This window comes from Cygnus atratus, chromosome 13, assembly GCF_013377495.2.
Source record: "Cygnus atratus isolate AKBS03 ecotype Queensland, Australia chromosome 13, CAtr_DNAZoo_HiC_assembly, whole genome shotgun sequence".
Taxonomy (NCBI): domain Eukaryota; kingdom Metazoa; phylum Chordata; class Aves; order Anseriformes; family Anatidae; genus Cygnus; species Cygnus atratus.
The window spans coordinates 18,858,640-18,930,575 of NC_066374.1; the positions used below are offsets into that span (position 1 = coordinate 18,858,640).

A 71,936-nucleotide genomic window follows, 5' to 3' on the forward strand; every position below is an offset into this window, starting at 1 on the left:
TAACGGTTAGCTTTGTGAAACAGGTTGCTCGAATTTAACCAGGGATGGCAGCAGCACGGCATCTTATACCTGTTTGTTCGACGACTGGCTTCTGAGTTAAAAAACCAGCAAGGGGAAAGCACTCTGGACTATGGAGCGTACCATTTTGCTCCCTCGGTCATGCTAATTTCATCAAAATTATTTGGCAATTTAGAACAGTTTGAGACTTCCTTTTCTAGCTTTATCTAAAGGGCAGGGCTCACCGAGAGATCGTGCGGCGCTTAAATAAGTACTCGGTGTCAATGAGGCAGTTTTCTGTCCTTAAAAATATGTATTTTTGGTAGTACCGTCTAATGTTTTCCAGCTCCTACCATCAAACAGTGCTGGGAAAACATTATTTTTTCATCCCTGGCCTTTTATTTCCCCCCTCAGGTTTGGAAATACCGTGGTGTTTCTCTCGAAGCCCGTGCCTGGAAACAAAGGCGGCCGCCCACTCGCGGGCGTTTGTAACCAGGGAGAGGCGGCGCGGCTCCCCCGGGCCCGGCTCGTCCTGCTGCTCGGCTCCCCGCTTCGCAGCCGCCTCCCCTTCGTATCCTGCCACCCCCGAGTGGCAAAAAAAAAAAAAAAAAAGAAAAAAAGTAAAAAATAGACGCACGAAAAAACTTTTCTCCCTCAGTCTCCTCACCGGGTACGAGAGCCCGCATCCCGGCAGCCCCGGGAGGCTCTGCCGGCGTTCGTGAGAGGAATTCACGGCACCCCGGGTCGTGCGGGCGGGCTGAGGGGACGGCGGCTCCCTCAGCCGGGGGCAGCCTCGCTGAGTTGAGGAGACGGCACCTATGTGATTATTTATTTATTTATTTATTTATTAAATGCTCTCCGAGGCCTTCGCTCCTTCTCCCCCAACCTCACACAGACCCTCAGGTGCTGTCCGCCCCCACCATGAGGGGACGGCGGCTCACTCAGCCGGTGGCAGCCTCGCTGGGTTGAGGCGACGGCACCTTTGTGCTTATGTATTTATTGATTTATTTATTAAACGCCCTCCTGCCGCTCTCCGAGGCCTTCACTCCTTCTCCCCCAACCTCACACAGACCCTCAGGTGCTGTCCGCCCCCGCCGTGGCTGTCCACGGAGCCCCGCAGAGGGGCGGCCGCCCCAACCCCGTCACGTCCCCTCAGCCCGCTCTCGCTCCCCGCGCGCGGCCGTCACCGGCCCGCCGCGCCCCCTCCCCTCCCCTCCCCTCCCCTCCCTTCCCCTCCCCTCCCCTCCCCTCCCCTCCCCGTGCAGGGATTCTCCGTCCCGCCCTGACGTCACCCCCGTGCGGCGCAGGCCCTGCCCCCGGCGGCCGCCATGTTGGGGGGTGTGCGCGGGGGAGCGCAGCGCGGAGCCGCCCCCGCCGGCCGGCAGCAGCAGCAGCCGTAGCCCGAGCCCGAGCCCCGCCGCGCTGCGTGGGCGGCGGCAGGGGGCCCGCCGCCTCCCGGCCCCCGCGGAATGCGCAGCGGCACCGGCACCGCCACCACCACCAGCAGCAGCAGCAGCAGCAGCCCCAGCAGCGGCCGGCGGCGGCGGCTCCCCCGGTAGGGAGGAGAGCGGCGGCGCGGAGCCGGGCCATGGTGCCGTTCGCTCCGCTGGAGGACGCGGAGGAGCCGGAGCCCCGCCACAAAATGGAGCTGTACGTGAGCGGCGGCGAGGTCAGTGCGGGCCGGGGCGGCGACGAGGGGCTCCCCGCCACAAGGGCACCTGCCCTCCGGGCACGGAGCCGGCTTCCCCCGGGGGTGCCTCCCGGGGCGCTCCCTCCTCGCCTCCCGGTCCCCCCGGGCCGTGCAGGGCCGTGCAGGGCAGGGCAGGCGGCCGCGCCCCCCGCGCCGGGGCAGAGCCCGGCCCCGCGGCTTCCTCCGGCGCCCGCGGCCGACGCCACTTCCTCGCAGCCCGGCGGCGGGGGCGAAGCTCGGGAGGTGCCGGCAGGGCTCGCTGCCCGGCGGGGGCAGGCAGCACGCCCCCGGCGCGGCGTGGGGGGGCGGCCTGGGCTGCGGGGTCCCGTGGTGAAAATGCGGCCCCCGAGCTCGTGAGCCGCCTCGGCAAAGTTAACTTGAACTTGTGGAAAACCGCCTTCGTGCCGCGGGGCGCTCGGGCAGGCGGCTGGCACCGGGAGCCGACCTCTCGCTCCCCGCCGGGGGGGACCGGGGCGAGGGGGAGAAGCCTCCGGGGCACCGCTCGGTGCCTGCCTCTGCCCCTGAGCCGGTGCCAAAGGGGAACGGGGCGGCTCGTCGTGCTCCAGTGCCCTGTTAGCTCCGGAGGACGCGACGCTGGGGCATTGAAACTTTTCCACGTCTAAATGGCAAACGCAGGATCGCATAGCTGGTGTCGGTAGGTGTGACAAATGAGAGGTTGCACCTCGGTGCGTTTAGACGCACGGAAGATGTTATCTAAATAAAGCTGCTCGAAACTGGTCGGACTCGCTTTCTGGGATGCGGTAGGGTTTTCTTATCGGGAGTGGAAAAGGCTGTGGCAGATTCATCTCCGTGTACAAAGTGCACAAAGTTGGCCTACCTGCACGGTTGGGGATGAATGAAGTAATCACCAGCGAAGGATCTTGTTGAAGTTTACTTCTCTGATAATGTCGATACATACACGTAAAGGAAAAATACAGTAGTTCACAATAGGAATAAATCCATGGGATTTCAAATTCTGTATTTATTTTTATTCTCTGCTGCTGTGTCTACAGAGTGCCACATGCAAGCTCTGTAATTACTGGACATGCATTTCTACACCGTGCCTGCTACGCTTTAAGTATTTTAATGGTCTAATACTTAACGCAGTTCATGTACCTTAATAATAGAGAAATCCTAATTACGTTAGTGAAGCTAAAGGTAAGGATTAAAAAGTCAGCAGAAGTATTAAAGCTTATTTGTTACTATTATGGTTTGTAAAAATAGCATGCTGTACTTAAGGTATGAAGATTACTGAATGTCTGAGAATGTTCTTGACACCACTGAGCTATTCTTCAAGAGTATTGCGATATGGTAGGGTTTAAAACACACAAAGTTAAAGTGTTGCAGTTGAAATGTAAAACTTTGTGGTTACTGCCCAGTTCACAGTATTTCTTGGCTGGACAAACACCCCTCCACCAAGGCTTATGCTACTTTCAGCATATTGTGTTCATGCTACTCCTGTGTACGGTCTCTGCCATAAACACTGTATTGGCAGGAGGACCTGTGATAGCTCCAGCACCGCAAAGCTCAGACAGGTGGTTCTGCTGACTGTGGTGACGTCTGAGTTATCTTCAACGCCTCCGTGGGTGTTTGTGAAGAGCCGGGAGCTTGGCAATGCGTTCCTGTAGGAGCCTGGCTCCGCGGTCCTGCTCACCTAGCCAAGGCGGCATGGGGCAAAGGATGGATGTCCAGAACAGCCCTGTTAGCAACAGTTGCTCTTCAAATTGTACTTTCCTCAAGCCCCTACAGGAAATGCTTACCTAACAGTGTCTGCATAAAACTGTTTCAGTTGCACTCTGATTAAAATGAGGCATCACATTTGTTACGTCCTTGTTACATTTGGCTAGCAGCCTTTAAAACTTCATTTATACCAAAAACAGTTTCTTCAGGTTGCCTGTGATGTTCCCAAATTGCATTAGCAAATACTATTGTCGTAGCACTTAATCTAAGTGGAGCTAGGAAAGATGTAGTATTTGTTGGAATTTTAGATTCAGTTGGTTTGGGGGATCTAACAAAGGTAGTTTAGTTTAGATTTTTCACTTAACATTTATAGAATGAATTATCGTTTATAATACTTAATATAACCCTATGTTTACGATCTGATAGGTCTAGGTGACCTTGCACTTGCAGGAACTATGGTCGACTAAGATGGTCCTGTGTTTTAAATACTAAATTATTTGCGCTTACTGGAGCTCTTGTCCATTAGTTGTACCACAGGAGGAAAAATTGGCGAAACAATTCTCTCTGAGGAATCTGCTTGTTGGCTAAATTTAGAATTACATTATTAGAAATAAGTGCGTTTCCAGTGAAGTAGCACTTGTGTCGACTTGATGAACTAAAACCAGTTGGCAAGGGAAGAATGCAATCTTGAAGGTAGGAAACAAACTTTTGTGCTTGAAGGCATAAAAACAACATGAACTTCTGGAGGAAGTTTAAGATTGAATTATTTTGTGCTTTTTCATGTTGGGCTGCTTTTGAAGTACTGAGGATTTGATTTTGAACCGTGCGCCATGAAGTTTTTTGTCTGTTCGTATGTTCCCATGACAGTGTCACTTGTAAAACAGTTCTGTGGCTATGGGAATTCCTTAAGCATATGTAAAAGGGTTAGTGTCATACACTGTAAGCTTCAAATATCCAGTGAACTTTTTTCTTTTGAAATACAGGATTAATACCTAGTTTCATTGTCAAAAAGAGATACAATAGAGGTATTGATTATAAACAAATGTAGCAGATTAATAAAATGACTGCAATCTACAAAGAAACAGAATACTTGTTAACACTTTATTGACCGAACTAACGAAATGTGAAATTACCCAGAAATGGGCAGAATACAGGACTTCTGGGGTTTTCTGCTCACCTAACAGAAGTGGTGTTGCACGCGTTTAAAGTAAACTCTGCACTTGATTTAGCAAGTGTATGCTGTTCACAATGTTAATAGTGTGAATTGCATAAATGCAACTTCATACATGTTTATTTGTTAAATAAGTACTTCAGAAACCAGTTGCTTAATTGGTGGCAAATGACACGGAGGACAAGGCTGGAACAGCAAAGTGACTGGAAATGAACGTATTCAGCTAGAAAGCTGAGCTGCATTGAAAGTTGCAGCCTTCAAAAAGACATGCTCCTAAGTGGAGCGTTGCTGCTGTTGTGTGTAGTCTGTCCGTATCAATTTAAGTAAGTATATCTTTGATTTAGGCCCATCCTTTCAAGCATGTTATGATCCTGGTCTGTCAAAGGCCACTGAATTTTGTCAGTGTTAGGAGTTGCATAACTCCTTTGTGAGTAATTACTGGCAGTGACGTGGATGACTCAGCTACCTAGTTCTGTGCATCTCTGAAAATTTCCACAATTAGGCAGTGTTATGCTAAGAAAAAAACAAGTAATAGTTGCACAAAACTTAAGAATTGAGTGCCATCTTCCATTGCAGCCATGTCCACTTTTTATAAAGACTTACAAGAACAAGATGCCTTAAAAAGGGGGTTGGGGGGAGTAAGCACAATAATACTTTTAGATGGAAAAAAATGGATGTCTTAATGCACTGGAAAGTGCTGCAATAGAATAAGTGTTTTGCTATATCACTTTTGAAGATAGCTGTGGAGTTCTGAGTCTCTGGAAGAGCCAGGGCTCTGCTGAGGCGGCTCACCTCGCTTCCTGCAAGACTGCTTTGGAGAAACTGCCCAGTAACTCTAGAATAGAAGAAGTGTGTGATTTCTTACCTCCTGATGTACAGAAGTTCAACGTGTATCTGGATGTAGTTTTTTATTACATTAGGAATAAGATCAAGTACATTGTTTTCATCAGTTTTCAATCTTACCTGCCACAAAATGACTCTGAGGCTGCTTTACGTGCTTTCGTTGTGGAGCTGCACGCCTCTCCCTGGCAGGCAGCAGCACAGGGACCTCCGGTCCTCGCAGATCCTGGTGTTCACGGTCACCTTTGTGGCTTGTCTGTAACCAATGGGAGACGTGTAGCTCTCCATCTGATAATGGAAAGGATCAAAATGTTCTCTTAATCGCTAATTACGTGCTACCGAAGGTCTGTTAGCTTATTTGAATGTATATTTTCTTTGCCACAGGAAAACAAGTTCGTAACTTTCCCTAGAAATTGATTATGGCCTTAGGAAGTCTTCCTAAAGGTGGATGTCTCTATCTCCTTCTTCTATCTGATCCATTTAAAGTAGGTGTGAGGGAATTTCCCGGCCTGGTCTCCTGAGAGGAGCCGAGCCTAGCAGCGGGGCTGGGCAGGGCTGGTCCCGGGTGCCCTGGCCCTGTGCACCTCCTGGGGCCTGGAGCTGACACCGAGACTTTTAGACATTGTTTTAAAATTAAACCTCTGCCTGTTGAGGTGTACACAGAAAACCAAAATTTCTTAGTCCAGTCTCAGGAAACACAATTCAGTAGGCCAATGTGTTGTTAATTAAATTAATGATGCAAACTTTGCAGATGTAATTCAAAATAAATAAGGAACAAATGTGGTCATCTCAACACTTTTTTTTTTTTTTTTACCCCCCAAAGTTGTTTTTTTCAAAGCCTTTGGAATGAGGGGCTTCTAATGTAAGCTTATGCTCTTAACATTTGAAATAGGTTTTTGAAAAAATACTTCTGTAAATAGGAAGCCAGCTGATTTGTCTTGTGCTCGCTTGGGAGAATCGAGAGGTGTTGATCTGGCTGTAGCTGCGGTATCAGCAAATTAGGGGGAACCTGGGAGGTGCAGAAACTGCTGTTGATCCATACGTAAAGCTGTACCTCTCTGAAGCCAGGCTAGGTTATACATGATGAATAACACATTCTTACTTCTGTTAATAATATTAACATAAAATTCCTGGTTCTGCTTTCTTCCTTATTTTTACTTCGGTATGAGTGCTGTAATGAAGGTATTTAAAAACAGGACAGAGTGAACCCACTTTACTTTCTCTACTGTTTTTCCTTATAGTGAGGCACATTTACTGACCATTTGTCTGTTTGTTTTTTTGGTCAAACCTATAGGTCATCAAACCATAATACATTTACCGTGTAAACAGTTAAAACATCGTCAATATGGAAAGAAATACCTATATTTAGATGGTTCTAATCTTTGGTCATTCTGGGATTCCTCTGTTCTGCTGTAATTATCTGAGGAAAAGCATGCACAATAGTAGTTAAGCCTTTTACTAGCCCACGGAAGCTGTTTAGATATTCTCCCAAGGTAATATGCTATAGGCCCAGCTAGTCATGGGACCCATTGCAGCTATTTAAATTAGGAGGCAGATTGCACCACGTTACCTCAGAGAGAGCTTGGCATTGCAGGAGTGGGTCTTTTAGCCTGCACCTCTGGAAAAGTAAGTTTCTTACACACCAGGTTGTCTGATCTCAACTTCATTCTCGCTTTTTTTATGCATTGTTTTCTGTTAATTTTTATACTGATCAACGGTGTGGAATATTCACTTGAATTTTGAAAATGATTTGGAAAGCATTGACGCTATCCGCCTCAATGTATGAGTTTAGTTTGTGTCGTAATGAAAGTTAATATTGAAAACGTTCAGTTAATTATGAAAGTTTAGTTCAGGAGTACTGAACAGCAAAATGATTCCAGGATGAAAGTCTCCTTCAGAATAATAGTACTTGTTTCCTTTCACCTGCTACCTATAGACAGGTGTTTTCTAATTCTCAGTAATAAATTCACTTTCTGGATTTGTGGATATTCAGTAAGTAATGACTTATAAAGAACAGAACTGTTTTAATTTCTATCTTTGTGTATAAATATTCATAATGAAATCACTAAAGGAGGTCCTAGATGGCTGCAGAAACAGAAATTTGTACTTTTCCCATAAAGCTGGTAATTGAGGTTTTTTTTTTGATAGTATAGGAGAGAGAGTGGAAACTTCTAGTTAGTGAAACTTGGCCAATATAAGTAACAGGGCAGAAGAGTAATGATTTGCTTTTTGTCATTGATTCTTTTTTAACTGAATAGTTAACATTTTTATATTTTTATTTTTTAAAACTACTAGCCTTTGGGTTGTGATCTGACAGGTGTGTTTTTTTTTAAACAGACCTGGTGACCAGGGTTTGCAAACAAATAAGCCAGAAGTGTAACTGTCTGTGTCTGTCAGGCAATAAAAGTAGATTTATGTGCTTGAACATAAAATTCTTTGGACTAAAAACTGGCAGACATCCCAGTTTTTGTAATTGTAGAGAGACTGGACAGGAAAAAAAAACAAGCAACAATGAGGGGGGAAAAGTGTATGATAGGAAATTGTTAATTAAGATGACATTTGATTACCTGCCATAAATATCCCATAACTTAGTATATTTGATTTGCCGGAAAGCTGAAAGTATGCTTGCATGGCGTGCTCAGAAACTGCAGAAATTGGATAGCACGCTGATTTTTTTGTTCAAAAACTGATTCAAGCCATGATAGTGTTCTTTATCTGATTGTCTCGAGTTGAGCTGGTTTTGGTGTATCTGCAGTTCTTTTGGCTAGTGATGTTTGTTCCAGAGCTTAAATTTAAATAACTAAACTTTGAAAATGTTGACGGTATGTAAAGAAAGATAAGGCTAAATGTACAATAAATTAATTTCAAGTTTAAGTCCATGAGTGAAGAATTGTATCTGATTTCTGAACACCTAGAGGGGAAACCCTTTTCCTTACTGGTTTTTGGACAACTTTGGTGGGCTTCACGTTGGTTCACGCTTGAACGTAATCTTACAAAGTTGTGAAAAGTGATCAGGTGGCAGTGAATCACTTGAAATGAGGCTGGAGTTCATATCTGGTCTGAACTTTGGCATCATGCCTTGATGTATTCAATTAATTCACACAATATTAAGTATAGTGGGCGTCCCTCCCCTCCCCACATATCTAACTTGAGAAAAGAATATGCAGAAAAAGAAGTAGTTGTGCAGCAAAAGTAGTACATTGGCTTCTGTAGTGTATGTGAGGTTTCTGAATCCAGGGTAATAGGCTAGTGAATTTTGGCCTTGAGGGATTAAGGTGGCAATGCATGCTGCGTATGCATGACAAACAAGTGCTAAATATGCCAGCTCTTGTTTAGATGGATGGGTCTTCTGTTATGTGCTCATCCAGACTTGCAGTTAATGCAAACAGTGTGCGCGCTGACTGTGGTTAAAATAAATAGAAACTGAGAGAAGAGTGAAAGTAACCGAAGCCTCATACTACTTCCTCTGGTTACTTTCGTCAGTGATGAGGATGTAGTCCAAAAATAAGCGCTAGTGTCTTGGTACAGGAGTTGGAGAGCTATGTTAGGAAAATCATTCATTTAGGACTTAGCTCTTAAATGCTGTACTTGAAATCAAGAGTCCTTCCAGAAGAAGCAGTGCAAGTGGTTGAGGGTTTGCTTAGATGACGCAACCACGATGGCATAAACCTGTCCCTGCAGCCCTACTAGTTTGTCAGGTTTTCCCTCCTTAAATAGGGGCATGGTCTGTAAGGCATTTCGAAAGTCTTTGTAATCCTGTGTTTTACCAATTCACATACCGGTAATCGTACCGTATTTCGGTGTTTTAGGCATGTATTTTAGGTAAATAGGGAAGTACAAGGGAAAAGAAGTCATTACCTAGTTTGAGAACTTGCTTGCTTTAACTTCTGTTTTCGGGGAAAATGTCGTTGTGAGTTTCCGTATCTTATTTAGTATATTCTTGTGTGGGATCCGTGCCACGTGAAGGTAGTGATGCTGAGCAATTAACATACAAACAAATTAGCAGTTATCACTAGCAAAATTCATAATTGTCTTCACCCATTTTATCAGGTATTTCCAGTTTATAATTAATGTTTTGCATGTTGGGACACAGCATGCCCTTTGTGACTCTTGTTTTTTTAGCTGTTAAACAGCATTGAATCATTTGTTATTTAAGGAGAGATTGAACTTCATCTATAAATCAAACTTTTTCTTACTGTGACTATGGGGTTGATACATTCTTTCTACTGTTGGATGAAGTGGGGTGTATTGTGGTACTCCTATGTAAGAGTGTGCTACTTATTTAATCCAATGTAAATTGGTTGAATTATGAACTCTGCTTTTTCAAAATTATTTAGTCTTAATGTTTTGTCTAATGCATTTTCCATCTTTCCCCTCTTCAGCTAAATGGCCTTAAAATGGCAGATGAGCCTATGGAAGAAGGTGAACCATATTCCTACCATGTAAGTCTCTTTGATAAACGCTCAGTTCAGACACTTGTTAGCCCTACTTCCTTTTGAAGAAAAAAAAATAGGCATTGCGTGCTATTTAAGTTTCGAACCTGTCATTTAATTTGACCAGATCTGAAGAGGCTCTGTCTCAAAGATGTTTTTGAAAAATGGCATCTGGGTAGGGGCCTGAAGTGGCTTGTTTGGGAGCGTTTGCAGCATGAGGCAGTGCTTTAAGGAGAACAGGTTCTCTGTGCCGGAGAGCACAGTTACAGATCTCTCTAGCTCAGTTCAACCTCAAACCTCTTATATTTTGTGTGCTTAATGTTTCTCTTTCCACAAAAGAAGAGGTGATAGTGTATTTCTTGTAATGTAGTTGCTTACATTCATCTAGAAGATAGTTAATACCTGTCCAGTGCCTTGGTGACTTGCATTTTTAGGAGATGCTGAAGATTAGTGTTCAGTTTGCTGGCTAAATCTTGGAATAAACTAAAGGCTAACTTTATGTGGTGAAATGCCTGACTTTGGTAAAACTGGCCATCATTTTTCAGTGCACACTTCTGTATTTTTCAGCAGGATCGTGGAAGAGGGTATCGAGTAGATCTTACACACTGCTTTGTATTGAAATAATAACTTTTTAATTAAGTAGTTTAGAGAATAAACTCTTGGGGATAGAAACATGTGATGCTTGTCTATTTCCTGGTGTGGAGTAAGTAAATAAACCTTCAGCCTGGTCTTCCTCCTGCACGTAGCAAAGAAAGATGAGCAATAGGTTGTGCCTCGGTCTTTCACTGTACTCGAACCAGAAGGATGTTGCTGAGCTTGTTTGTTGGGTGCTTGGAGCAACATACCAGTCAAGCTGTAACTAAGTTAGATGGCAAAAAGCCATAACTGATTGTGGCATTTCTTTCAGTGCTTTACCTTCTGTTTAACCTGCTGGGAAGAGTTACCTCATTTGCAAGGTGGATTACTGAGAGCTGGTACCTGAACCCTGCAGTAGATCTGCTGCTCAAGAGCAGAACATAAAATCAGATAACCAAATTTGCAGTTCATGGAGGCCAAACTAGAAAGGAAAATGAAACTGGCTTATATATCCATGAAACTCTTTACCCACTCATTCATTCCTGATGATGCAGAGATCTTTTTATACTTCAGCCATACCAATTTCTAGAGCTTTAATGATAGCTAAGTAGCTGAAATTATATAGACATCTTTTGTAAAGGCAAAGCTACTTATAAAATTAACTCGTTTAATGCATCTCAAGTTATTCTTTATTTGCATGGAAAACATTTTTCTCCTCAGTCACATTTAGAAATACTGTCTCCGCAGCAACCAAATGTGATGTCACAGGCTAATGACTCAAGGTGGGTGATAAATAGAAGAGCAGATGAACTCTTAAACATCTTTTCTCATGCAAAGGTTCATGGTGTTAAGCAACACAAATTAGGATGTTGAGGTAAAAATGCTTCTAAATGGAGCATTTACATACTTCATAGAAAGAATGAGCAGTTAAGATTCTTCTTCCCCTTGGCGTCTAAGGAGAGGAACTGCTGCTTTCTGTCATCAGATGACTTGAAATGCTAGTCTTCTTACCTGCCTTAAATTCCAAGCATGGGAAGCATGTGTTACAAAAAAAAAAAAAAAAAAGAAGAAATGTGCACCTCTCATGTAAATATGTATATGCAGAGTCAGCAAGATGGATGGATGAAATGAAGTTGGGATGTATATACGCTGTATCGTCAGTGTATGTCAGCTGATTTTGTGAAGAAAGAGGGGAAATAAGTAGCCTAGAGCATGAATTGAAGAATTGACTTTGTTATCCAGCAGTGACTTGTGTTAATACCTACCTTTGCATGGGAAGCAGGCAGAACAAACAGCCCTTTTCCAGAAAGAATATGAAATAGGAGATGTAGGGGAGACTTGCAGTAACAGCTGCACTACAGTCAGTGAATATACAGAGATGTTTGAGCTTCTTCCTTTGCTGGATGAACAAAAGGCAATTAATGCATAGACAGTTAATGCAGTGTGGTGGTTGCCTGTTATTTTTTCATTAGTGTAGTAAGTACATCCACATCTGGATGATCGGATTTTTCTCCTGATCTTCTGTGTAACATGACCTAGAGAATTACATTTAGAAGTGTGTCTATCAAGTCTGATAAGGCTGACTGTAAGCTTTCATGCTTGCTCTTAGGCTACGAGACTTTCTGTAGTCAACCTGACCATGACTGTAGTAAGATGTTTTCTGTTAAAAGTAACCTTTTCATCAAGTGGTCTGTCTGATGTCTTTATCTGTCAGACTCCTTGTTGAAAGAGAGGAATGTGCTGTAGGTCTCTCTCCCCCCCCCCCCCCCCATCTGTCTTCACTAAGAAAAGTTTGAGGTGAAGAACTAAAGCGAAGATAGAAGAATTAATAATTTGGATACCCTAAAGACCTCAAAGTACTGCAAATTGGGTGGGATTTTCTGTTGTCATTGGGTTTTATTTGCTGAGCACAAGAAATTCATTGATGTTCTTGATAGGGCGAAGGGGTACTGTTCCTCTGCATTGTGCAGGCTCAGGTTGCTGTTGCAGGCCTTAGCACGTAGCTCATAGTTTCAAGAGTGCTTATTTTGACACCTCGGTTGTTTTGCCTCACAGAAACGTCTCTTACACCATAAGTTTTATAGGCATGCAATACGTAATCTGATGTGTTTTCATCATGAATGTTTGTCTTTTCACAATTGTAGCAGTTGTGCCCTACTTTGCTAACCATAGAATCATTAAGGTTGGAAAAGACCTCCAAGATCATCTGGTCCAACTGTCCCCAACAAATGATTAGACCAACAGGAAAAAGGCAACAGAACACTAGATCTCTCCCTGCCTCAGAATTGCCCTCAGCTTTCTGATGGAGGACTCCACACGGGAGAGTCTTTCCCTGAGCCTTGCACCTCAGAGCTGCATTTCTTCTGTTGGATGAAAGAATTCTCAGAGTGCTTAAGATGACTCATTTATTATTTATGCTCTTCAAACAACGCATGTTCCTTTAGCTACAGTAGTGGATGACCATATTTATTATTTGCTGCTGTGAAAAGCAGTAATTATCTAAAATGATGAAATTCAATTTAGCTTTCATTAAGACTATTTCAGGAAAGGGAAAGATGAGAAGAGCAATCACTGGGAAAACTAGAGGCAACTAAACCAAAGGTAAAGCACAGAAGGATCACCTCAGACTTGGTTTAAAAATCTGTATGTTAATTCCTTTCATGTAAGGAAGTTCACGTTTGTTCCAGTTGTAATATTTATGACTAAAGAAAATAAGCATTATTCAATTGGGTGAGGATTTGACTTCTGTTTAGAGTTTTAAAACATGCATTTGTTTCAGAAAGTATGGATGGGAAACTTTTTTCCATTTGAATAGCTTTCTTTTAGGCCTTATTAAAACTTATTTTTTTTAAAGGCATTTATATGCAAATCTAATAAGAGTTGATTAATTCCGGACTGTTCATTGTTGTATTTTGTTTGCTTTGAAATAATAGGATGAAGGAAGTGTGAAAGAAATTCCCATTACCCATCATGTGAAAGAAGGATGCGAGAAAGCAGATCCAGCGCAGTTTGAACTGCTTAAGGTTCTTGGTCAGGGATCGTTTGGAAAGGTAAGACACCACGTTTTGTTTTCATCTGACGGCCACTTTCAACCTGCTTTGTCTTATTGATGTTGATGCTAGTAGGAATACACGTTAATGTTTTACTTCCTTTGTAATACTAACAGGACATTTCAGAAATCGTGTTAGGTATAAAGCTAATAAATCAGAGTACAAGTAGATGTGCCTATGGATACTGCCCTGTTTTGGAGGAAGTTACCCTATTTTACTGTTTTTTTCATTGTGTGGTGTTTTTTTTTTTTTTTTTTTTTTTTTTTGCTATGACAGCCTTTCTGGCTTTACATTTTTAGGAGGAATTGACAGTTTCTGGAAAAGCAGCATCTTTCTCTAGACCTGTCTAGACATTCAGCCTGGGAAGGGTTAGCTCAAGAATGTTTTTGGGGCAAGAAGGATAGTGCCATAGCTGAGTCACTAGGAACATTTGAGAAGATATTGACAAATGCAACCTTTTTCCAGTCTTGCTCTGGTGCAAAGGGAGCACTATTTATAGCAGGACTCCAAATCGTACCAGACCCAGATAGGCAACAGCCTCAGTCTCTAGGCAGAAGGGTGAGTCCGTAGCAGCTCTGCAGGTCTGCCATGGAAAGTTCCCGTTTGCTTTGAGCAGGGAGGCATGTTTGTGATTCTTCTCAACTGGTATCTGCAGCTTTGTGCAAACAATGGCACCAACAGCAAAGGATTTTACCACTTGGGTTGTAGAATTAAGTGTGGTTTTTATGCAACAGCTCTGGCACGTTCTGTTTGTTCAATGCCATGGCTATTAGAAATATAATCGTGGTGTCTTCAGCTGCATTAAGACTCTTGTGCACTGTCTGGTGAGGAATTGGAATGAATATCTCTGTTCAGTACTTGTGCGTCCTCTGCTGTTTAGGTTGATGCTTGGGGGTGCCAGTGGTGTAATAAATACTGGTAGACATTTACAGAGGAGATGATGGTTCGTCTTTTACTGATGCTACTTGATCAAGTGTGAATGTTTGATTCTTCCACAGCCCCTGCCTCCCCCCTTTCCCAAATGGGAAAGCTTTATTGATGTAGATACAGAGTTATGATTGTGGTAATTTAGAACTCGAACTGAAGTAACAATAAAGTAAATATCCTCGGAAATGTTTAATTTTCTTTATTTTGCTGTATTTGTCAGGTGATCTACAGTTACAGACACTAAGTGAAAAATTATTTAAATAGGTTATAGAAGAACTGTGGCAATGTTGTGGTAATTTTTGTAATGTGCCACTTGCAGTCACATTGCAGAAATGAAATTAAAAATGTTTCAGACACTAATTTGAAACACATTTATTAAAATAGTAATCCTAGTGTACATGTAGCCAACTTATTTTTTTTAAATCAGTCTTAAACTAGATTTTTTGCAACACTTGGACATTTTTTCTTCTTTGCAATCACCTATACATATTTTTCCAATTTCCTGTTCTTTTGCTGTTTTTTTTCTTTCGTGTCTTGTGGCAGGAACAAACCTCTCTATAGAGTTGCATGAGAGGGGAAAAATAATTTAGACATTAGCTTAAGAAACTTTTATCTGGTGAAGTTGGCTGCCAACTCCCCGTGCGCTTCTTCTCTTTAGAGACTTCAGATACTGCATGCATTTATTCCTCAAACTTGACGTCTCACCCTGTCTTGGGGTTCAGCACATCTGGTATGGACATCTTAGCCCTGCCTCAGTTTGTTTCTCACTTTACAGTGCTCAGGCTTCTGGTAGCCGTAGGAGCACTGTTGCTCAGAATCCCACCAGCTTGGCAAGACGTCTGTTGCAGAGCTTGTAAAGCCTGGCAGTACTTGGTTCAAGAACCAGCTTTAAGAACCAGATGGTAACTGTTACATCTCTGAACAGGGCTGGTTTTATCTAATGTTTGCTGCTTGCTGTTCAAAAGAGAAAACAAACAATGAAGATCAGTAGCTGTTGCCTTCATGATCCTTGTTTTCTCTCTCCAGTTCTGTACCTCCCAGGCCTTTTCCTTTGGGTTTAGCAAACACAAGGCTTGTTTCTTCTGGCCCAGTATAGTACTGCTGCATCTGTGCAGGGTTTAACACTACTGCACAGAAATAAAGGGTTAAACCTGATGAGGTTTATTGAGCTTCTCGGTTCAGCCTTTGCTAACGGTCTAAGGCTTCAGCACCCAGTCTGTTGAAGCTGGTCCTTGCTGAGCCGAGGTGAGTTGCTTTGCGCAGCAGGTGTCTGTCTGAATTCATGTCTTACAGCTGAACAACCAACCACTGCATCTCTGCAAGATGTGAGGCTATGGAGAATTTGGCTGCAAATTTAAGTAGATGGTGCTAAAGGAGTTTTCACCACGGCGGCTGTTTAGGTCCTTAATAGCTTGTGTTTGTAACCGATACATGGATTCCTTACGTGACGAAAAGCTGCTAGTTATTCAGCATTAAAACATTAGTGCATGCTTATTAAGGCTTTATTTGTGTAATAGATTCTGAGTATATTAACCTACAGATGTCTTCTCATTTGGTCATGTTTGAATTACTGCCCTCACTATTTGAGCAACAACATCACATAATAGGGGAGCAATGCAATAGGTCAGCTGTTGGTCACAGCTTTAACAATAAAAGCCTGTCAACCAGGAAACACGACAACTTTCTTCTGATCAGAGCTTAAAACAAAAGCCACCCCTCGCCTAGCCCCGTCATTGGCAGTGTATGAATTTCTGATTCTAGAATGAAAAAGCTTACTAGTTCATTTTTTTTAATTAGTTATAGAAATTTAATCATGTCTAAAGAAGTATGTGTAAATAAATCTAGTATTAAGGAAAGTGTGAGTACAAGGAAGACCAGAGGCAATTTCAGGTAGCTCTTGAATGTAAAAACTGTATTTAAAACAAAACCCTCATAAAAAAAAAATTGTTCTTATAATAGCCATTATTAGAAACAGAAGCACATACTAAACAATTCTATAAACTGAAAGACCTAGCAGTTAGAATATTAATCAATAGAGATATGTATATTCATGCTGCATGCTTCTATTTAAGCATTTCTTAATGTCAAGTTGTGTACCATCTATCTCTAAAACTTCTCTGGAAAGAAGAGAGCAGAAAAACCTGTTGGAGTTGCTGTTCCAGAGGGAAGGTATACTTTCGTCACAAACAGTGGTGTTTCCTTGCTTTCGTCTTGCCACCCTTACAGAATTCATTAGTATAGCCTGTTACGTATTTGAGATTCAGGTCTTAAACCTCAAAAATCTCTTAGCATAAGAGGTGGCAGACCAGGCAGTCCTGCTATTGTCGTTCTGCAAGAAAGTAAAGCAAAAACCACATGGTATAAGAGCACTGTATTTGATGAATACTTAAAGTGTTGGCTATAGGAAAGAATGTATACTTTGACTATCTGGCTACTTAAGAGAAGGTGGTGGTGTATATACCTTTGATCTGATTAAGGGAATTCTGTCCTTTTTTAAAAAAGATGCATATGCTTACGGAAGAATACCTAAAGGTGTCTGAAACTAGCGTGAAGTTTCCAAATGCTTTGTGATAGATGTTTAGTTGATTACCAAGCTTGCTTGTGCAAAATGTCAATTGTGAATATATGACATCTTGTTGTTCTGTGGAGGATTTGAGGAATGGGATGGGACTAAGGGGCATGCTCTCTCTGTTAATGGAGCTAAAAGTAAAGGTGTAAATTAATATAGTTTTTTTTTTAACCAGGCTGATTTTAATATTTAAATAAAAATATTTTTGGCAGTAATTTTAAAGGTGGTGTTTTTCATACTAGGTCTTCCTCGTACGGAAAATAATTGGTCCTGATGCTGGGCAACTTTATGCAATGAAAGTATTGAAAAAAGCATCTTTAAAAGGTATATGTACCTTTTTTATTTAAACTTCAGAAAATAGGTTTTCAGTGCACCTCTCTTAAATGTGTTGTCTAAATATTTCTTTTGAGAATAATTTTCATCTTAAAACTTTTTCAGTGAGTTCAAATCTGGCCAGATAGCTTTAATTATGTAGTAAAATTTATTTTTTCAGTGTTTAAAATTGCATTATTTATTTCTGTTTATTTTTCTTCTACCAGAGCAGATTAATAAACAATTTTCATTTTGCCTTTTAAGTTAGAACTTCACTGTGGCTAAAACTCAAGTCAGTCATTCTTGTTATAGGTGTGACAGCAAGCTAACTTAGTTCTGGCTTTCAGAAGATGCCTTAATGAAGGCAATTGACTCTGTGCAAATGGGGAGTGTTAGCTGAGGAGGGAAAAAGTGATCTTAACAGTCAGAATGTTTATATTCAGTACAAATAGTTAATTCTAGTTAAAGTTGAGGCAAGAAACAAAATACAGTTTTGCTGTCTGAAAATGTTTTGTGGAAGACTTAAAAAAAAATGTTGTTACCTTTTCTAATTTTTATTGCTAAAAAGGTAAAAGTACTGCTTTGGACACAAAAAATTTCCTATATTCTAATTTCTGTTCCATTTGTATTATAATAAATTTTGATACTAGTATTCTTTTTTTTTTTTCCACCAGTTCGGGATAGAGTTCGTACAAAAATGGAGAGAGATATATTAGTAGAAGTAAATCATCCATTTATCGTCAAACTGCACTATGGTTGGTACTTTTTCTTGGTACAGTTTTTCTTTGCTTGAAGACATTGCTGTTCTTGTTCTTGATAGTGAAGTGGTGTGCTTTAAAACACAGCTTTCTTTTTAAGTATGATAAAATAAGATGGCATATAGTTAACTGGCAAGAAGGATAAGAAAACAAGACCTGCTCAATATTGCTGTTGTCCCAATATATGTTAGCTACTTGAAAGCATATGGTCTGGCTGGAAGAATTGTTCTGCCATGATGATGCTCAATGACCTTCAGAAAGAACCTTTAGTAAAAGAAATCTATCAGCATTTCTAAAGTAGCCTCTGCAGAACTGCCTGAGGAGTTTAAACGTGCATACCTTTTGCTTTCATAATTGTATTTTAGTCGTGGTGTTAGGCTTCCTTGCTACTCCTTTTTGTACTGATTCTCTTCATATAGATCTAGTAGCTTGATGTGTCAGTTGTTACCTATGGAATTTTGCCTTTAGCATGCAAACGCACATGGTGTTTAATTGCAAATCTGATACTTTTCATGCATGTATACAATTTTATTCAGATGAAATTCAGATGAGGGTTTCCTTCTGATGATAGACTGTTAAGCTCTAACATGTTAAGCTGGTCACAACTTTTAAATTAACATGTCTTTGGTGCACTGAATAAATGGAAATTTATCTATTTGATTATAAAAGCATCTGTGGTCAATATGTTAGTGCCAATATGGTGGTCTCTACAGCAAGAAATACTTCAGTGACCAAAAACTTTGGAGTATCTCATATTTAAGAGGTACACTTCAAAATAGTATAAGAGCTCTATAGAACTTCTGGCTGGGTTTTCAGAATCTAAATCTAGGCATTCTTTATTATTTACTTCTCAGTCCTAACACTAGCAGACCATCCCATCATTCTCACCATAGGACCCTCTGACGGATGACCTTAGCATTGGTATCTAGTGACTAGCTGGTTGTGAAATGGTCTGTAACTTTGGTAATAGCTTCCCGTGTTTAAAAATTAGAAATCATCAGCTTAAAATATATTGAGTTTGCAGTGAGATAACAGATTCATTTTCAACTTTTTCTGAAAGCTTTTTTAAATTAAAAAACAAACACAAATAGCAAGCCTCAAAACAGAAGGGAGAATACCCAAATTGCATAATCTCCTGAGTTTAAATATGCTGTCAAAGATGATTTAATTAAGAAAATCTTTCCTCACATTTACTTTCCACTTCAGTGCCCAAATTCAGTTCTAGCAGTTTTAAATATCAGGGTTGATGACGGAACCCAAATGCAGATAAGTACATACATTGTGGTTTAACCCAGCAGACAGCTAAACACCACACAGTCAGTCATTCACTCCTCCCAACACCCTGTAGTGGGATGGAAGAGAAAATGGAAAAGAAATGTGCAGGGATTTGTGGGTTGAGATGAAGACAGCTTAATAAGAAAGGGGATGGAGGGTAGGGGGGGAAGGAAAGAAAAACAATAACAATCAAGAGAAGAATAAACAAAGTAAGTGATGCACAACGCAATTGCTCACCACCAGCCAACCGATGCTCAATCAGTCCCCGAGCAACTGCAGCCCACCCTGGCCAACTCCCCCCAGTTTTGGTGTTCAGCATTACGACACAAGGTACGAAGTATCCCTTTGGCCAGTGTGGGTCAGCTGTCCTGGCTCTGTCCCCTCCCAGCTGCTTGTGCTGGCAGTCAGTATGAGAGGCTGAGAAGTCCTTGATTCAGCATAAACACATCTCTGCAACAATTAAAACATGGGTGCGTTATCAGCGTTATTCTCATCCTAAATCCAAAACACAGCACCATGCCAGCTACTAGGAAGAAAATTAACTATCCCAGCTGAAACCAGGACAATATTTTTTTTTTAGATTATGTACTTTTGAAATTAAAAGATTTCCTGGAAAATTCATAGAAGTTCTGCAGAGTCTTTTAGTTTTCATTGAGTGAAAATGAAACACAGTCATTAACGTACTTGGAGTTTCTCTGTTTGGCAAAGGAGAAATAAAAGAACAGTATTTTAATGATCTTTTATGACTAAGATTGTCTTCTGTGAAGAAGCAAGCAAGTAATCATTCATTAAAATTAGTAACTCATGTAAATTTCGTATTGGCAGCTGAACTATGTCAGTTCCAAAACATAAATATTGCATTTCTCTAACTAATCTTCATGTTCTAAAAGCATTTAGATCTGTTTCGTAGATCATCTTTGTCATGCACAACTATTGATTTTTTTTAAAGCCTTTCAGACTGAAGGGAAGCTATATTTAATATTGGATTTTCTCAGGGGAGGAGATGTATTCACGCGATTATCCAAAGAGGTAAGTACCTAAAATTTTACCTCAACTCAGTATTTGGCAGATTTTCTTCGACAATATAGGGTTCTCTTTTATAACTATTTCCAGTGATTCTTGTCACAGTCAGGTTTTTAAGAACTTAGTTGGGTTTTCCTTACATATTGTAGAATAATGAGCTGTAACCTTAAGTGTGTACTGGTTAGTAGCCTAAGCTTTTCTCTGTTATCTACAAAGGCCAGTTCTTTTGTCTAAAAATGTTTTGTTGCTTGGAAACCCAACTGAAGTAAATTAAAATTCATCAAAACTAAAGCAGATGTATAGTTCTTATGCTCACAGTTAGCTTAGGTGCTCTTGGAAACCCATATCTGTAAGAGGTTTCTGCTGCATTGCAAAATTGCATAATGCTGTAATATAAATCCTAACGTTTAATCTCACAAACTGTGAACATTGAGCATTTTTAAGACACCCCTCTGCCATCTAATTTTGGCGTGTAACTGGAACTATAATTTTTCATTTCTGTTTTCTTGGGAGAGAATTTCAGAGGAGGGAATATGATGCAGCCTAGCCTTGTTTTTTCTTAAATTTAATATAATAAATATTTGATGGCAAATATTATGACCATCTTTAAGATTTTATTTTCTTTTTGCAAAACTTTCATAAAGCTCTAAATTTTTAATGGCAAATTTCCCAACGACTTCACAGTTAAGAGACCTTTCCGGTGCTTTCACAAATGTGAATGTTTATTGCTAATGCTTAGGAAAAGATAACCCAGTTTTCTGATTTAAGAAAGTATCTGGCTGATTTTTTTTTTAACGAAATGTAGGTCGTATCCTCAGTATGTTAGGCCACGAACTCTCTCCTTCCCCCCCCCCTTTTTTTTTTTAAACAAAATCTAGTTTTACTTCAGGAACAGGTAAAAGTGAAGAAAGAATTGAAAAGTTTTTTTCTCTCATTTTTAAGAAAGCCGACCTTGGTAGAACAGTGATCGTGTCTAAGAATTGAGCTCAAAATTAATTAAACTTGAGCTGTAAAACCAGGGGATAAAAACTGTTAAAGGAATGGACAGGCTTGTAAAGGGCTATTGGGACACTAGGTAGGAACAAGGTCACTCTGCTCTCACGTAGGCTGTCTGATTATAGGGGAAATTCTGGTATAACAGAACTATTCTTTTTTGCACCAACACAGCTGAGATTACTGACTATGCAAAATCCTTAAATTAAGGGATGCGAGTCTATGTGTAATAATACTAGCTAGGTGAAAGAAGTACGTACTCTCCTTGGGAATAAAGAATTAATAATTGTGAGATTATTCTTAAGTTTCCACACGTGTGTTGTGGTTATTTTTGGAAGACTTCATTTACCTTCTGTGATGGCATTTAAACATTTACTGTATCTATATATAGGAAAAAATTGGGCCTTTTTAATTCCTAGTAGGAGGAAAAGATTGCAAAAATGCCTGGTAATACAAAGACAGTGGATAACACCAGTGTAAATTACCCACAGTGTTTCATACTTTGCATACACGAGGATTATTTAAGTTAGTAGGGTTTACTATGAGGTTATTAAAACACTTTTGCTAGTGTTTTAGTTCTAATGCAGGTATGAGAGTTTCGGCTATGGAAATGAAATGAGTATTTATTGAAGTCTTCTGTGGTAAAATAGAATGAAATTGACTTGCACTGTGTTTAATTTGGCACAAAGTAGTTTGTAAGTGAAATTGTTACTCCAAGGCTGTAGATGTGTTGTATTTTGAGATGTGCATTTTGGCTATCCCAAGGAATAATGACATTTTTCCCTTGTGAATGGAGATGAAAGATTGTATCAACATTGCCCTTACAAAATTAAGGTGAAACTTCTATGTGCTGTTTCTATCATGTAACAGCTTTATTGTTCATAGTGTATTGATAACTGACACTGTGGAAATTGGAAATATTTCTGTTGCCAGTATGACAGGTCACATATTTTGTGTGCAATACCAAGTATTGATCAGTGTATTACTAAATCAGTAAGCCCAAATATGGTAGTATAAAGTTTTAAAAGGTGTATACTGTGCAGTTGAGAGGGCTCTTCTCCTTACTCCTGGTGTTTTCAACAAATAGGGAATAGTTGAATTAAGTTTTGGAATTAAATTTGAGGTTTTACATTTGAGGATTACTAGTTTTTCCAGTAATTTGTGGAACACGGCAAGAGCCAAAGTAAATAGTCTTGTATATGAAAATTAGAAGCAACCTGCTGAGTATTTAGGACAGGAAAGCATCTGTATAAAATGCTGTGTAGGCAAGGTCGCTTGGTTCTTCGGTGTCTTGCCTAGGGATTTTAGGATTTTTAAAATTTCTTTTGCTAAGAAGAACAGAGCAGGTTCCTGCTTTAACTCACTGCTAATTTTCTCATCACGGTTATTTTTACAAAGTATTTTGTTTAGCATACTTTTTACTATTTTTTTCTAAATATTGGTAATGTGAGGTGAGAGATGCACAATGAGTGACATAAAAATAGCTGTTGATATATCAAATTTTATGATGCAGTGGACAGCAGTTTACATTGGATTGCAACTGAAAATGCTGGTGGTCAGTAACACCAAATACAACAATTAAATTCATTATCTTAAAAGTTAGCGCCCTGTGGTAACTGCAAATGTTTTTAAGTGTTGCGGATTGTTCTTTTACTTGATGTTTACTATCATGATGATGAGCGTGTATTATTGTATCATTTCTGTTAGGTCAATTCATGAATTACCAGTTCATAGGGTACTTCTAAAATTTATTTTGAAATTAAGGCAGACAGGAGTATTTTTTTTTAGTTTGCAGTTTTAAAAACTGAAGACAAGATCAGAAGGTAAATCTATACAGTTCTTATTAGGTTATGTTTACAGAGGAAGATGTGAAATTCTACCTCGCAGAACTGGCCCTTGCTTTGGATCACCTTCACAGCTTGGGAATTGTATACAGGGACCTGAAGCCAGAAAAGTAAAGTAAAATGTATTTTACCACTATTACGTGTATTTTGCTTGTTGCTTTGCATTTTCTACTGTAGTCATGTAAAAAATTAAAAATATTTTTACATTGTTTGTTTACATAATCTTATAAAAATGCGTTTGTGACTAAAATGCAATAATACTGGTTTGTTAATTTAATGATGCAAGTTGGAGATCAAAATTAACTACTATATTTTAAATGTTATGCAAACATTCCTGTTTATGTGTATCGGTGAATGTGAATTTTAATTTTCAGCATTTTGCTTGATGAAGCAGGACATATCAAGTTAACAGGTAGGTAATATTTATTAGTACAGCACTTTCTGTGTATATCTCTGTATAAGCTTATAGTTACAAACCTAAGATATGTATAGTGATAGTTGAAGCGTGAGGCCAGTGCTTTACTGCTTAGAGAATTTCTTATTGGTCAAAGTTTTTATAATGAATCAGTATCTCTTTCATTTATAACGATTCTTTATGTACCATTAAGTACTTCTGTTGAAGCATTTTTAGATTACAGGAGACTGTATCAGATGATTTCTTTTACCACATCCTGATGTCCATGCAGTTTCTACAGAAGTTATTTTTTGCTTTGGCTGATCTTTGTATTGATCAAGTTCCAGTATTAGCAGTAATATTGCTGTAAAATGCAGATCCTAATTACTGTGGTTAAAATAGAAGAAATATAGCTGATAATACAAAAACAGCCATTGAATGTGATTTATTTTAAATGAACTTTAGTTCCAATGGTGGTGTTTTAGTAACTAAAGTTTAGAAAGTTTCTAAGCTGTTTTACTGTGAAATGCCTTTTAGTTGAAGATCAAGAAGTTGTTGAACCAGGCTTGAAGTTGCTGGCTGAGACTTTTTTTTTTATAAAGGGAATATAAAGGGAACAGAGATTCTCTTGGTATAAAAAGCTCTTAGTGCAAAATAAGACCTCTTCCAAATTACTATTGCATTTCAGGATTATCACTCTTAAATGCATATGAAATCGCAGGGAAATGGTTTATAGGGAACAACTGAAATATGTCTTCTGAGAAGTTACATTTAAAGTGAAACTTATAAATTCATTACATATTTGGATCTATAGATATTGCTATTAGATTCTGAGTGAAAAAGAAATTGTTTAAACTCTCAAAGAGTTGAATGATGTTGGAAATTGTTTATAAAATGCACCGCTTTAAAAATTTCTGAACAATACGCTTAAATCCAATTGAATCTTATTCTCACTTCCTTCTGAAAGTGGGAAGACTGAGGGTATCGTTGATTAGCAATCACTTCCCCTCTCGTAAAAGGGAATGTTGAGAGTCTTGTCTTGAGAGCTGGGCCAGTATCAAGGACTTGTTTCAGCAAGGCCATTGAATAGACAAGGAAGGAGAAAAGTATTCTGGCATTTAAGACTTCTTTACTGAACTTCTGATTCACATTGCAGAACTGTATTGTCTTATACAACGTTATTTTTAGTCTGACTTTAATTCATCGTTCAGTAGTAGCAGAGCATGCAGACTACGATCTTTGAAACTCATTTATTTGCATGCAGTCTTTTGTATGGATAAAGCAGGTAGCAAGCAGAAAAAGATCTTTTGCTTATCTTAAGGCTCTGAATATGTAACCTTTTAAATATTGAAATAGTAATATTTTAAGTAGTAATATTGAGGGCTAATTTGTAGCTTATAGAATGGCTTTGGTGGCATGTTTGATGCCTCTCTAGATATCTGCAGCTTCTTGTTTCATGAAGCATTAGGATAACAGCATAATGTTCCTGAACACAAGCAAACAAAAGCTGTCAACGCTTTCATTTTGAAATGCCATATACAGTATTGTTTTTTCCTGAAGTTCTTTACTGGCTATATTCTTGTAATGCTGTTGTTGTAGACTTTGGACTCAGCAAAGAATCAGTAGATCAAGAGAAGAAGGCCTATTCTTTCTGTGGTACTGTAGAATACATGGCACCTGAAGTAGTAAACAGGCGAGGGCACAACCAGAGTGCTGACTGGTGGTCCTTTGGTGTTCTTATGGTACTGTATGCTTTGCTGCTTACCTCGCTTAAAGGTCACAAATATGCTGCATATGTCTAAAGTGAATGTGAAATAATGTGTCTAGAATAGGCTTGTCCAGATTTAATTAAGAATGCTGGGGGGGGGGGGGGGGGGAGGGAGAGAATTTGATGACCAAAGTGCTACTGAAATAGCAAGTAATTTGAATAAAATTTTACTTTTTACCTGCTTAGGTAAGGAGTACTTACTAGGAACCTGAAAAATCATGCACCTGGTCAATTTAGTTGTTTTGAATAGTCATTGTCATAGTGTGAAACTTCAGTTTGTGTATTTATTTTCCAAAAAATAATTGAAGAAAAAAAAAAGGAAGACTTGGTTTGATGGAATATTAATTGTTTTTGTAAGAGTAAGTTTGAATACTGCTGGAGTGGAGTAGAGTAATGAGTCAGTAATGCTAGCACTTATGCTTTTGCTGTAATGCATTAGAGAACCCAACTAAAATATACATACTGACATTAAAAGTAAAATACTGTTTTAGAACTCTTCTTGCTCCCTTCATAGTGCAGCAATGTCTAAAATTAAGGTATGGAGGGGTTTTTATTACTCTAAAGTAGCTCATGGCTGTGAAATGTCCCTAATCATCATTACAACTGCCACTGTTATAATGTGAACTAACAGTTAAAAACAAAATTTTAGATTTGTGAACTTTTTTGGTAATATAATCTCTTAAAAGTCAAGTCAGTTTGCCTAATGTAGCAATAGGAAACAGTACAGTACTTAACACTTTGAGCAACTGGGGGAGAAGTGTTGATTTAGATTAACATTTGTTCTTTTCAGTTTGAAATGCTTACTGGTACACTACCGTTTCAAGGTAAAGATCGAAATGAAACTATGAATATGATACTGAAGTAAGTATGTTTTATTACTCTTTAGAATATCAGAAAACATAATTTAAACGTGTTTAACAGCTTGTTTTAAATACTTGTGCTTGAGAGCATTAAAACTAGAAGAGAAACAAAAAAGCCACCCCATCGCACTGCCTCCGTGCACATGCACAATAAATAAGGTTTAGATCCCAGACTATGGAAATTCTGTTGAGTATCTGCAGAAATTAAAATCATAGGGATAAACTTCTATTTTCATTGTAGGTGTATAATAATGATAACAACATTACAGTGAATTGGAACAGCATTACTTGCCATTCACGTTGTTATATACTCTTGCTACTGTTATAGCATACCTTATTTTGTAAGCAGTAGTTAATCAGGTGTTGCTTTATGAACATATATATGGAGACTGCACTTACGTGCTCACATTTTCATAATACATTACCTCAGTTGCAGCACAAGCTGTCCGACAGGACAAACTGGGTAAACTGGTGACTTCTGAAGCAAGTTGTTAGGCAAACATGTTCTCATCTTTATTTGTGCTTAGTTAACAAAGACTTTCCTTTGGACCACATGCAGAGCCTTGGGCCTTTTGAGGGGGTGATATTCGAGGAAGGGATGAGAGAGAAAGCTTTCTTCCTTAACATATGGCAGTTTTAATTTACAGTGATACTAACTGTCAAATGTTAGCAATCACTTTAGGGGCTAATAGCAAGTTGGAAATAAGTCTGCATTTGGTGAGTCTCTTTGGGCCTTGTTTCTGGTAGACATTTTGGTGATGACTTACTGGTGGCATGAAGATATCTTTGAAATACTTACGTGTTCCTGAGATAATTGCTTTACTCTGTTTTAGCATGAAGCTTGTTTTGGGGTCTCAAAGGGAGTGGGTTTTTTGTGTGGTGTGGGTTTTTTGTTTGCTTTTGAAAACCACTCATGTACAATGTGAAACTTTAAAGCTAATGAGTTAAATGTATACACCAGACGACTTCAGAATAGGTCCTTAATACACCAAATTATGCAGTGAAGCTTATGTACACGTTTTTTTTAGCAAGATAAATTTCTTTCTCTTACTCGCTGTCTTTTTTCGTTTAGGGCAAAACTTGGAATGCCTCAGTTTCTCAGCCCTGAAGCTCAAAGTCTTCTGAGAATGTTATTTAAAAGGAACCCATCAAATAGATTAGGTGGGTTCATTTCTTTGGATCATCGAAATAAAAGTAGGTGGGCTGAATTTCTTATTTAAAGAAAGCAGTTGCTGGAGACTCTTCAAGCTCCAGTGTTGATGGTCGGTGAGACTTGACTTTTGATACCATTTCATGTTAGTGTGGATCCTGACTTTCTGGGTTTGGCTAATGGATGGTTACTTTCTTGAACCAGTTACTATTAGCAGCGAGAACAAAGCTTTGACAGTGTCAGAGTAAAGGAGTATTGACACTGTATTTATGGGCTGCTTTTATTCTTGTATGTCTCATCAGGGAGGCAAATGTGCTTAATCAAATATTTTATATGCCTCATATAACCATGCCTGTACAAATTAAAAAAACAATGATATTGCAGTTTTGTTCAAAGACTTTACCCTCAAAATGTTTTAAATTCAGTGTTTTCTTTGTTCAGGAGCTGGTTCAGATGGAGTTGAAGAAATCAAGAGACATCCTTTTTTTTCTACTGTTGACTGGAATGTAAGTAGGAAATGATCTGAATGATGAAACTTTTTAATTTTTGCCTACCTTGTAGCATATAGGTATTTGCCTGTGAATAGGGCACAATAAACACTGCACTACTGCTGACTTAGATTCTGGCCTCTACTGCAACCTTACTTGGCATCTGGAACTGTATTTATGGTATAAAGAGTAACCAATTATAAATTGGACACTTAATTGTTTAATAATTAGAGTTGCAGCATTCTAAAGCTTAAATTGTCAGTTACAACATTTGTAGTTGGAGAGCATGTTGGCACTCCCTGTGTGCAAGAATCATCCTCTAGAGCAGGTGTCCATCCAGTACAAGCATGTCTCATGCCTTCCATGCAGGTCATAAAACTTTGCTGTGACTATAGTTCTTTTTGACTTAACTGTAGTTAGCTGTAGCGCATTCCTGTCTTATCAGTCATATTCCATGTACAGTTGAAGTATTGACACTCGTGCTTTGAGGTGATCGGAAGTCTGTGCAAGTCCATGGTTGCTTTCTTAATTTTTAACAAGCACGTTGATGTGGGGCCTTTTGAGATGTGTTGCCCAGAAACACTCACAGAAACGAGGCACTCTATATCAAATATATCTACTCTGCAAACATGCCTTTGCGATAATGCCTAGAGAAGGACAGACGCAAGGAATGACGTTGCTGTGCTGATGTGACTACATGCAGTGCTCATTACTGCTGTTCTTAACTGGTTCTTTAAAGCCTGTTAACATGATCCTTTTCTCTATCTCCTATATTCCCTTCTGAGAAGGTGGCTTTCTAGCTGTGTTTATGCAGCATCTACATAGTTCTGATTAGCAAGCAGATTTTTAAAGTATCAGGAAAATTTTATTTTATGTGAGTACACTTAGTAAGAGAAGGCTGTGGTAATGTGGTTTCAGGTTATCTATTGTTTTTGTTGTTGTTTTTAGGGGACTGAATTCGAAATGAATACCATCAAGCAAATTCAAAAACTGTGGAGTTCTAACTTTTATATTTATTTAGCTATAATGGTACTAATGAACACTTCAGTACTTTATTTCATTTTCTGTGGGGATGAAGTCAGTTCTCTCTTGCTTGTATGTTCTTGGTTTTGGGTTTTGTGTGTTTTTTATTACATGTATGAGGTCTGACAGCACAAGAAAAATGCAAAAAAAAAAAAAAAAGTTCTCAACTTCCTGAACTTTGCGTGGGACTTTGACATAATTTGACATGAAATTTTCCATAAAATGAGACTCATCATTGTAAATGTGACTTATATTGCTGTTTTGATAACAGTTGGCAAAGTGATTTTCTAAAGCATGTTGAGTAAAGGAGAAGAAAATGAGGAGCCTTTTGTTCTACTTTTCCTTCCCTCCTTCCGACTTAGTTTAGCAGGTCAGGAAAAACCTGGCGTAGTTTTGGGAATTGGCAGTTCCTTGCCAAGAGGGAAACCTTTGCTTGTGAGAGTTATTTCTATTCTGGGTCCCAGACAGAGGCAAAGACTGTATTGCATACCTTCCCTTTGGAGTAGATATTTCAGGACGGTAACAGCTGTCCAAAATAGCAGTGAACTACGTCTGAGGTGACTGATAGAAGATGTGCTGTGGCTGTTCTCTGAATAAGCCCGAGATGAACTGGTGATAAATGGCAGTCTGCTACCCTAGCTTAAAAAGGACAAATCTGGTAGATGAGGCAGATTCAAAAGAGCAAGAGCTGTGTGTTGTTTGACTTGCTTGGTACCATTTCGCTTAGCATTTGAAATGAAAGGTACGTAAATATAACTCTGTTTTTGCATATGTAATTGAGTTTCTCTAATTGCTATATATTATTCAGTTTTTCAGAAAACTTTTAATACAATGACATTTGAGTTGCTTACCCTCTAGCTTGGCAAAATTACATGATGGAAGCTTCATTCACTCTTAATTAAATGACTTTGTTCTACTTCAGAAATTGTTCAGAAGAGAAATTCAACCCCCATTTAAACCTGCTTCTGGAAAACCAGAAGATACCTTTTGTTTTGATCCAGAATTCACAGCAAAAACACCAAAAGGTAACTGTGCATCCTCCATTTATAAGCTGGTGAGGCTTATAGCACTATAGGGGACAAATGTTATTTTTTTTATTTGGTATTTGTGGACTAAAATAGAAGACTGGAACTGGTGAGATTTGAATTTTATATGTAGTGAAAGAAAAAATATGTAAACCCAATACCTTCTTAATAAAGTATCTGTAGCATTTATTATTAACGTACACCTAACTTTTTTCCTTTAATTATGGTTTCCCTAGATATAATGACAAGGAAGATAGAGGGCATGTCCTGTTCTGCTATAAAGAGAATACCTGTTAATTTTGTCTTAAATCTGTCCAGGCTTCCCTTTTCTTTTATTGTCAATACCTAATGGAATTTGTTTGAATGTGAGTTTCAAATATTAAGTTCCCTTTTGTGTATAAAGTAACTCCTGGAAGTTCAGGGCAGCACACTCAGTGCACTGAGGACCTATACTATTAAATTATTTTCAAAGACATCTCAACTAGTTTCCAGAAGCCTATAAAATTAACTTTTAACATGTCTCTTAGATTATTGCGCTAGGAAAATTTCTAAGTAAGTGAACTTGGAAGAAAGACAGTAAGTGCTGATTTTCATTGATTAGCATATTCACTTCAGGTTTTCTTACGTGATTTTTTTTTTCTGTACTATTGCATCCAACTTTTAAAACCACTTGTCATATTTGTTTGGAGAGTGTCTGTGGTTCTGATAGGCTACACAGAATTATCAAGCTGTGCTTATTTTTGAAATTTCAAACAGTGAATTCAAAAGTGCACATAATAAAGTGCACATAATAGAATCTGAGGTAAATTTGTGGCTTCATATTTTTTGGTTTTCTGATTTATTTTTTTTTTACTAATTGAATTTTTTTTTTATTGCTTCATTTCTGCCTTATCTGCATATATACTGCTGAGGTAGCAAAATGTATGGGCACTCTTAGGCAGTCCTTGAACATAAGGTTATGAACTTCATTTTTCATAAATAGTGTTGTGCTTCAGTAAATTTCTTCCTAAAAACATGTGTTCTTACACTAATTTCTGCAGTTTTACGTGAAACATAGAAGTAGTACTTATGTTGTGTGATGCTGAAATACTGTAAGACAGATCACTGGATAGAAGTCTTAATTCAATGTCTAGTGCTACTTTTGTCTGTTCCCTCAAAATGTTTCTTCTAACATATCTGTACTGAATGTTCAAAAAAAAAAGCTTTGCTAAGCTTTAGTCATGCTAATGAAATGTGTGTGCAACTAGATTCTCCAGGAGTCCCACCTAGTGCGAACGCACATCAGCTCTTCAAAGGATTTAGTTTTGTTGCAACTACTACTGTAGAAGATCATAAAATATCACCACTCACCAATATACTGCCAATAGTACAGGTAAAAGTTCTTTATTTGGTAAACCTTTTTTCAAATGCCAAATATTAACCAGTATGTAGTGTTTGCAGTTTGTTCTTTTCTGTTGTGGAGACTATTATAAAATGTTATTAAAATCAATCCACAGGGTATCTAACTACACAATTCGGGGTGCAGGGAAGCAAGTTGCTGCCTTTCTGGAGCAAGGATTCAAAAGAGATCATGGGCAAGCAAGAAGAACTTTTGCTGCTGGAAATAGTGTATAGATTCTTGTTGTTTTAGATGACAATTTGTATGTGTTTGTTTTTTAAAGCAACTTCATGGAAACAGTGTGCAGTTTACTGATGTATATGAACTGAAGGAAGATATTGGTGTTGGTTCCTACTCCGTTTGCAAGCGATGTATACACATAGCTACAAATATGGAGTTTGCTGTAAAGGTACTTTTAGTAACTTTATTTTTGACTTACTGTGTAGCAGATGTTTAAATGCATGAATTCTATAGTTACTGTAGCTGTTTATGTGCAGTGAGAAATGAAAACAGTTTTCTTCTTCCACTGAAATTGCATATTGGCTTCTGTAGTTCCTGTTTTTGTGGGTAAAGTTGTGGCATTGAAGAACTAATTTTGAAAGTACAGTTTTGAAGTCTGAAAATATTGTATGATGAGCACACCTGAAGTAAAATAAATGAGATTCAGTAGGTTGGGACTGGCCTGCAGGGAAGTGATGCTTCAGGCAGTCAAGTGAATTCCATTGTCCACTGGAGCAGATTAGGCTGCGTTAATGATAGATTTAACTGGTAGCAAGGATAGAACAAGAACTGAGTAAACAGGGATGTGAAGCTGGAAGATGAGTTAGTCACAATTAATAAGAAGTAATGAACTCTTGACATTTTTGAAACTGTTGCAAAATTTGTTTTCATGTTACTGTATTTTGCAGATAATTGATAAAAGTAAGAGGGATCCCTCAGAAGAAATTGAGATTCTCATGCGTTATGGACAGCATCCAAATATTATTACTTTAAAGGATGTATGTACCTATCTCTGCTACCTCTTATTACACACTAGTCAATATATATTTATGTATAAATATAGATGTAGGGAGTTTATTGGGGTTTACATTTCTTTTGCACAGCAAAATATATTGACAGCAGTATATATAGTAGAGTATTTTAAGTGTCCTGATACTAACATTTTAAAAAGATTGTTTAATGAACTTGAAGTGAGAAATGATGTACGTGTTAAAAAGTCATATTTCTTCTAATTTCAAATCAGTTAATGTGTTGGTGATCTGAATCTGAAAAAGCAGTTGGATGTGTCGTGTATGTGCAAAGTATCAGCAGCTAAAAATCCTCTGGAGGGGAAGAGGAACAGGGAGTGATAGAGCTAGTCTCCTCTTACAAACAGAAGTTCCTAGACTGAAGAAATGTCATTCTGAGTCATGATTTAATAATCTATTATCTCAACATCTCACAGAATGACACAAGCTTTCTTTAGACTTCATGCTTTAAAGCTCTTGAATTGCAGAATTAAATTTGACAGCCCCTGCTGTTTGCACTTTATGTTCATATACGTGAATGGGTGAACAATCTAGTCTGTAATTTTCAGATTTTTCAGGTTCTATAATTATGGATGATCTGGATGAATATGTATGTGTGTATATATGTGTGCTTGTTAAACTTCTTCAGGTGTATGATGATGGTAGATTCATATACCTCGTCACTGAGCTGATGAAAGGAGGAGAGCTGCTTGATCGAATTCTCAGACAGAAGTTCTTCTCGGAACGAGAGGCTAGTGCTGTATTATACACTATAACTAAAACTGTGGATTACCTGCACTGCCAAGGAGTGAGTGATTTGTTTTATTCACAGCTCTTAGAATTAACAAATGCTATTGGTTACGTGCTTTGAGAGGCTTTTTTTAACAGCAGAAGGGAGGATTTGAGTATTTTCTATAAAAGACGAGATAAGTGACCCATGTAATTATTCTGCAAGCCCTTTTAACTCTGCTTTTACTTATGAAGCGGCAGATGTTTGTTCTATGCTTGTTTGTGAGTTGGTTATGTTTAGTTCCAGTTGCATTATGAGCCAGTATGCTTTTTTATGAGGTTACTGAAATATATTTTTTGTTACTTGAAAGTTAGATAATTGTGTGGAAGTGTTAGTCTCTAGCTTACTATACTTGTTATTGGTTATGAATTGTGAAATTTGCATGTATGTATGTTTGTACATCTTTGAAATAATAGATTTTAACATATCTTTTTTTAAAGGTAGTGCATCGAGACCTTAAACCTAGTAATATTTTATATACGGATGATTCAAATAATGCTGATTCTATCAGGATTTGTGATTTTGGATTTGCAAAACAACTTCGAGGAGAAAATGGACTACTTCTAACTCCATGCTACACTGCAAATTTCGTGGCACCAGAGGTATCTTAAGCTGCCGTGCATTTTGTCTACACTGGTTTTGATGTATCAAATACTTAATCCTTTCAGTAGTTTTAAAAACAAAACAAAAACCTACCCTGCTAGTTTTCCTTAGATGTTTCTATAAATACTAGTACATATGTGTTTATAATAAGTCTTTTTAAAAATAGTAGAGCCTACCCTCAAAAATAAGATGGATGCCCGTTGAGAATCCTAAGATGACTTTCTGGGAACAAGAAATATTGTCAATAGTTACTATAACCTGTATATTGAACAAGAAATGATGAAGCCTCTGAAACTATATTGGCACTGACTTATCCTTCCTCAGCCTGTGTGTGTAGTGGTTTGGGGGTGAGGGATGGCTTTTTTCTTTTTTTTAAAGTATATGAAAAGTCTCTAACTTTTTTTTTTAAAAGGTTCTCATGCGACAAGGTTATGATGCTGCTTGTGACATATGGAGCTTGGGTGTTCTTCTTTACACAATGTTGGCAGGGTGAGATATTAGCTTATTTTGTTTACCTAAAATTACAGCATGCTGCACGAATCCATGCTTTTATTAAAATTGTAAGATATTACCTCACTGGTTTGAATGCAGAATAACAAAGACTCTGAAGAGGAACAAGAAGCTGTGAGTTTATAAATGTGTACATAAACAAGGCTTATCTTGCAGGTAGTTTTGGGGCTTCTCTCTTCCCTAGTACATGACTAGAGGATGCCAAAGACCCTCCCTAGCTTGGGGGAGAGCTCTTAGTCTGGAAAACCATGTGTTGGTTTTCTTTTTTTTCCTTCTGCACCTTGTCCTCCCCCCCTAGCCTTGTAGTCCATCCTCTTGTATCTCTTTCCGCAGCCTTAATTCATGGCCCTTTTACAGAATGAACTGGCTTGTAACCTCTTCAGTTTCCTAAACTTTCATTAAGGACTAGAAAGTACTTCAAAAAGTAATAGCGTTTATCAATTTGCCATTGAATTCTGTTCTGACAGGTAAAGTATATTTTTTCCATCTTTATCTATAAATACTGTCTTCTGGAAACTTCTTGATCATACTGTACTTCTCCCGGTAAAATCACTACCACCACTAGAGTTTTGTCATCGAAACTCAGTTTTCTGTATGATTTATATGCAGTCATGCAGATCTTGGGCATTACCCTGCCTGCATGTGTAAGAAACATTGTCTGAACAAAAGACACAGCAGGTAACAAGTAAGGGAGAAGAATGGTCCAACTTGATTTCCTAGCTTTCCATTTTGTTCTCCTTAAGCTCATCATCTGAAGTACTACAACTAAACTGGTTGGGATACTTCCTAAACCTTTGATGTTGGTTGACTTCTATGTAAAGCTTTCAAAGTACTAAGATACAACGCATTAATATGTATTACTGCTGTCATGCTGATTTGATATCTGAGGGGTGTTATGATGTAATTCATTTGAGTGAGATTTGATTTTTTAAAAATTAAAGCTAACTTGGTACTAGCCTATGACCATAGGAGATGCCAAAACATTGTACTACTTCTGAAACTGTTAAAAGGTGTATTTTTGAATGTCTAAATGAATGACTAAAAAGTCATTAAGATAGGGGTTTCAGACTTGCCAGTTTGATTATTTTGTTCTTCACAGTAGGATTTATAGGAAAATAATCTGAATTTACAGGAAATCCAGTAAGCTATTAAAAGCCTCCCAAACCAATAATCTTGTGGTTTAAGCCTCCCAAACTCACTTAAAAATAAATAAAAACAAATCTTGATTGATTTGTCTTGCAGCTTTTTCCACAAATTGTAGATGTAAATACATTTTGCTCATTCTTTGTCAAAATGTACGTCCATACCCCAAACTCTATATTACTCCAGCTTCATTAGGTTTTCTGTTGGGGTGCTGTTCTAGGTTTGGATTACTTAATTGCTCTGGTTGTCTAACACAACTTTTTGTTTATGAATCATTTTCACGTGATGTGAAAGTCTGCACTAGTTAGAAGGTATTATTAAGATACTTACTTAAAACATCTTGTTAATCTGCATTACTATTTATTCTACTTGAGTAACAGTCGAGTAACAATTATGGGGAAAAAGAAAATAATAGTTTCAAAGGTGAAATGCTAATTTAATATATGCTTTATTTGATAGTATAGAGTGTGTTAGTGTCAGTAGTGGAATAACTTGTCAAAATGATTAATGAGGTTTTAACAATTTCTTAATTTTTTTTTCCCTTTCAATAGCTATACTCCATTTGCAAATGGTCCTAATGATACTCCTGAGGAGATCCTGGTACGAATAGGCAGTGGAAAATTCTCCTTAAGTGGAGGCAACTGGGACACTGTTTCAGATGCAGCCAAGGTATAAATATGTTTCGTTTTTTTCCTTGTATTTTGTAGAATTCAAACAAACATTTATTGAGTGCCATAAAAAAGACTAATCTAACACACGAGTTTGCTAGTCTTGTCTGCAAAGTTTATTGCAATAAAGGTCACCAACCTCCTGCTCAAAACAGGGTCAGCTCATGATCAGAATAGGTAGCTCAGGGTTTTATTCAGTCTGATTTTGAAAACCTCCAAGGGTGAAGACTACAACCTGCCCAGGCAGCCTTCTCTTGACTACCTTAATGAGGAAGAAGTTTCTTCTGATTTAAAGCCAGAACACTTCTTGTTTTATTTTGTCCTCTGTCTCCATTTCTTTAGCTGTGCTGACTGAAGGAATGCAATTGCCTCCCTCAGTGTACTTGCTGTGCTTCAACCCAAGATGCTGTCTGCTTTCTTGGAAAGCAGGTCACACTGGTAGTTCAGCTTGCTGCCCTACAAAGACCTCCGGGTCCTTTTCAGCAAAGCTGTTTCCTAAACAGTCACTAGCTTGTATCTAGGCAAGGATTTATTCCTTCCCAAGTGGAGAAATTTGTGTTTGTCCTCATCGAATTTTGTAAGGTTCTGGCTGGCCCAGAACTCCATCCTGCCTGGGTCCTCTTGGATGGCTGCCTGGCCCTTGAACTCGTCAGCTCTTTACACATACTTCTTGTTCAGTTCTCATTGCAAACATGACAGGTGTGCTCTGTTGTTTCACCCAGGTCACTGATACCCATTTTAGATAGGATGGGTCCCTGTATAAGCTTTCCTAATCATTTAATTCATTGTTTATATTGGACCAAAACCAGATGTATGTGGTATTACTTAAATGGAAGGATGTCTTTTTACAGTTATGTTAGTTATAGTAGCCAACTAGTTTTTGTATTAATATTTTTTTCCTGTAGTATAGGCTCACTCTTTTGACTTTTTTGACACTGAAGTTATCAGGTCTCTGTGTTTTTGTTACTACTTTCAGCAATTAAACTAATAATTTGATATACCTGGATATTTTGCAAATAGTCTCTGTCAGCTTGATTACGCTGCTTTGTTTAAAGATGCTGTCATGCATTGTGTATCAATTGCTGTATGTGTTCTCAGGGTTTCGTGTCGGCCTACTCTGTAGGTATCTTAGTCACTATTTTTACCTTTTATAAATCTTGGTGTTAATATTTTTTTTTTACCTAATCCTTTGGGACTGCGCTATTTGTTCATCCCAATAGGAGTGATTCAGAATACTTGCTGGCTGATTCTGTCTTAGCACAAGTAATTCAATTCTGCATAGTCAAGAACATTTAACATTTTGTACCTAAAACAAAGGGAACATTCTGTCAGCTTGTTCATATTTTGTTTTCTTTCAAGCTATTCCTGTCTTTTCTGTGTACTTCCCATCCAGCTCATCTTTTGACCGACACTACAATTCCTAGCTTGTTACTAATGCTTCTAAACAGCCAAAAACAAATGTTCATTCTTGTTTGGTTTTACTCTTTATATATCTTGAAGGAAAAAATCTTTGGTGGTATATAGCGAATATATGTATACGAACTCAAGTGTAATACGTTGCAGACCCCAAGTGCATAGTAGGAATGAGGAAAGGTATTTGCCAATAATATTCTTCCATAAGCACTTTCTGTTAGATTTTAATAGTATTTCTGGTCTTTTAGACATGTTATAAACAAATTGAAATATGAAACATGGAAACAACAGTAAGTTTCTTTACAATAAAGGCCTGCTCTGTTAAACTGATTATAGTATACCACATTGTTTTCAGACTTCTGCAGTGTCAAGGCACAAAATGATCCAATTTATCTGCTGATTTGCGTGTTTGCATTGTTTATCCCTGCCACATAAGATCCTTTTTAAATTACTGCCATAATTAATGTCTTACAGTCTGTATTAAGATTATTTTAACTGAATAGTATGTGTTTGTTTTTATCTAGGACTTGTTATCACATATGCTTCATGTAGATCCACATCAGAGGTATACAGCAGAGCAAGTATTAAAACATTCGTGGATAGCATGTAGGGACCAGTTGCCGCATTATCAACTAAACAGGCAAGATGCACCACATCTAGTAAAGGTAAACCTGGGGAGTGAATATGGCTTGAGCTGATGGATGTGCAATGATTTGGGTCACTTCTGAAGCTACAGGCAAACTGATTTTTGTACTTAGCTTTCCTTTCTCTTTGCTAGTATGTACATCCTCACTTACGTTATATAAGCAGACAAATAATCAGTGAACTTTTTTTAGACTTTTCTGTTTGTTCCTTTTGTGCTTTCAAAGATTAAGGTAGCTTTGGCCATACAGGAACCAGCTCAGACAGTTATCTGAGACTTCCACAGGTCCCCTAGCGTTCTTATTCAAGAAATTCAGGCACTGAAACAGGTTCCCCAGGGAACTGGTTATGGCAAGCTCAAGAAGCATTTGCACAACACTCTCAGATAAGTTTTGATTTATGTTTTTTTCTTTGCGTGGTCCTGTGTGGAGCCATGAGTTGGACTCGATCCTTGTGGGTCCCTTCCGACTCAGGATAGTCAATTAGTCTATGATTCTACGAAACCTTTTGAGATTTGTTTCAAACTGTATTACGGTCTCCTGACAACAACAAAAATTAGCAATCTAGCTACAATTTTTGCACTTGCTTTATCTGTTCGTTTTGTATCTGTGATTCTGACCTGGGATGCACAAGCAAATTCTAATATATGCAAACAGCTTTTAAGACTCCATCAATTTTGTAGGATTAAAAAGCAAAGACCTGTGAAAGTTAGTCTTAATTATGTTGTGTTCATAAGTCAGGACCTGAATAGCCACTTAAGTGGCTGTATTTGATAAATTGATGCTAATATTGCTTGGAAGATACTGATTCTGACCCACATTGAGAGGTTACTGCTACATCTAAGGTATGTAGAAGAAATACACAGGAAAGAAAAAGATGTCATACACCCGTGCTTAGAAACCTGAAGGATTCAGCAATACATCTTTTTTTCTTTCAAAACAAACTTTAGAAAATGTATATGACCTACTGTAAGCCCTATTTTTATAGAATTCTGTAAGAATTTAATATTGAATTGTTTTATCTTCTGATGTTAAAAAAAAAAAGACTTTTACAACCTTTTATGTGATTCATTGTTCTCTAGGGAGCCATGGCTGCTACATATTCTGCACTGAATCACAAGACATTTCAGCCAGTGTTAGAGCCTGTTGCAGCCTCAAGTTTAGCTCAACGACGGAGCATGAAAAAGCTAACATCTACAGACTTATAGATCCACTGGGACACCTTAGCAAACAGAAGCAAGGGGAAAATCCAATAAGTGGCTCTACTTTGCCTGACCTGTGATCAAAAGGCATCTATGGTTTCCTGCTACACTACTTGAATTCTGTAAAAGTCCTTTTTTAAAAAAAAAAAAAAAAAATCCACAGGTTCATACTGTGCTGTTTTACAGGCTGTATCTGTTAAATTAATTTAACATCAGGTACACACCATAATGAATTTCTCTACACTGTCCTTTAAGAGATCTGTTGCAAATATTATTTCGCATTCTGTAGAGTTTTGCTGGGTTCATTTAAAAAAAAAAATGGTTTTGGGGACCGTTGTCAATGACCAAGTTGTACATAAAAAAGTGTCAGTGTAAGTTTTTTCATTTCTTCACATATTTAAATACTGTTGTGAAGGACAAATTCTTAATTTTGTAATTGGACACTTAACTGATTCAACTTAATTCATTTATCTTTTTCATTACTTTTATGAAAATCTGACTGATGTATTGTGCCAATATTAAATGCATTAATGCTAATTTGGCAGGTCTGTGTTTGCATGGTGCCAGTAACGGATAAGTTTATGTGGAAAATATAAACAAAAGCAATGTGTAAGGTCCTGCACTTTACCTGTAAAATCAATTTGATCACTTGTGACTCGAGAAAAATGCTGGTTAACTAATGGCCTCTTACAGGAAAATGAACACTTCTAATTATTACCATGAATGGTACTGTGTCCTGCACTGAGCTGGAGAAAGTAAGTATGTGTATAAACAGTCAAAATTAAGGATTGAAATAATATTGTTATTTTAAGACAACATCATGCAATCCAGTTTTGTTTAAAAAAAAAAAAATTGCCTATCCATTTGTACAATGGCTATATTACTGTTTCCTTGGCAGATATTTCCACTGAATATATCCAATATTAAGTATATTTGGTGTATGAGACAAACTGACACTTTGTTATAACAAACTTGGCGTGTGGATTTTAATTTTATTTATTTGGTTTTTATAGAACGTTGCTTCTATCTGAATCTCTAGCCGCATGTACAAATACTACAAAACATAAATGCAAAATTCTATTTGCCTAACTGTAGGGGTAGCTTGGGAAAATAAATAAGCCTTGCAGTGTGCCCAGATAAGGGAATTTTGACCAAGAAATTTCACAGTTATGGGCAAGTTACTGACAATATCCCGTTGCCGGCACTCACTTGTTCTCTCTGTCTTGGTGTTAGGATTTCAGCTCTTTCTATGTGCTGTGATAGACAGGAAACAAATCTCAGGGCCAGAATCACCTTTGAGTTTTGACTCAAAACCAGTGCTGACTTGCATCTGCTCGTAGACTGGGAACTAATACATTCAGAGATAATAAGCTTAAAGTAAAATATTTTCACAAGTTGTAGACATTACTGTACAATTGTATTGACATAGTAGGATGGTACGCATTTTAAACATTAGGTAAGTATATTAGTGACCAACAGTTAGACTGTGAAGAGTTGGAGAATGCAAGTGACCAAAAATTGTAGTTGACTGATTTGCCATCATTGAATTTCCTGTTCCCGATAGCTTTGGCGAATTACAAGACATCTACGATGGCAGAACTCTGCATTTTGAGACAGGAAGAAAGGGAAGAAAAAGCTTTCCGAAGAATTCTGGCCTAACTTCCAAGAATGGCAATAGTAACTCGGATCTTAAAATGCAGAGGGTGCTGGCTGGTTTTTGCTTATACCTGTGAAGTACTTGGTGGCATTGAAAGTACTGTTAGATGAGCTGCTTTCTTCTGTTGTGGTGGGGGAAGATGGAAATTATCTGGCCAAATAGTTAGGTATGAATATATGTAGATTTGAGACTTAATGAATATAGCAAACATAGGTGTGCTATTTGTATCATGCAGAACATACCCCATACTCAATTTGAGTGTTTGATAGATGTTGGAAGCATACTGGGGCCATTTGTGCCAGATTTTGAGGTGCCTGTTTGAAATGCTTGAAAGCTATCAAAGAACATGACTGCTTCCTGGAAAGCTTATTGTTTAGTACCAAATCTGCGCCTTATGCAGTTGGTTCATCCTTTTTAATACCAGAGACCTTGGCCCAGAAGTATGTGTGTAAACCTCTCACTTACAGTCTGTGTAATTTTGTTTGTCAACTTATAAATAACTACCAGAAGAATTTGAATTCACTGAGTAGAGAGGGGTAGACTAAATGTGGTAGAAATAAGCTACCTTGACCAAGGTCAAGCTGTAACGTGGGTTGTAATGCACTAGTAAAAACTACGTTGGTAGAGGGTAATGCAAGGAATGGAACAGAACTAAAATGTCAAACTTGAATTGTCTTCAGCTTTCCCGTAAGGTAGCAGCTGGTCTTTAATGGCTTTATTCATGAATCATTTAACAGTGTTTATATTGGTATTTTCTTTTAGCTTGCTTAGAAGCACCACATTATAAGCACCTTAAAAGCATTTTGCACAAATACAGTTGTAAGCAGCTGAAGACACTCAAGTTCTTGTCAAAAGAAAGGTGGTAAGAAGAAATACGTGCAAACAAGATGGATATTCTGATTCTTAGCAAAGAATTTTAAACATCTATAAGTTTATCCCTGGTGTGTTTTTATATCATTACTAGCCTTTAGTGCAAATGGTACTCCTGGGGCAAAGGCAAGGTTTCAGCGACTGCAATGTTAACAAGTTGTCTTATCACAAGGAAAACATATGGACAAACATCTTTCTTATATCTGACAAGACCAGCGTATTCTGGTATGCCGATTTTTAATCCTTAAATCACTTGAGGGGAAGAAGTTAACTTGCTATGAATATTTCAGCATATCAGTTTTGAAACATTTTGGATATACAGGGATACAAAAGAGTTCTTACGCATTTACTTCTAATATGGTATTTAATGATTATCTTTGATATTTCTTTTGTAACTTCATATTTTTTTTCAAGCTCAGATTTTGTTCAATTATTAATACTCACAAACAGATGATGCATTATCAGTTCAGTGTTTGAAATGGAAGAACACTTATTTGAACATGCTCTTGGTTGGAGTGAAAGGTTAGTGTAATGTTTCATTTTCATGTTGTCTCTGCACAGTTCAAGATTAGTTATGATCATACTATAATACAGAAATTTTCTTCACTGCTCTGATATTTTGGGTGCGATCTCTGTTACTGCCAGCACAATGACGACATCTCTGATTTTGATAATGGCAGTTATAAATGAGCGCTAGCTCTCACTATCAGTCTGATACAGTTCTCACTGAAAGGAGTAGATACCTACAGACCTGAACTGTAGCTGGAGCCCATACTTGACATATCTGCTTCTTTTTCACTCTTTGGATATTGTAATTATTATCTTCAGTTTTTCTTTTGATGAAAACCAAAGAACTCTATTGTATTCTTGTATTGTATTCAAAAGCTATACAGTGGCATCAACATCTGCCAGTGGTGCGTAATGAAGAGTGCCTGTACCAGCGAACATTAGCGTGGGTAGATTCATTTAAGCTGCTGTTCTGTGGCTTGTCTAAATGCTGTTGTTAGCATGTTGTGTATTTTTCCCATTATGCTTGAAACTAGTAAATTCTTCTTGACCCTGTAAAGAGCCTAAGGTGTAGGTGGTCTAAGCATACTTCTAGTTGAGGCCCATGTTCCATGGTTTTAAATGTTCTGCTAGCATTCAGAGAAGGCATCCAAAACCTTACCCAAGTCAGTCATACTGAGCTTGAATTGTCTTCCATGTTTTAGTTCATTTTCCAAAGCTAATCTTAATATATGTATTGAAGAAATTAATATGTCCAGTAGTTAAAATTACACCTAGCAAAGCAACAATTGGAAGTTACTTGCAGTATACACCGGTCATTTGCAGTGACAGATGGCTGCATCTACTGTTCTTCTCTCTGCTGTCAAATGTTGCAATTAAAAAGTTAGGAGAGCTTATAAGGATTGAGTTAAATGAATTACATAGTAATATAGTAATTATCCTGATTCATATAAGTGAAATAAGGCTCATGCATCAATGCAATTATGGGGTTTTATGTACTTCTGTAGCACTTAAGTTTTTTAATCCTATCAGAGTTGAAACTTTGCTGATGTTTGTGGGAGGGAAAGGAGGAGCAGATTTCAGAAGGCTTCTTAAGCCATGATAATAGGGTCCTTATGTAATGCTATCACAGCTCTACAGGTTTTTTTTAAGCTGCTCGTTGAAAGTTCACTCACTTTTTTTTCTTGAGTATGTATTAGTATACCTATTGGTAACATGCATACACTGTTATACACCATGTACCATCCTTATGCATTAACTTCTCTTTAGTTAAGTACCCTCTGAATAAATCTTGTCCCTACTTCAGTGTATTTTCTTAAACATTTACTGCCCCAAATTATTTTGTTGATAAGCCTGTATTTTCCTTTGAATAAAACAATACAAATCCAAAACAAAACAAAAACCAACACCCTAGCGTATAGCTAAAGTTGATTTGAGTATTACAGTATCTTACCTAAATAGAAGTTGCTCACCTGCCCCATGCCCCTCCCCGTTAATCAGTGACAAGCTTTCTTGAGATTTTCTTATATAAAGAAAGCAATTTTACTTTGAAAACTTTAAATGATAAATATCTTTGATTATGTCTCTTAATGATTAAGATTTGGGAGATAGCCTATTACCAATAATGAGTTTGAATAACATAGGATCCGGGTTTGTGGAGTTGTTCTTTTTTTGCGTGTGTGTGTGTGTGAGAACTGAAAACATGCTCAAGGTGGATCTCCTTTGCAGGACAAAGTGTTCCTATTTTGTATGTTTTGCATTAGGCTTACGAGCAGCATTTGCTAAGTAATTGCAGTGTCATAATATCCCAAGCACTTTGGCATCTTGCACTGATACTCTGATTAGAGCTAAAACTATTCTGGCACGTGACTGGCTATAAATCTCAATATACAAAAGGGCATTAATTGAAAACAGCGTGCAATGAATCACATGCTCTCTGAGGTACTTCAAAGATGAAACTATACAAAAGGTCCCCGTTATCAGATATTGTAACTGTCATTTCTTTCTCTAAGCATATTGTGGATTTTGTATCATATTGTATTTATTTCATTTAATTTTAAAAAATGTTTTCTTTAAAGCTCTGTATATATTGACATTAAAGTTTGCATTGTACTACGTTCTCTTCTCCTTGTAAGGCTGAATCTAGTAGTGCATTGTATGGTATGTTGTCTTTCTTTGCACTGTGCTGCTAAAAGATACTATTGCCTTGAATTACGACATGCCAAAGACAACCTCAAAATTGTATTTATTTTTGTTAAACTTTGTGAATAATGATAAATTTAGTTTTAAATAGCTGGCAGTTCCTTGAGTACTGGAATAAAAAGGTTGCAAATTCATAATATTTTATAATTGACAAAAATAGGTCATTTATGATTTGGAAGTTCAACTCTTTTTTAAAAAAAATGATATAAAAATCAATGAGCAAACATTCCTAAATTAAATGTACTGTGAATTGCATTATTTGGTAAGCCTTGCCAAAACAACACATACGTCAAGAGCTGTTTATAAATTTATATTCACAGTAAAGTGTTTCATGCCACACTTTCAATAAACCATACATCCACTGATAGGATTGATGTATTACTTTAGGGTGGGATAATCTACCTTCTGTACGTTTTTCAGGTATTCAGCTTTGACTTCATGTATACAAGAAGAAATAATTTTTCTGCAAAGGTCTGGTCCTTTGAAATAAAGGCACTTACATTGCAAATGAGAGTAATCGCATTAACAGCAGTGACCTGTGCAAATGGTTAACTATCTGCATCAGTGTTTGCCACGTCAGGTCATAAAAAGTTGTAGTGAAAAGCTCTTCCTACTACTAGTTGGTTTTGAATTTAAGATATATTGCTTCAGCTGATAGAATTCTTTTGTCCTATATCTGAGCTATTACTACACAGCCAAATGTTGATACATCACTACTAGGTGGCAGCACACTTCGCTATGTAGCTAATCCCATCACAGGATGAGTATAAGTCAATGTAATTGCACTGAAGTGCAATATGTGGTTTTAAAATAAGGTATTTGGTAACTAGTGCTGCAGTCTTGTTTTTCATTTACCGTATCGGTACAAATACACACAAAGGATTTTTCTAAAATTGCCTGAAGTAAATCCATCTCCCAGCTCATGTTTGTTCCCCCAAGGCACTTTTTAAAGACTCCTTTAGGCCTGTCTGGTGGCAGGAGTCACCCGGCCCTTGGCATGGCCTGCTGAGGAAGGAGCCCTGAGATAACTGCTGAGCAGTCTGGAGAGGAAAAAGTGTGCCAGATTTTGTGATGTTTTCATTAATAAGTCGGTAACTGACATAGGAAGGGAGAAGCAGGAGCTAAATTGAGGACCGAGTGCCTCGTGGCAGGGCGTTGTTGTGTTTCCCCAGGCAGCCAGAAGTGTGCCCAGGGGCTGGCCATGCGTGGGGGGCTGCCAAAGCTGCTACGGGGGCTGGTGGAGGGCTGAAGCCCCTGGTGGTGCCTGGAGGGATAGTGGAAGCCATAGGGGAGGCAGCAAGAAACAGGTTTGCAGAGGAGCGTGGCTTGCTCCATTTGATGGTGGTGGTGGTGGTGGTGGGGAGATCAGACTGAAAACTTCCAAAAAAACTACCAACAACCCCAAGCTCTCAAGTAGTGCATTCTTTAGATGGTTGATTGAGACTGACTGCTGCTGGGAAAAGAAGCAAGGCATGGATTAAAAAAATAAAATTGAGATGCCAGTGCAGAGATTTAGGAACAAGATTAAATAAGGTACATTCTGTATTGCTGTGCTTTCTTGCAAACCTTGGCTCTCAGAAGAGCTCAGTTTTGCTTGTGATTCATCTCTGAAGTTTTATGACAATGAGGTACCTTCCCACTTCTTTCTTTTGTGTTTTAATGGGGTAGAAAATGTTAAAAATGTGTTTTGAGAGCATTTTTATTTTCACCTTAAAATAGGTGCTTGCTTTAGCTGAGCAGCTTTCCTCAGGCAGCCACGGAATCAAGTTGCCATCGCTGATGGCACAGTGTGGCGCTGTGCTGGAGGCGGCGGCACATCGATGGGCAGAGCGGCCTGGGAGGGCCTAGGCCGGGTTCAGTTTCCCTGCCCTGAGGGATCCTGCTCTGAGGGATCCTGCCCTTCTGGGCTGCTCCTGGTCTGGTGCCCGCACAGGCTCTGCAGGGCTTCATGACAAATCATGACAAACTTTCTCCTCTCCTGCGTGTTAGAAACACAGGTGAGTGAACAGGATAGACGGTAGTTTGCCTTCCCTCATGTGTAACGCGCTTTTGCGACGCTAGCACTTCGTGGCGGTGTCCCAGTACCGAGGGGCTGGCCCGGGGCCGAGGCGGCCGGGAGGTGGCGGCAGCCCCGCACGGCACGGCCCGGGCTGGGGGCACGGAGCAGGGGGGGCGGCCCCGGCGGCCGCTGGCCTTGTGATCTGCTGCTTCGTTTGTAATTGCGAGGGCTTGTTTTATAGGGGGGGCATTGGGAGCTTCTGATCTAGAGGAGCAAAAACCTAAAAATCCACGAAATAGAGATCAAATCTCTTCATTTAGTGAACTGGTCAAAGCTTTTGGATTCTGCTTCAGCAGAACTGGCGTAGAAGTGTACTTACGTGCCTGTAACACAACGTTGCACGTGTTTGCTATTTTGATTAGGGAACTTACTGCAATTTAATATTCCGTGATTCTGCAGGATTCAGCATTGGGGTAGACTCTACGGTAGAAAAGTTCTTACTAAAGCTTGCTGATGACAAGACAATACTTGAGGGAATAAGACAACTCTAGGAATAAAAATTATTTAAGAGCTTTCCTGGCGGAGTTACGGAAGCGTGCCGGCTGGTTTGCTGATTGGCGACGGGCTAGCACTGACCTGTGTCACCATGTCCTGTAAGGCCCAGCATAGGGGGAAGCCATAGTAATCCTTTGGGTGAGGCTTCTTTCAGGTGCATGTCATTTCTTATACCTTAATTTACATTTATTTGTATCAGAGGCTGCCTCTGTGTGGGGCACAATCACTTGCTTTTGACACTGTGCCACTTGTGCCACGGTAAAGTAAGTGGTTTCCTCGCAGGTCGGTGAGGGGCACAGAACCGTTGCATAGTGTTAATAATCGGCCTCGGGTAACGAACTCCCCCCGCACTGAGCCGGGAACATATCCTTCAGCTGTCTGCTTAATTTTCTGCGTCTCATGGAAAATGATCAAATTTGGAAACGGCTGAAAGAATTCATTTCAATACATTGGGAGTGGTTGTCAGTGATGGAACGTACTATCAGAAGGGCAAATCTGAGGAAATTAGTAACATAACCGAAAGTTCCTAGCAAACTACTGAGAGAGGCAATGTAAACTTGGTTTCAAATTAATTACCACAAATAAACATTTGAAATGCTACAGGCCAAATTAATATTTCAGAATTCTTTGCTATTTATTACTGTGCTTAATTTTCTTACTTAAACATATTTTGGGCCTTGGGCTGTTAAAAATTTAATTTTTGAGGTAGTTTAATGAATTATAAAACATGCTTTAAACAGAAATGAATAACTAATAAATGCCAAAAGTGATTAATTTTCTGAAACATGGAAAGGCCTTTGTATTTAATTAAAAAAAAATAATAATATTGCCCTAAATTATTGGAAAGTGAAGAGAAGGAAAACACAGAGTGGATCAATGGAAGTTTTGATTAGCTTACCAAAGGATGAGCAGCTCAGCTTTTGGGCCACGGCAATGACTCCCAACCAGGTGGTGGGGCCTGGAAGGCGGTCTGCCTTCCAGGACTTTGCACATGTTCATTGCTTAATGGAAAGGGATTTTAAAGATATTTTGCTACTGCTAAGGGCTGTTGCTGCTGATCTTACCATCACAAGAATTGCCGCAGCTGCTTTTAGGAGAATGCTCAGTTTTCAGAACTGTTGCTTTAGAAACGCTTGTAAAATGCTTACTGGTTGAACATGACCTTTGTTAGCAGCAGAATTTCAGTGTTAAATTACTTCCTAATTCTATTAGCTGGATACATAACTAGCTTTTGAGTGTGTTTTATGGCTGCTGTTGGGAACTGCTCCATTATCTGTACAGCTCCAGTGTTAGGCAAGCTGAGTGAAAAGCAAAGTCTATGGGAAGGTCGCTTTTGGAGTGGGTTGTTTCTGCAGGAAGGAGGCACTGTCAGTATTGGTGCCATTTAACTATATGCATAAATGGATTTAGCTAGGTGATACACAGACATTTTAACCTTTGCGTGTTAACAAGCAGTATGTCATTAATGTCTTGCACACGGCTTTAAAAAATAAAATAAAAATCAAAGCACTCTTAAACTGTGAACTGGCCAGGAAGAGCTGCTGTGTGCTTCGAGCTGTGGTGTCCTCGCAGGATCTGAGTGCTGAGGGGGGCAGGTTTCTCTCTACAGGAATTTGTGGACCCACCTGGCTCCAGGCTGTGAAAGAAGAGATGTCAATCGTTTCTAAGGATGTTAATACTTGGGTAGGTACATACCCATGATTTCATGGCGTTTGGGGATCCCTGGGGGGCATGTGATGTGCCACCCTCCCACTTGGGTACCGCCACGATGGATGAGGGCCACCCCCAGGGGATCCCAAGTTCTGCTTCTTCCCTTCAGCCTTACCAAGGGTGCGGATCTCGGTGCTCGGCCGCCTGTGGGGACACCCGCTGCCTCGGCCCTTTTGGATGCAGCGGCCCCTGGCAGGGCCTTGTGGGGGCTGGCAGGGCCTGGGGGCGAGCGACTTTGGCTGAAGGTGGGGAAGGCCTTGACGGCGAAGCCTTTCTTCAGCGAGATGATCTCCAGGCAGGGAGGGGAGACGCTGGCCCTCGCTGGCCCCTGGCTGTCCTTGGGGGCTGCAGCGGGGGGCTGGCAGGTGACCGGAGGCCCCTTGGCTTTATCGCAGGGTGAGACCAGCTGAGGGGAGCAGTTTGCACGCTGCTGAACATGTCCCCGCTGTGGGCTTTGCTGCGTGGGGGGGGATGCCGGCTGGCCCCGCTGCGGCGTTGCTTTTATTTCTAAAGAAAATGAAGGATTTGGCTCCGCAGGACTCCGAGCAGCCGCCGAGGCCGGTGCAGGAGAGGTTATGGCTGCAGCCGCAGCGAGGGGTGCCTTTTTTTGCTCGAAGACGAAGAGTAGTGGCTGCTGCCAACCAGCGTCGGGCCGGCCTGCCCGTGGGCTCGGTGGCCCCGGCCGCTGTGCGCTCACCACCAAAGGCCGGGGTGGGCGGCTGGAGCCTGCGGGCTCCCCCCGGGGCTGGGAGGGGGCGACTGGTGTGGCAGGGGCTGCTCGGCCAGCCGGGGGCCCTGCGTGCTTCTGGTGCTGGAAGATGGAAATTTGGCACGTTACTGAACAGCCCCACGCTGCTCACTTTGCCCCCCCGTCCCTCCTGTGGATGCAGGGACCTGCTCCAGTCCCTGCAGGCCCCGCACGTTGTCAGATGCGAGCCTTGGGCGTACTCACGTGTAAGTCTGATGGCTTCGATCTGGGCTTTGACCCTGGTCGGCACGGCTTCGAAAACTTCAGGGAAAAATTCATCCGTGGCTGTTGCATTGGATTAGACCTTTTGGTATCTGAAATTCAAACGGGAGAGAGGGGAGCACGGAGAGAAAAAGCTTTACCTTGTACACATGATAATCAGGCCTAGGCATTTTTGGGCGATGAGACATTTCTTGCTGCTTTTAAAACCAATGAGACAAAATGGTGTTCGCTCTGAATTTTTCTAATGTGCTCTGTCTAAATAAGTGGCAAGTCATACACTGCTAATGACAGTAATGCGTGCATGGTATTTTAAATAAAAGTAACAACACTTTAACATGTTGTTGGATTAAAATTGCATTTTTGATTAAATAAAGGCTGTCACCCTCTTCCACTCCAAGCTGTATTTCATTTAATCTGTGACAGAAACACACAGGATATAGCCCCAACAGAGCACAGTTGCGCTTTGAGGAGCATCACGCAACAGTTCTTTACAGCAGTCTGAAGAAAGCTGCGGCATGGGGGAAGACCCCTGCCTCTTTGTGGGGCTGTGGACGGGTGAGTCTGGGTGCCTGCGTCCATCCTGCCTCGCCTCGGGGTCGTGCTGCTGCTGGGACACGTGCCACTGCTGGCTGGGACGCTCCTCTGCCCTGCATCAGGGCTGGCGTCACTGCTTTCTCTGCTATTTTCTTCTCTCAGCCCCAAACTCATTGGGCATATCCTTTAGATAAGGCAGAAGAGAGCAATACAGAAGTAGATACAACCTTGTTCTGAATCCCAGCTAGCTGAGTGCGTGGCAGCTCTTAGGACCGCAGTTTACCCAATCTAGGCTTAACTGAATTTTTCCTGGGCTACTTCAAAGACAAATTATTTTGTATGCGCACATTTTTCTGACCATTTAATGTGTTTTTCTTAAAAGTGAAAAGATTAGAATGGAGAGGCTTTCCTAGTTTAAGTGAGGTTTCCCTAGTTTAAGTTTCCTAGTTTGCGTTCGAATCTGGGGCTTGTGGAATGCTTAAAATTATACGAACCTCATCTTGACATGGGGATTTATGTGTATGGCTTCCTGCACGTTGAGATGAGAATACCTATCGTTAATTTTTGTGGCTTGAAACCAAGCTTGATTTAGATGCTTTCTTCCCAAGGGAAGAGACATTTTATAAAATCACCGCAGTGGTAACTGTTTTGAGTTCAGAGTGAACTAACTTAAACTTCACATGAATCAATTGTGTACAGTGAATGATTTATGCCCTGGTACATGCCTTCAAATGTCCTTACAAATTATATGGAGCTAAGAATAGGATGATTTGCTGCCAGTGATGCTTTGTGGTACATTCAGCAAAAGTGTGTGCTTGCACATCTCGTTATAGGAATATCCTGATAATCAGTGGGGTCGGTGAAACAAACTCCTTCCAAATGTTTCCTTTCTTGAGTGTGCAGAAATAGACACGTGTACATATACAAACCCATATACAAAACCATCGTTACCTCATTAAGAGGGCGTTGGTTTTACATGCTACAGGCACTATTCCTTCTCAGCAGAAGAGAAAATACTTTGAGAACAATAAATGTAGATGCTCAACAAGGCTAGAGGTCTGATGAAGGTATCCTTGCTAACAGTTTTCCAAAGGTGTGAGCATCGGGGGGAGATTATTATTATTTGGGATGCAAAGATAAAAAGCTGCATGCAATTTAGTACTCGGATGAAACTAGCAAAGGGAAATTTAATTTAGAAGATCAAACAAAATTTCTTAATGTCTTAGAAGATAAAGCTGAGAGGAGAAGAAAAAGGTATCATCAGGAAAGAAACACTGGAAAATCCAGTGCAAAAATGTATTTCAGCATATCTAGCTGTGAAGTCTCGCATGTCTTGGCAAGTTTCTATAATCTGCTGTATTTTTTCCCATACTTTATCTGTTTTCTATAAATCCTAGTTTAAAAAGTCCTTTTATTCTCTGGGTTTTGAAATTTCCTAAATTCTTTTTACTTTGAAATTATTTTGCTTCAGAGCCTTTAGAATGCTTGAATCGATTTCTGTTTCTTTTCTTATTAATGAAACCATTCATCCAAGAAAACTTTGGAGAAGAGAGATCTAATTTACAGACCTACCCTAGTGAAAAGAAATAAGGTGAACAATCAGCATGACCATCCAAGGGATTATTACTATTTCAACGTAAGCTGTTTAAGAAAATGTCTATGGGGAAATATCTGGAAATGTAATAACTTAATCCTAAATATCATGAAAACAAAGCAAATAACAGTATATTGCAGAGACTGAGAACATGGGCAGAGACAGATGCTGATCAGGGAGGTTTGTTTTAGGCAGGCAGAAAGTTTTTGTTGTGCTGCAGTCAGTCCCTGGAAAAAAAAAAAAAAAAGGCTGTCCTGAGGCTTGCCATGATGGCACGCGGTTTGCTGTTTTACAGGTGAAAAAGCTCTTTCAAATGTCAAAATACCAAGGATCCTGCATGCCCCTCTTTGTTGGTACGTTACCTTCCATTTTAGACGTGTGAGCGTTGGTATTGGGTTGTATTAGGTCAATGATCATAATCTGCTAAAACTGACTTCAAATCGTTGTTGTTTAAATATTTTCTTTTTTACCTTTAAGCAGCTGCTTTCCTCCTCCCTTTTCTTAGCTCTGCCAAAATATAGCTTCTTTTTGTAGCCAGCCTCGGGGAGTACAGGAGGTAATTTCGGGGCCTGAAGTGGAGATGGATGCAGCCACAGAGTGACAGCCACCGAGTCCAGTCACGTTTGCTAAGTAGTTCCCAGCATATAGAGGTGGCAAAAGCCCAGACAGACAGAGACGTCCCTTGTCAGAGCTTCACCGCTGATCGATGGAGGAGTCCTGGCAGCGAGACTCGCTGTAGGATTGTGCGTTACCGATCGCGCGTCTCTGCTAACTTAATCCCGGCATGGTTTCCACCACCCACAGCCAGAGGAGTTCTGGCCTCGTCACGGCGGTTTCGCCCGTGCGTTGGGTCAAAGCGGTGCTGCAGCTCCCTGCAGCCGCCCCCGGCAGCCGCGTGGAGACGTGGCCGGCCCGGCCCCGCCGGGGAAGGAGCTGAGCCAGCCGGGGGCGATCAGTCGTTCTTGAAGAGATGGCAAGAAAACCTGCGCTCTGCCCATTGCCAGGCCCTGCACAGCAATTATTCATGCTGGAGACCCAATGCTAGGAAACATGGGCTCAGTGAGGGGGAATGTCTAGTGCTGGTAGGACGAGATCATTGTGCTGCAGCTTGAGTGAAAGGCGTTTTTTTTTTTCATAACAAAGATAAGACAGGCCGTGAAAGACACTTTTTTCCACGAAGGAGGAAAGCGTTATCCCGCTTAAATGATTTAGACAGACTTTATTTTCTAGGAAAGCCAAGAGTCTCTTCATGGATCATTGTCTCCAGACTGAGTCGCTGCTCAGTGAGACCTTCCGTCTATGGAAAAGAGAGCGAGTGGCGAGAGCTGAGCTGTGACCTTCCACCACTGTAAGTCAGGAACCATAGAAATGTTTGTCAACGCTTTGAAAAGAAATGGTTGCACTTGAGATGCTTTCCTCAGAAAAAAAAAAACTTAATGTGGAGCTACAATGAGGCCAGATTGTAGCACAGAGCTGCTGGTAGGTATAGATCTCTTAGAAGTAAGTTGTGTTAGCAGAGTTTTTGGGGTCGTATAAGGAAAATATTCAAAGCACCATTTTTATTTTTGACTTGGGTGTTATCATCCATTGAACCCTGTGCTAACATCAGTGAGCAGTGGATGTTTCTGGCACACCAGCTTGACATTTGCAATACTTGATAATTACTGTTTTGCCCCAAACCTGTTTTTTCTCCCTTTTTTCCCCGAAGGTGGGACTCCATCTCAGAGCCCTGTGTCACAAGCTGCCCCCACTCCCTGAGTGCTCTCAAGTACTTACTGTCCTTGGGTGGGTCCCTCCTGCAGCACTGTGTGACACGCGGGTGCCTGTGCCACGCGTCCTTGCCGCAGGAGGTGACATCATAAGGAGGGCGTGAGGGCAGCACGGGGCTCCTGGGCATGCTGGGGGGAGTCAAGCAAATTTAAAGACAAAACTGCATTAAAATAAGTTCTACAATGCGGTATTTCTCTAACAAGTGAAATATTCAGTATGGCAAGATTAACATACAAAGTTTGTTTATTCGTTTGACGTCAATATGGAGAATGTGAAAAGATAAACGTTTTGCTTCATTGTGACTTAATCGTCAGGCTTTAAATCTCTACTGATTAGTTCGTATTTGTGATCTATTGAAATAAATGGGTGAAGGGGAGATGGGCTTTGGTTTGCTTGGTGCTAGGCCCGGCATGGTGCTGCGATCCCACTGCCGCCAGGCATGCCAAGCAGCGCTGCTCGGGCATCCCGTGCACTGGGACCGACGCGATTTGTATGCGAGGCTGCAGCCAGGGAAAGCGTTGAACAGTTGCCCATGGGATGTCTGAGAAATGGCTTTTTAAGAAAATCTGTATGAAAATGCAGGAGACGTGCTGTCGTATATAGAAGGTTCTTTTCTGTGCGAGATGATGTGATTTTTTTCAGAAATGACTGGGCCTAGTTAGAAATTGCCTTGTTGGGATTTGTAGGGTAGAATATCATTTTCTCGTGTTTCATTCACACATCCTTGCTGTTAACTTATCCTAAATAATCACATCGATATTAGTGAGTTAGCAAATAATGACACAAAGCCCACGTGGTCACTCTCTACCTCTACGTAAGGCAGCATTCAGTGGGAAATGAGTTGTGCCGTCTTCATGTTGTTTTAAAATAGGATGCGACTTGAACAGAGCGGGCTTTTCGATCAAAGTCTTGTACCTGACTTGTGGTCAGATTTGCTCGCCCATGGAACAGACAGCTACGCTTCCTCCAGTGTTGTCCACATAGTGAGCACAACGAGAGGCTTCTGTTAGTCAAGTAGTTCTAATCCACATCGATCCCTCCCCAACAAATATCAAGCTGGAGGGGATTACCTGCAGGTTATCTGCCCAACTTTTGCTGTTGTATACAAACTGTATGTACCATGTACAAAGCTGCATATGGTTAACACTTCGCACCACAGCACAAAAAAAAAAAAAATCAGTCACAGAGGTGGATTATTTGTTTTATTCAGACACTTTGTTGGAATTAAGTGGTGTCTCCTCAGAATTTCCCAGTGGGCGGTGGTTCTGGGAGAAAGCAGCGATAAAACAAAGTGTGCTAAAGTTAACGTCCTTCTCCTGGCTGGTGCTGCCCAGGTGCATATCACACGTGGTGAGCTGTATTTGTTCACTTGCGAAGAGCAGCTCTGGGGCGGGTGCAGGAGGAAGGAGTGTCCGACCAACGCACTGGATGTTTTTGTGCAGATTCCCTCCCGTTGCGAGTTTTCAGGACTCCCGCTTTCGCACCCTGGTCTCCTTTTTCATCAGTCATAACGATCTTCAATTTCAGAAAATAAAAGTCTATTAGGAATATAATAAGGTATTGAAACCTAGGCTGTCATGGGTTTAAAATCCAAGTGATTATTTTCCTTCTGTTATACAAAAAAAAAATTGCAAAGTATACCAGGAATGCATATGTATTATGGGACCACGGTGGCATCCAGGAGGCTCCCAGTACACTATTTTCATTTAAAGAGAATGGTGACTGCTGAGGTATGTGCCTCAAGACAATTTAATGGGTCTCTTTTCACCGTTAGCGATCAGGTATTTGACAGTTGCAAAATGTTTACCACAACTGCAAAAGCACAGACTCTAAACAAGTCTGAGATGACGATGAGCCTAGTGAGACTCGTGGATCAAAACCTCCATTGCCTGCTGCTAGGGAGGGAATTTCTACAGCATGGGGAGTTTGTGCTTCGGACGTGGCAGCAGTGACCATCCTCGAACAGCGTGGAGCCTGTGGAGCAGGTAATGGGTCTGTGGGCAGGCACCGATGCCGTCCCCTTTCCCCAGAATGCCTTCTTTTCTACCTCCGGTGACCTTTTAACGAGCAACTTTACGAGAATTTCCAATACAATTTTGTCCACCTGTTTCTCTTGTTTCTCCTTTTTTTTTTTTTTTTTTAACAATCAGAATTTTTGGTTGGTTAAGACATTGCTGTTTACGAAAACGTGTTTGATGTTAAGTTGTTGCAGGAAAAGAGGATAGCTATCTCTATGTATTTGCATTGAAATATGTTACGTCAAAGTTCTAGTATTATGTTATATACTTGAAAATACGTCTTTGGTGGTTCTTAGGATATAGCGATTTTCCAGGCTGTTTTCAGTGCTAATTTGAGAGTTGCGAATGAGGATGGCTTTTCTGAAGATAACTACCTTCTCCATGGTGGAGCTTGATCGGTAATTTTAAAACTTTGCGTAGCTTTTACTTAAAGTCCTTATGTTGATTTGCTTTCTGATGAAAGCACATCATGATCAGCTTTAGAGGAAAACAAAACAAGCAAATGAAATTAGTGTCCTTCTGCATAGCACACCAGGTCTACATCAGCTGCTTACCTGTTTGTTAATGGAAAGGGGACAAAGGCTGCTTGATGGCTTGTATGACATCTTCGGACGTGGAGGTTTTGCAAAGAGAGGGTTGGTCTTGATCAGTGACTTTGGTGGCAACTCGCCAAAAATTGAATCTAGATCTAGAAAAGAGTCACAGTTTGAGAAGAGGAAATGTCTGTTTCTTTTGCAGTCGCATCTCGACTGCCATTTTATAGAATACATCTCAATTTGAGAGACATATTATTGATGTTATTTGTTAGAGAAATTTCAGTGCAGCATTGAGATGGATTTAAAAGCAGAATGGATTTAAAAGCTCCGGGGAAGTACAGAAGGAACTTGTCCGATAGCAGAGGAGCTGCTCCGAGTACTGAGTCTGTACTGATTGGGCTCGCCCTCGGACACACGTGGCTGTACTCTCACTCTTGGAAGTTCAGTTTCAAAATTGAACCTAAAATGACTGCTCCAAGGATTAGAAACAAAGAGCAAAATAGAACTTATCAATGGCCCTTTCTGTAACGCATCTCTTCTGTCATCTCCTCTGTCATTTTTTCTTCACCGTCGATTTTCCCGGTAATTCAACTGAGAGAGCCGTTTGGTTGGGTGTGGTTGCTTCAGAGTGGGGAAGGGGAGAAAACTGAGACAGGGAAATTTGGAATGGTTTCACCTTATTTACATTAATTTCTCTGCTTCCATGCTTCAAGTTGTATTTCCTAATTACATTATTTTCTGAACTATTAGAATGGTAATAAAAAGCAGGTTATTAACAAAGCTAAAGTGGAAAAAGGCCAAGTTTCTATAAAATTTCAGCGTTGCTGCCAAAATAAATTCAATGGCTTCTTATTGGTGTTGTTTTGAGTCAGTTTACCCCCAAGGTAACTGCAGCCCAGGGTGAGAAGATGCTGGGATTTGTATTGTATTGGGTAATCGTGAAATAAAATAAAATGGGGAAAGGAGGTGGCATTTTATACAGATTATTGTAGGAAATGGGTATGCAGAACGTATTCTGTCTTACATGGTCCAAACCTATAGTTTTCACAGAGCTTTGCAGCAGTTATTCTGGTCTCTGAGAATGTCGGGATTCTTCCTATTTCTAAGGTATGTACATTTTTTTTCGTCAAGACTATAGGATGTTAGAGATTTAATGTATTACATGATTTTTTTCCTGTGGTTCCCTGCTGTGTGGTTAGCCCTTCAGAAGAATCTCTCTTGGCTGTGGGAGGTGAATTACTGCCTGTGTCTAAGAAGTCTGGTTCCTTCTTTGTGCTTCTATCTACTTCTTCCTTTGCTGCTTCGTCCAGGTTCTCATGGTCTGGGTCCCATTCATAAACCTCCTCATAATATCTGGGGAAAAAAAAAAAAAAGTAGACTGTAACTTAGCTCTTGGGCTCAGAAGAGTTATCTTATGGTTTTTTTTGGCCTTTAAGGTCCCTTCCAACCCAAGCCATTCTAGGATTCTATGATTCCGTTTGTTAACAGAACAGTGGGAAGGTCCTAGCAGACAGGCACGCAGCCTCAGATGGACGAAAAGCTATCTAATCTCTTCTGAAACTCTCACACATCTCTTTCTGTAAGATAACAGCGTATTTTAAGTCTTTTTTGGACCTGACCAAAGCTCATTAGCATTGTCTTGGCCTTTCATGTCTGCATCTCCTCCCTTTACTGGGGAAATATAATAGTGCTGCTGTATGCAAATATAAATTGTTTACTTTCTATTGGAGTTAATTTACTGAAAGACTAGGCACAGCATGTGAACATACCCATTTTCTTTCTTTCCTGTTAGAAAAAGCAGGTTTTAATTTCCTAAGTGAAAACTTTGATCTATAAGCACTCCTAGCAAATAGAGTGAGGAAAGTTGTGCCCTGTTGTGACTTACTCTTCTGGGTTCTCCATCATATAGGTGCTCTTCTTCGGTCAGCAAAATTCATTCCTGTGAGCAGACTTGAAACCAAGGGCTGTGCAACTGGCACGTGCAGCATTATTGCATCATTACATGATAAAGCATTGAGTTTACGACATCACGTGTAACTTTTCTGGGTTTTAGGCAGCCGGGATAGCAGGAGAGCCAGGGAAGTGGAATGCAGCCCTGTGGCAGCAGCTGCATTGCTCTGCGGTGCAGTACCCGGAGTGCAGGCTTTGCTTGTTCTTATTGCACCCTTGTCTCAGAGGTGGGAAAACTTTAGGTTGAATGAGGTATTTGCGTTAGAGGTGATATATCGTTTTATGCTCTAGATGGGGCAGAAGACTGAAAAAAACGAAAATTTGGTAATTTGATGGCATCATTTTGAAGTGGTTTTGAGTGTATATATGTCTAGTTAGCAAGACTGATACAGCAATGGTTATGACACTGTAATAGGTCTCTTGTTGCTGGGTGGTTTTTAAAGTTCTTAAAAAAAAATAAAATAAAATGACAATTCTCTTTGATGGCAGCATTGTGACTCATTGAATGAAAGGAGTAGGGAGCAGCTAGATGCACCCAAAAGCTCCCAGCTCCCTCCTGCCCCTTCCTCCCACCCCCAGCTTGCCACCCAAGTGTTCAAGCATCACCTTCAGACAGGCTAAGCCCAACTGATGCAGGTCAGACACAAACAATGCACATATCTGTGTACTTAGTGGCAGCCTTTCTTTTAATGTCAGACCTCCTAAATCAGGTGTTCATATCTGGCCTCTGATATAGCTGCAAACATTTCTCTTTAGACATAATTTATTTGCAAGAGGTGATTATATTCGGAAAACACAAACGGTAAGGGAAGAAATATTTAAAGGATAATCCTTGAAACCTTGGACCCCGTCACTGCATCACAGAGCAGATTAGCTCATTTATTTTTATTGTACAGTGCAATGAGCAATATTCGTACTGAAAAGCAAACGAGATTTGGAGACTGACTCCTTCTGAATAACTGTAAATTTTATTAACGACATAGATTTAAATAATGGTTTTGCCTGTAGTTTTTATCCTGTTTGTGTCCCTCTCTGCTTGCCCAAAGCTGTAAATCCTTCCTTCATTTGATCGCTTGTTCAGAATTGATTAAAACTCATTACTGTTGCTTTCCCGTGTAGACTGAATTTTCCGGATCACCTTCTTCATTTTGCTCCTCGGACAACTCATGCCCTGTCCTGCTCAGGTGGCGGGATGCTTTGGGAGGAGCGTCTCCCTCAGCTGCACCGTGTGGAGCACAAAATGTAGGCTGGGGAAGCAGCTGTGAGGACTGCTGGGGCCAGGGACCTGACCAAGCATCGGGGCTCCTCCAGAGCTGCCTGCCCTCCGGTTTGGCCACGTGCATAGCCCCGCAGCAGCCTGGCACGCTTCCTTATCCACAGGTAGCCAGCAGGTTACAAATGCGAAAACAGTCACTGGTGGTAGTTGCTGAGGCATTCGTTGATACATACAGTTGTTGCTTTGGGGAGGGAAAAGGGTTACTCTGTCCCTGGGAAAGTCTCTCGTTATTACAAGTTGGTATTTGTATTGGAGGTGGGAAGTCAGTGCGCAAATGCAGGTGAGCCCATCAGCATCTCAACCTTTTGGACAGTATTTAGCTACTTAAGATACTAGAATTAATAACTAGTTTGTAGGAAGTTTTTGGTAACATCTACTTAATTATTTATTTAAAGTTTTTGGTAATAACTACTTATATATTTACTTACTGAAGTTCCTTTCTCAAAGGCTACACAAGACTGTGAGTTTCACAGAGCTCATGGGAGCTAAAGGGTCTCCCTCCTTCAAGCATTGCTCCTGCTTTAGGTTCACCCTCCATAAATCTACATTCCCAAAGGGAAACGTTCAGATGTCTCCTTCTTTAGGTGGGTGTCTCCCTGCAAGAAATTTTGCACTTGACTGGGGAGACTCTGCTTTTGAACAGCTATTTGCTGCTTTCCTGGTTTCTTGTTTATGAGGAAACCATAAAAACGCATTCTGCACTTAAAGCCATTCTGGTAACGCTTTAAATTCTATGCTTAAGGATTCATTTAATTAAAGATTGACTATGGCATAAACTGTAGGTTAATTAAATACCAATCAATTCATGTATAAAATAAATATAAAAGGGCTTTGACTCAGGACGTAAAATGAGTCTCCAAGAAGAGATACCCCTCTTCCATGCTGTGCAGCTGCAGAATGACTTCCCACTGTATCTGCCTGTCAAAATGCTGAAGTACCTGTGTAAAAGCTCTGTTGGTGGAAACAAGGCTCTGATTTGATGTGGTTAGAAGAGATTCACGGAACCTTTTCCATTGACCACTGGGATTTCAATCAGGTCATCACCATTACTTTGTTATGGTATAATTGCACAAAACTCTAATTTAGGAAGGAGTAACTCTGAAGTGCTGTAGTTAATTTTTTCCAAATATATTTTGACAAGGTCCCTAATCAAATCTTGTAGAATCAGTACCATGAGGGACATTAAATGAAGCCAGCTTGTCCAAAACTAATGGAAAGAGATGGCTTCTCATGAAACAAGTAGTTAAACTGCAGGAGGCTTTATCGTAGGGTGTTGTGTATGCTGAAATTTAGGAGGGCTCCGGGGAGGAGAGGAGTTTTGGAGGGTCTGGAAGAGGAGCCCTATGTGGGAGAAGCCCTGTGTGATTGTCCCAGCGCTGTGTTCCTCTCCGGGCCCCTGAGGATGTTCCAGGGCTTGGGTTGGACATTCTTACGTTTAGGCTAATAAAAATGGAGTCTAAATACATTGGTTTATTCAGGAAGAAAATTATTACTATAATTTTGAAATATTTTTAAGTACATGGTTCCATTAAAAGCACCATTGTTCTTTTATTTCCCGTAAGCACCCTTATATCAACGCTTTCCCCAGTGAGAGGTGTCCATCTCCTCCTTTCAAAAGCTCTCTTACGTTGCTACAGCGCTCGAGGAGCTCCAGGAGCTCGAGGCACCTGGTCCGCGTGACAGGACTTATTAGAAGTATTTCTCCAGTTTTGCAGAAGGAGAAACGGGAGCTAAAACCAATCTCAACTCTTGTATTTGCTCCCTCCTCCTCCTCTTTCATTCTGTCTTCATGCCCTGGCTCCGAGCTGGCTGAGGACCGGAGCGAGGTGCCTTGTGATCCCTGGGTCGGAGCCAGCCAAGCTGAAAGCCCACGGAGGTGAAGTCCTCCGAGCCCGACGCCACCCCGTTGCTTCCTGCTGGTATCGTGCCTGCCACGTGCATACAAGGTACGAGTTGCAAAACTGAAGTTGCAAGTTAATTGTTCTTGCTGCTGAAAGGCCTAGGTTAGTTGCTGTCATTACACTAATTTTTATACTGTCTGAGTGACCTTCATATCATATTAACGATTTTATATTATGTTAGCAAATTGCTCAGTGAGAGCTGCTAGTCTGATTGCATTCTGAAGGTCATTAATATGATATGAAAATCTTATTGTATTCTCCGCTTTCATATTTTATTAGTGATATGGAAAGCAATAAGGCGGCTGATTTTTGCTGGGAGGTTCCCCGGGGAAACGGGCTCTACAGCAGTGGTGTCCCACATTGGCTCCTAATCCAATCTCAACGGGAAGTTCAATTTCCTCATCATTAATTATTTAGCTGTATTTAACTGCTGTAAATTCTCAGATTAATTTTTTTAACTGTTGAGCTTGATGACCTCTAAAGACATTGGCATTAAGCAGTGCAATATGAAATATAGTTGCTTAATGCAAATAAAAGCTAACTCTTCCACGAGGATTTGTGTGAAGGCATAATAACGGCAAATTTAATTTTTCCGCTATAACAGTGAAGGCTTATTGTATTACCACCTTTGGTGCAGTTCAGTATCACAAAATGAAGGATGAAGGCAATCGCGGCTGTGCCGTTCCCTGAAGGTGAACCAGGCCAGGACCGGGGTGGGCGCAGGATGCTGGAGCTGTCCCATGGGTGTGCTGCTGGCCACCAGGCAGATTTTGCCTTCCGTGAACTTCCCGGTGCATTCGACTGCCGATCGACTGTGCTGGTACAGGGGAGAGTTAACATAAGTCAGGGCCCAGTTTGGGTTCCTAAAAAATTTTATTTCTCAACTAATGTAGGGCAATAAAGTCCTAATGAGTGTGTAGCGATAGGTTAAAATGTTATCAGTCACCTAAAGCAGCCAAATGTGAAGGCAATAACCTTTGGGCAATTTTTGTCTATTTAAATACGATGGAGCTTTAATCTTGAAGAAAGTTAGAAACAATGGAGACTTAATAGAAAGGAAAGGTCATCACTTGCGAAGACAAATGATTTTCTGAGTTAACAACGCACTATATTAAAATGACTTCAGCCGAAAGGATGACTTTGTTATTAAGCAGCAACAGTTACGTGCTTTATGCCTTAACAGCCTCGTGGCCCCTTAACTCACCCTTAAAATGACACACAACAGTGATTTATCGGATGTTACCAACAGCGATATTGAGTTAAAGGTAGCACTTGCCCTCCTGCGCAGACACCTTCCCCTCCTGGACACGCTGCTGGAGGAGCGTTCGTGTCGCTGTTCTCATCCCTGTAAGACGCAGCAGCAGCGTTTGTCAGAGAACAGGGAAGGATTTGTAAAGTTTCCTTACCGAGAAAAAGGCACCATAGAACCAAGTTTTCATTTTCTGCTCCCCGTGCAAAGTTAAGAGTTAAAAGCTGATAAAAAAGCAAGCCCATTGCTTTCTGTGTCTCTCCACCCACCCTCTCCAGGCCACGGAGGCTCAGCAGGCGAGGTGTGTTTCGGGTGCCAAGCCTTCACCTACAAGGCCAGATTTTTTTTTTGACCCTCCTGATCATTTTCTTCCAAAACCATATTGCTGGTATGTCTCAGAGCCAGGACACAGGTAAGATTTTATTTAAGTGTTAAGTGCTTTGATGACTTGTGTATGAGTTGAATCAGGCTTATGGTGTCCGAATGCTGATTTTTTTTTCTAACAAGATTGTTCCACCTAGTCCATTTTAATGATTGGTTTCCCCTTTTTTCCCTGCCACGATATGAGGCCGCTTTGCGTTCATTGGCTTCAGTGACATGACGGCTGCAGCACAGGTGAGATGTAACACCTCAGGTGCTGGGGATGCACTTCCAAAACTAATTTATATTTTGTTTGGTAGGAAGCGCTTGCAGGAGAGTTAGTGGAGCTTCCTGAAGCCTGGGGAAAATCCCATTGGGTTTCTCCAGGGCTCTGCGCAGCTCGGGGGCACAGCGAACAAAACGCATTATAAGCTCGCTGGATTTCTGTGCTGAGGAATGTGGCCTGAATTTATAGCAAGTGGTACTGTGCAGTGGCCACTGGCCTGCCTGAAGTATTGAAAAGCAAAATCTAAACCAAACTGTGGGGCTCGATGAAAGTCTGAGCAAGCAGTGAGTTATAAAGCTCTAAATCTGACCTAAATAACGTTGCGTACAGCTGATGCGGAGCTTGTGTGTCGTCCGCACATCCGCAGCGAACAGATTTAACAAGCGTTATTATCGCGATTATTATTTTATTGTTGCAGTGCTGGCGGCCGTGCTGCAGGTGGCGATGCTGCACCGGGGCTGTGCAGCCCCGGCTCGGTACCATCAAGGCTGCTGTGGGACATGAGCAAAGTTCTCTGGCCTCTGTGGGACATGAGCACGTCCTCCAGCCTCTCTTGGACATGAGCAAGTCCTCCAGCCTCTACGCAGGAGAGAGGACCACATCTGGCATGGCGCTGGTTAACGTTGTCTGAGACAACGGCCTGAAAGTACCGAAGGTAAGGCCCTGTGGACTAAGCTATATTTCATCGCAACCGGAGCCCTTTAACCAGCAAACTTGTTCTGGGAAAGTTTCCAATTCAGACAATCTCTTGCGTTGCGGGGTGTGGGATCTCTCATGCTAGGAGCATCAAAGGAGTCTCGGGAGATGTTTGAAAAGAGGACGGGAGCCTGGGAGGGAGACTTCAAAATCCTGGCAAGTGTGCAAATAAAATACACTTCGGTCTTAAATTAATGTAAAATATTATGAAACTGTCTCTCAGAGATTATTCCCAATGTGGAGTTAAAATACAAACATGCAAACAAAAAGAAAAAAGCTGGCTGGTGTCCACAAAGAACAAGTGGTCTGGTTCCTAACCTCTGAATGATGACAGTTCTCCAAAATTCACCTCTTTGGGAAGATTCCACTTCACAGGTTTTTATCTGTTTTGTCAGTTTAAAAAAAAAAAAAAAAAGGCAAAAAAAGGCACTGCTTTGAAGTATCACAGGTATCTGAGAAAAACAAGAACTTGTCCTTTGACCTAGAGGGGCTTTGTTTAAAAAGTTTGTTTTTCCTTCCAGAAATTGGACACGTGTATGTTGCCAAGAATGGTCAGCTGGAGATAAATCACGCCTGAAAGATGCTCAAAAACCTGTTTTGGAGGACCTTGGGTATGCTTGGCCCATTCTGCAGAAGGTGAACATCTCCAGGAGGGCTTTCCTCTTGCTGGCACAAATCAGCATCCCTGGCTCTGATGCTGGAGGTGATGCTTCCCCTGGTAACGGCCACGCCAGCTCTGCCCAGGCTTCCTCTGCTCTCCAGACCCACTCTGCTTTTTTGGCTGTTGCTGCTCCACACTCGTGAGTAGCAAAACTGAACCCTAAAAGCCAGCTCTCCCTGTCCAGGTTGGAGTGCAAAGTTGGGCTGTGTCTGTCAGGGAGCAAATAAAAAAGATAAAGCAAGAGGACAAAAACAGACAGACCTGAGCAGAAAAGACATTAAAAGAAAAGATAATAATAATATTATTAATGACAAAATTTAATTAATTGGCTTCTACTGAATTTTATAAGCACCATAAAATTGCCATAGCAGCCTAATTGCCTTGCCTGCCTTGCCAACAGCCAATGAGAACACAAAGTGCTGTAATCCCCTTTATTTCGGCGTGGGAGGCAGCGATGAAGGGAGGTGCGCTGAGGTGCCGGCGGCTGCGCGGGCAGCTGCTGCCGACCCAGCTGCAGGTGGCACAGAGGTGGCCCGCAGCTGTCTGTCCGGCTGCCCCCAGTTGATTTCCAGTGTGCTGTAATTCTGGAAGAAATGTGGAGAAGTTGTGGTTTTATTGCAGCTGCTTTCACGCTCTCCTTCAAACCCTCCAACCTCGTATTGCCTTCCTGAAACAATTTCTTAACGTAACGGCAGCACAGATTTTTTTGCACTTGCTTACTCTTCATAATAACCACACACTTACACTCCTCAGTGACTCGGGATGCAGAGATAACAGTTCCCAAAACTGCAGGAGCATCTGTTCCTCTCTGCTGCTTGAATTCCTTCGGAAGAGCACCAAACAGGGAGGTGCTCGGTGACGGCGGGGTTCAGGTGGAGCTGCCTGCTGCGGGCTCTGTGTGGCCAAGCCCTGTGCCGCTCTTCGGGCGGCGCCACAGTCTCGCCTGAAGCAGTTCTTGAAGGAGCTGGTGCTTTTAATGTTTTATCATTATCATCCAGCACGGAAAATAAGCAGCAGGACTGCTAGTATAAGACTGGAAGGTATCCACCAGCTGTGCTCAGCAGTGAAAATTTTATCAGTGATTTTCTTTTTCTTTTCTTTTCTTTCCTTTTCTCTTTTTTTTTTTCTTCTTTTTTTTCCTGTTGTATCTCTGGCAAAACACTTCTGAAGCCCTTTGTTAAGGGAGACAGGACATTTAGGAACGCTCCAAACGTTTAAAGGCATCAACAACCAGAGTGACCCATCACTGCCCTGTGCAGCTGCAGCCCGTAATCACCTTCCTCATGGATGGAAACCCTTTGCTCCAGCCACCTACAATGTGTTTCTTACTTTGTGATTGCTAATGTGCACAAAACGATTGGGAAAAGTGGTTTTACTGACTGTAGGGAAAGATGAACTGTTTCTCCTGTGCTGTTTTTGGCAGTGATACCACACACTTGCCATCGGTTCTGTAATGAGCCATTTGGATTTGTCCCTGTGAAGCCCTCTCATTGAGGGATGGGAAAAGGGCTGCCACTGTGTGCTGGCTCTGTTTTCAGGAGTTAGTCCTTTCTTTCCTAAAAATGGTAGTCAAGTGAGATGACATCATCATTTGCCATAATCTTATTGATTGCCATAATCTTATTAACATTTCATCTCATCCCATAATTTCTGAAGACAAGAACAAATTGCCGTTTCGGGCAATATGGGTTCTGTATGGTACAGCAAAAATTCTTCAGCTATTATTGCATGGAGTTTTGCTGCTGACTTCTCTGTCTTTAAGTATTCATACTTCTTCCATTCATAACAAACATGTTCTTTCAGTGTACATCTTTGGCAGGAAGATGATGAGGACCAACTAAAAGCATCTAAACATAACCAAAAAAAGGTGAAAAATACACCGTGTGAGCAAACCTAATGCTCTTCCTGCTTCATTAGAATTTAATGAAGAAATGCTCAGTGCCCAACAGGGCAATCCTAATTCATTATGTCTTTTGAATTCTCATTAAGCATATGTATGGTGACTTCCCGAAAACAGCTCCCTTAAAGCTCTGCTGTCCATTACGCTGGCTGATAGCTCTGTTGTCCATTGCTCTTAAATGCTGATAATAAGAGAAAGCCATGCAAGTTTTACTTCTGTAATTAATTTTCACTGTTTAGTTCCTGGCTAATTTCCAGCGTTGCTCTGGTGGTGGCTGAATCAGAATCTGTGCACGGGAGAGGTTAGGGCTGCTCTGGCGATGCTCTGAGAAGAGGATGGGCCCCACGCCTGCACAAGGTTTCCTCTCCCCAGCCCAAGGACCCAACCTTGGACCGAGTGAGCTCTGACACTTCGTTATGTGGGGAAAAGCTCATTATGCATGTAAGTGGTGTAAACTGAAGGAACAGTTTGGGCCCAGTATCTGGATGCTTATAGGCGATGTCTGGTGCTGTCCGGGAGGTATAATGCTTTGCGTAGCTTTCCACCACTCTCGGGTGAACACTTCTAAAGGAGGCATGTGCCAGAAAACATGATATTACTAAATGTTTCTGACTTATTATTTAGCTTCAGGCAATGTTTAAAAGCTGCTTAATCATTCACAGCTATATTTTAGTTGTATTATTGTAAGTGGCAAAGGAGATACTCATTCCTATATTTCTTCGCAGTTATTAACGCTCTCATTTTTTACCTTTATTACTCAAAGTGGTTAATAGCTCTGAAACAAGGAATCTTTAGGGGTGTCACAGTCGAGAAAGGCTGGTTCTGTTACAGCTGCTTTCCGGAGATCTTTTTTCCCCTGCTCCTTGCAGTCTGGCTCTGTCAGCATGCGAGGAACCTGTTACAAGCCTTTTGCCCGTAGGCTGCTGTGTGGTGGACGCCAGCCCCAGCCACATTCCCAGTGCTGCTCTGTCGGTGACTCCACGTCGCAGGGACATGAGCACTCTTGGCCTGACCTTCCCAAGCACACGTGCCTGCCGGCCACCCCCTGCTTCGCTTAGCACAGGTGAGACAGCGCTTGATAGCATCCTGATGTCTTGGCAAAACTCTGCCCCAAAGGGTTTCCTGGTTCGGGAGAGGGGCGGGTGGTGGGGACTGGAGGGTCAAGGGACGTTTTATAATAGTCACTAAAATTAAATCCATACTCAACATTATTTATCACAGAAAAAAGCCTTTTGGGTGTCTGAAGAGATCTCTTTTCAGGTTCCTCACAAATTTTCTCAGCAGATTTCTTCCTGATAATCTCGTGTTTCCTAATTCCCTTAGGAAGATGATGCCAGCCCCCAGAAGCTCTGACTGTATCCTTTACAAGCTAACTTGAAGTCAGTTAATATTTTCGCAGTGGTGATAGCTGTCGAAACAAAGTGCTCTTTGGTGCATGTAAAGTAATCTGCGTATCCAATCTGAAATCTGTGTGAGTAATTAGAAAGTTGATCCAAAGCCGAAGTTAATGGGTGTCTCTCGATCAGCCTCAGGGGCTCTCCCCCCGCTCCCCACCACGACGGCACCGCAGGGGAGAGCCCCCCGGGGTGGCGGAGCCTTGTGCCCGCGCGGTGGCCGGCACTGCCCGGGTGTCACCCTCAGCTTAATGCACTTTCCTGCTCCAAACCGCATCTGCTTTCCCAAGACGTGCGTATTTTCTCAGGTTTTTATTGCTTCATACTGGATTTTATTTTCCTTATAGAGGTGAAAATAAATGTAGTAAATCTCTCAATAAAAGTGGAGCGTATTTGTTGGTGTCTTTTAACCTATTGGCTGCTCTAGAAATGCCCTTAACGCACATTCTTGCTCCCCGATGCCTCTGCACAGTTAAGCATTAGAAATTACTCATTATTTGTGTCATTCCAGTGACAAATCTCCGCTATAATGAGTTTTTATCCTTTTAAAACAAAATAACTTTTTTTAATTCCCTGAATTAATAATCGAAGGCTTGACTTTCAAGGGGGGGGAGGTGTTTGTTGTGATTAACAGCATGCATTCACTGTGCTTCACCTAACTTTGCTAAATCTTAGCAATGGTGTGGGGTCAGTTTCACTGTTATTAATAGTAATGATAATTATATCTTTTGGAAGCTGTCAGAAAAGTATCTTTTGTACAAGTCAGAGCAGTGTAAACAGACTGTACAGGCAGGCACTACCCTTTCCATCAATAGGTAAACAATCTTTGTTAAGCTCATCTTGATAGTCTTATTTTGTTGCCACATTTTAATTACTCATCCTGTCTGTTTATATTCCGTTGTGTTTTGCTGAAGATACAAGCTTTAAAAATCATTGGTATTTAGGAAAATCCAAAGCTGGGGTGATGCATGCTCAGGTGCTAATTTATTTACATCAATTAATTTCAGGCCCCTGATGTAAACCAATTAGTATTCAACACTTAATGGAGTCATTATCTGTCAGATTAGCTTTTAGAAATGCTTGTCACTGCTACAGGACCAGGCAGCAGAACTTTGCTAATAAAACTAGCAGAATTAATGGAGTGAACAGCATAGATAATGACTTAATGTGGAACATACAGTATAGAAAAGAGACTGAACAACTGTCTTCAAGAAATGAAGATATCATTGAGCTAGCTACTTTATTCCAAAAATGAGCTTAGGCAGTGCTCTTCAGAAACATCAAAGGTGTCTAGCTAAGCCTTTGCAAAGTTATGTTCCTTAATAAATAATTTTCAACCTTCGTGCCCTCACAAACGCACAATCTGCCTCTGGAGCTCGATGTGGCATGCAGATAAGTGCTTCAGATGGCACCACCCCCCCGTAACTGGAAGCTGTTACTCTCAAAGCACGGAGTCCCTGGCAGGGACAACATCCACGTTACTGAGCGGCTTCCGTGGTGTCACCTCGCAGCAGCGTGGGTGCCACCTCTCTGGGCGAGACCTGCTTTGTGCAACGCACTTACTGCCCAGCCTCAGGGCTGTGGAACGCTGCAGAATAAATGATATTTGAGAAAGCCATCCAGGAGATTAAATTCTATAGGGAAGCAAGACTGACATCGGACCCGCAGTAATCTGGCGAGATCTGCAAGGAGCAAAAAACCTCCAAAAACCTTTGCTATGGCTATGTAGGTTTTCAGAAGCTTTCCTCATGGGCGGAAGATGACCGTATTTGTGTGTCGTCTTGTTCTCCTAAGCTGTTACCTCTTTTGTGTTTCACTGAGGAAACCTTTGCAAATCCTTTCTTTGTGGTTTTTAGCCAGTCTGGTTATTCCCACACGTCAGTGACAGAAAGCAACGTGCTCCGTGTCAGGCGTGGTCCTCGCTCGGGGGACAATCACACAACTGGATTCCAATACAAGCTTTTGGAGAAGAATACAAGTGCTGTTGAAAATTATACATAGTGTATTTGCGTAGTAATTTCCATGACTTATACTTTACCAGGAACCATGGCACGTACTGGTACGTGAGCTCATGATAAGGGTGACCTCGCTGGCTGAGGGGACAGTCCTACAGTCCTACACCTTTGCTTTCATGTATTCTCCTTTCAGAGATACAGATTGGTGTGGGGACCCTGTGGCCAGTTTCTTGTCTTTGGGAGGCAAATCTTCTATAACTGAGCTCCATCGTTTCACTTCCAAGGAGGCTTTTGACTGGTAAGAAATTCTGAAGTCATTTCATTTAATTAATCTCTTGTTTAACAATGATGAAACTCAGGGAAAGTGAAAGGCAATGAATGTGAAAGCATCACAAGGCATTTTTTGAAGCTAACACATAATTATGTATGTTCCATGTAACGCGTGGAACTCCTTGCCCGAAGAGGTCAGCAGGGTTTAGGCTGTGGGAGAAGTCAAAGAAAGACTGGGCATAGATTTGAGTCATGAATATGTTCCTAATTGCATGGGGAATTCCTTTAGAGTAGAGATATTTATGGTTGCGTTTGAAGAAAAGTCGCTTATAACTGACTATGTAAGTCGAGGTGACAACGTATGTATTCCCTGGTGCCTTTGCTTTCAGATGTTTGCTTGTCACAGTACCAAAGTTTGAATTCCACCATACAATAAGAAGGAATAAAGATATTACTGTGTTATTTACTTTTCTTAGTATAGCTTATAGTCTCATGCCAGTTTTCTTCCTGTGCTGCTCACTTGAGCCTGAATGATCTCTTGTTCTTGTCAAGCAACCAGATTAGTTTTTATAGTTTTAGGTTATGCACCATTTAGGTAACACTATGGGATAGCTGTCTTCGACCTTGGAGATGATGCCACGTCAGATATTTTTTAAGTCTCCCTCCTTGAAGAAACTGCACCTTATACAAGTAGCCTATCACTGTATGGATGTTGTAGGTGAGCACTGATGGCCATATGTAAGTAATTAACTGCTGACTATAATTTTTTTCAGCATTGGCCCTCCTAGTTCTCAATACTGATTTTACACACATACACAGAGGGACTCGGTTTATGGGGCAAAATCAACATGTACGTTTGGTTTTCCTCATGGCACGTGGTTGGTGAGGAATAGGTGACTGTGCAGCTCCCCCTCCAGAAGAATTGCCTTGCTTCAGCTCTGCTGCTCAAGAAACTTGCTCTCCTACAGACCCTAACATTTCCTTCCAGGAGTGTCCTTGGGAAAAGAGAGACTTTTTTTTTTCCCCTCTATCTTTTGGTGATGTTAAAGTTTCCCTAATTTTCAATATTTAAAAACAAACAAAACAACAACAAAAGCACTTGGTGAAAGATGGATATAAGGTAGCCTTTCCCTATCACATCCATCCCCCACGAAGCCATGAACAGTTGCTATATGAGCACCCATGTGACAGCGGTTTCAGAAATATCGGTGACAGAGAATATTTGCAGATTTATGTTTTCAGTAATTGCAACAGAAAATCCTTGGCTGTGTGACTTTCTCTTTCAGCTGCTTATCTACATGATCCCTGGAGTGGGAGAGCTTGGACCACAAGGAGCGAGGTGTGTTGGCAGCCAGCCTCCAGGAGGTACCAATGGCAAAAGAGGGAAGTCCTGGGCATTTTGGTAAATAGGGCAGGAGTTTTGGGGGTGGAGGGCTGAAAGCCAGAGAATCTGTATTGCTTTTGTGGGCAAGATAGAGGCATGAGAAACAAGCTGATTTCATGGACTTTGGGCTCAGCTGAACTCCATTTTAATATCTGTAAAGAAATTTAAACCCAGATTAACCTCAACTAGACTCAGATTTCATTGTGAACATTTTTTACAGCTGTTCAGAGTTTTCTGGTGTTCCAAAGAACAATTAATTCTGGTATTAATATTTGTTTCTTCAAAGAGTATATCCATATGGCTATCAAGACAGTTTATATTTCCATAATTGAAATCATATATGACTGCTGCAGGATCCATGAAAGGGTTTTGGAGATATTGTTTTGTGTATTTTTTTTTCCTACTACATTACTTAGCCTTTATTTGTCAGTCTGAGTAGTTGCTGGTCATACTTCGAAACTGGTGATACGACCCTGCTGCTGTGCTTCGTGAATGTACAATACGAGATGTTGCGATTCAGATCCTGCTTTG

The 71,936-nt window shown here is 40.5% G+C and overlaps 1 protein-coding gene across 3 annotated transcripts; it reads left to right on the forward strand.

Annotated features, from left to right (window-relative positions):
* The first annotated feature begins 1,397 nt into the window (after positions 1-1,397).
* Positions 1,398-44,808, forward strand: RPS6KA6 (ribosomal protein S6 kinase A6). 3 transcript variants are annotated; one of them, XM_035541762.2, is made up of 22 exons: positions 1,398-1,666; positions 9,761-9,820; positions 13,321-13,437; positions 17,176-17,257; positions 17,920-18,000; positions 20,228-20,307; positions 23,142-23,248; positions 23,513-23,550; positions 25,132-25,274; positions 26,091-26,161; positions 27,233-27,321; positions 27,752-27,816; positions 29,744-29,846; positions 31,094-31,218; positions 31,508-31,633; positions 32,133-32,222; positions 32,881-33,039; positions 33,462-33,623; positions 34,037-34,113; positions 35,829-35,946; positions 37,883-38,023; positions 39,082-44,808. In XM_035541762.2, exons 1-22 carry the CDS (start codon positions 1,586-1,588, stop codon positions 39,205-39,207), a joined length of 2,241 nt encoding a protein of 746 aa, XP_035397655.1. In that variant the 5' UTR covers positions 1,398-1,585; the 3' UTR covers positions 39,208-44,808. The 3 variants fall into 3 exon arrangements, with proteins under 3 accessions (XP_035397655.1, XP_035397658.1, XP_035397657.1); XM_035541765.2 differs by having other exon boundaries at positions 1,398-1,647; XM_035541764.2 differs by lacking the exon at positions 1,398-1,666 and adding an exon at positions 2,057-2,342.
* The last annotated feature ends 27,128 nt before the right edge of the window (positions 44,809-71,936 follow it).

Coding starts and splice junctions, on each gene's coding strand:
- RPS6KA6 (XM_035541762.2), top strand. CDS start 1,586: ATGGTGCCGTTCGCTCCGCTGGAGGACGCGGAGGAGCCGGAGCCCCGC. Junction 32,223..32,880: donor ATATTATTACTTTAAAGGAT/GTATGTACCTAT, acceptor AAACTTCTTCAG/GTGTATGATGATGGTAGATT. Junction 33,040..33,461: donor ATTACCTGCACTGCCAAGGA/GTGAGTGATTTG, acceptor CTTTTTTTAAAG/GTAGTGCATCGAGACCTTAA.